Source organism: Canis aureus, chromosome 1 (genome assembly GCF_053574225.1).
Source record: "Canis aureus isolate CA01 chromosome 1, VMU_Caureus_v.1.0, whole genome shotgun sequence".
NCBI classification, from domain to species: Eukaryota; Metazoa; Chordata; class Mammalia; order Carnivora; family Canidae; genus Canis; species Canis aureus.
In genome coordinates this window covers 23,459,638-23,531,726 of record NC_135611.1, presented here as the reverse complement: position 1 = coordinate 23,531,726, position 72,089 = coordinate 23,459,638, and the positions used below count along the sequence as shown (strand labels likewise).

The window sequence follows — 72,089 nt, the reverse complement described above, 5'->3', positions numbered from 1 at the left end:
TAATTGCCCAAGCACAGCAGGAGAAGCAGCTTTAACAATTCTTTGTTTGGGATACTGACTCAAGCTGATGTGGGCTCCAACTTTCCTGACTGAACAGGGCCACTGGTTTTAATCATGAGGCAATCAGCTTTGCCTTCCCTGCCTTTAGACTAGAGAGATGCTGGGTTATGCAGATTTCAGGTGTTCTCACCAGTTCTTTGTGTCAGGTGGAGCTGACACTATGACTCAGGGTCCTATGTGGATAAGACTAGGAGAGCCCACTTCAGGCAATTCCCAAATTTTCCTAAACTGGCTTTCTGGTCAGGAGGGGTTGGGAGCTACCATCTGCAGTGGTAGTTTCTGCCTGGGCATGGCCAGATGAAGCTCCAAGGCCTGCAGAACTCCTCATTTGAGGGCCCACGTTAGGCGGACCTGAACCCCACTGAATTCTTAGGTCCGACTGTGCTATAATCTGACTCTGCAGATAAGCAAAATTGTTGGTTGGGAATACTAGGTCTCTGTAGGGAGGAATTTGGTTCCCTAAGACCCTAGTAGTGCTGGTTTTTGGAAGCCCCTTCTCCCTTTCTCTATCTCAGACTCTCAGTGGTAGAGTCCCAATAGGGAAAAACCAGAGTCAGGGATCCCATAAAGCACCCTATAATGCTGGGAGGCTGGAGGTCACCCCAGGCTGTTGGTTCCCATGGGAGGAACTATAGTCTCAAGGGAAAGCTCTTGCTATGGTGTTGCTTCAGCCTAGGGGAGAGGAAGTGCAGTCAAGATGAAGCCATTACTTTTACCCTTTAATATAGTCTATCTTGGTCTCTGTGGTACGGGAAGGTGGCTCACCCTCACTCCCAGCTCTTGGATTTTTTCAGGGACATTCTATCTATGAATAATTGTTACATGTTCTTATGGGTAGGAACAAAGTGAGGAAAGACCCATGTCACCCTCTTGGTGGTCTTATTCCTTTGGTTATTATTTTTAAATATTACATTTAGACATATTTTCCTTAAAAGTACCTGTCTTTGATATTATGCTGTAAAAGCCCAGGAAGACCATTCTATTGGGGTGCCCAAACATTGACTGAATGGCGTTACCTGTGCATGAATGTTTTAAAGCAAAAGTATTGGCTGAATGTCAGGAATTCTGTGTAGTTATAAATTATATGAGTAAGGAGCATAGTTGACCTTTAAGTTTCCTTCCAGCTGTTTGGATAATAAGTATAGTGCATAGTTACTACTCTCAAGAGACTTGCAATATACCTACTATTTGCAAAGACAAGATAGAATCTGGGATAAAAAATCTTCCATTTTTTCCCCAAATAATAACTGATAAATATGCAGGTAAAATAATCCCTAATTTGTAGAATAGGTGTGGATTTCCATGACTATATATTAAAGTTCTGTGCATGTCAGTATCTCATCAGTGACTCAATTTGGCCCAAACAGTACAAAATAAAAAGTAATACCTTTTTATACAAATTGAACAGATTTCTTATTGAGAACATATTTTGGCGGTGGTGGTGTTTGAGTTGTTATATAGCTGAATTAATAAGACAGGTATTAGAGATGTAGAGCCCTACTGGATCCATGCAAGAGGATGAATTCAAAGCACCATTAAATAAAGAGAAGAGTATTTCTCACCTGCTCTGACCATGGCAGCCCTTGAAGAAGTTGACATGGGGGTCTGGCAGGTGCTGAGCTGCTACAGTATCTCACATCAACAGCTTTCTTTATTTTCTGTGCCATCAAAGGACTCCTTGAGGGCAGGTGCTCCCATTCAAATGGGCTCCCAGAAGGTATTTTCCACTTCTAATTGCCATCCTCCCCTTTTACTCCTCATGGTTCTTGAGTTTTGGGAGAAGACTCAAAAAGTTTAAGGTTAACTAAAGATAATTTGAAGAATTGTGTAAACATTTTCTTCCAAACGATGTATTTAGGCTCTTGGAAGAGAACCATCAAAGGATGAGCTATTAAGAAGAGTATAACATTAAAATTTGATTAGTAAGATTTCTGCTTTTGTCCATCTCATGTATACTTTTTTAAATGATTTTTTTCCCTTCATCATCAAAACTTTCTTGTTTCCATTCATCTCAGTGCTTTCACCTTTGGCAACCAAGTGTAGGTTGTCTGTTGCACAGAGAAGACATGTTGGAGAAAGCAGGAGGGAAGTGAAATTGAGTCCTTTGCTGCCATTATTGTTACAAATATCTGAACTCAAAGCTTTTATAAAATTATCCTCTAACTTCTACCTTTTAACAGTGACATTGGGTGGCTAATTTTATGCACCAGTTTCAAAATCCTGGAGGAAACATTCTGAAATATCTAACATTTTCTTCAAAATATACCTTGACTTCCATTCTACGTGCATTTTTGAAATGTAGGCATGTACAAATTTGCATAATCCCTCCTGCCTTTTTCCTCTTCCATTTTCATTGCCTTTTCACTGAGCCTAGCATCCCTCTGTCTGGACTCTTTTTATCTTCTTGAGAAATTAAACATACTGTGTTCTGTTGTGTTGAGAGGTATAATTCCCCACTGGGGAAGGAACCTAAAGATGTAACTGCCCTGCAAACACCCTATAAGTCCATCTTATCTTCTAGAGGTAGCTGATGCCACCATTTCTGCACAAAGTAGATCAGGTTGGCTATTGACTGGCTTTTTCTGTTACTGGCTTAGATTTTAGCTTTCTAAGGTATGTGTTTTAACTATATATTTTTCACTATAGTTCAGCAGTTTTTTATGAGGAAGAAAAATGATATATGTGGGTTTAAACAGTTTCCTTCTCACAGAAGTTCTCTGGATTCCTTTTTAACCACAGTGATAAATGGGTTTAACTTTAAGACAATTGTGCTTATTTCCCTATTTATTGTAGGAAATATGCTTACTTGTCATATTTGTGTTATAGGAAATCAAATTTGAGTTTACATTAAACTTGTAATATTTAATCAAGTGATAGTAACTTCCCTTCCTCTTAACTCAAACAAACATAAAAACATATTTTTTTTTGAACCAAGGAAATAGCACCTTTTTTCTCCTTTCTTCAAGTATAGTGAGTTACTCTAACTGTTGATTTTAACAGTAAAACTTTAAAACACTATGAAGAATGTTGGCTTTCACCTCAATGGAGGAATTTACAATGATGTAATGTAAATTACAATTTACAAAAATTATACAATGATTTTTAAACTAAATTCCATGGGATCCCTGGATGGCGCAGCGGTTTGGCGCCTGCCTTTGGCCCAGGGCGCGATCCTGGAGACCCGGGATCGAATCCCACATCGGGCTCCCGGTGCATGGAGCCTGCTTTTCCCTCTGCCTGTGTCTCTGCCTCTCTCTCTCTCTGTGACTATCATAAATAAATAAATAAATACCTTAAAAAAATTTAAACTAAATTCCAATACTAATTGATTACATTTTGCACTTCTTTGGAAGATGAAAAGGGAAAGGAATATCTGATGTTTGTCCTTGTACATTTGCATTCTGATTAAAAAAATTAAAAAAAATCAAGAATAAAATATAATTGGGAATAAATGGGATAACCCAAAAAGTAACAATAGTGGCTTTTCATTTATCTGTAATATCCCTGGAACCAAGATTGAGTATACATTCATTGTGTTTCTTTTTTTGAGAAATAATTGATATAAATCACTGTATAGGCTTAAGGAGTGTGGCATAAGGTTTGATTTACATATACTGTGAAATGATTGCCAGAAATAGGTTCAACTGACATCTATCTTCTTTTATAGATACAATAAAAAAAGGCATAGAAAGAAAAGCATTTTCTCTTTTTGATGGGAATTCTTTTTTTTTAAAGATTTTATTATTTATTTATTTATTTATTATTTATTTATCTATTTATTTATTTGAGAGAGAGAATGAGAGCACAAGCAAAAGAGGGGCAGAGAGAGGGAGAAAGCAGACTCTGCACTGAGCTGGGAGTCCAATGCGGGGCTGGATCCAGGACCCAGGATCATGACCTGAGCCAAAGGCAGTTGCTTAACCGTGTGAGCCACCCAGGCTCTCTATCATGATGGGAATTCTTAAGATTTACTCTTTTAATAATTTTCCTATATATCATATAGTAGTGTTAGCAATAGTCATCATGTTATATATTCTATCCCTAGTACTTATTTACCTTGTAAGTTTGCACCTTTCAACTGTCTTCCTCCAATACCCCTCCTCCAACCCTCTATCTCTGGTAATCACAGATCTGATCTCTTTTTCTATAGGTTTGGATTTTTGGGAGGATTTACATGAAAACGAGACCATACAGTATATGTCTTTCTCTGTCTGACTTATTTCATGTCCATCAGGATCCATCCATATTGTTGCAAGTTGTAGAAGTTCCTCATTTTTGTGGCTGAATAACATTCCATTATTATTACATATACATATATATTATTACACACATACATATCACAATATTATTTACATACATACATACCACATTAGTATTACATACATGCCTACATACCACAGTAACATACGCATGTTACTATATACACATACATACAAACCACAACTTCTTTATTCGCTCATCCATCAATGAACACTTTGCTTACTTCTATGTCTCAGCTACTGTGTAAATAATGCTGCTGTGTACATGGGGGGGCAGGCATCTTTTAAATTTAGCGTTTTTGTCTCCTTTGGGTATATTCCTGGAAGTGGAATTGTAGGATCATGTGGTAGTTCCATTCTTAATTTTATGGGAGATCTCCAGACTGTTTTCCATAATGTCTGTATTAATTTACAATCCCACTAACAGTGTATAAGGGTTCTCTTTTTCCAAATCCATGCCAGAATTTGTTATTTCTTGTCTTTTTTATGATGACCATTCTAATAGGTGTGAAGTGACGTCTCATTGTGTGTGTGTGTATGTGTGTTTTAAGATTTATTTATTTATTCATGACAGACACAGACTGAGAGAGAGAGGCAGAGACACAGGCAGAGGGAGAAGCAGGCTCCTTGCGGGGAGCCTGATGCGGGACTCGACCCCAAATCCTGGGATCACAACCTGAGCAGAAGGCAGGTGCCCAACCGCTAAGCTACCCAGGCATCCCATCTCATTGTGGTTTTGATTTGCATTTCTCAAATGATGAACTATGTCCAGAATTTTTTAATGTACCTGTCTGCCTTTTATATATGTTCTTTGGAGAAATGTCTATTTGGGTCCATTTTTTGAATTGTGAGTTTTTTGGAGTTTTTTTGTTTTTGCTACTGAGTTGTGCTAGTTCTTTATATAGTTTGGATATTATTAACCTCTTATCAGACATATGATTTGCAGATTTATTTTCCCATTCCATATATTATCTTTTCACCTCATTGATGGTTTGCTATGCAGAAACTTTTTAGTTTGATGTAGTCCTATTTCTTTTTGATTTTGTTGCTTGCACTTTAGGTGTCATATCAAAAAAAAAATTACTAAGACTCATGTCAAAAAGCTTTTATCTTTTTTTTTTAAAGATTTTATTTATTTATTCATGAGACACACAGAGAGACAGAGAGGCAGAGACACAGGCAGAGGGAGAAACAGGCTCCATGCAGGGATCCTGATGTGGGACTTGATCCCGGGTCTCCAGGATCAGACCCTGGGCTGAAGACGGTGCTAAACTGCTGAGCCACCGGGGCTGCCCTCAAAAAACTTTACTCCTGTGTTTTCATCTAGGAGTTTCACAGTTGCAAGTCTTATCTTTAAGTCTTTAATTCATTTCAACTTGATTTTTATGACTGATGTAAGAAGTGAGCCAGTTTCATTCTTTTACATGTAAATATCCAATTTTCCCAGCACCATTTATTGAAGAGACCATCTTTTCTTTATTGAATATTCTTAACTTCTTGTCAAATATTAGTTGACGATATCTGTTTAAGTTTATTTCCGGGCTCCTGATTCTGTTCTCTTGGTCTATTTGTTTTTATGCCAGCACCATACTCTTTTGATTACGGTAGCCTTATAGTCTAACTTGAAATCAGGAACTGTGATACTTTCTGCTTTGTTCTTCTTTTTCACATCACTTTGGCTATTTGGGATCTTTTGTAGTTTCATAAGAATTTTAGGATTGTTTTTTCTACTTCTGTAAAAAGTTACATTGAAATTTTGTTAAAGATTGCATTGAATCTATAAATGGCTGTTGGTATTACTGACATTTTAACAGTATCAGTTCTTCCAATACATGAACATAAAATACCTTTCCATTTATTGTGTTGTCTTTGGTTTCTTTGATCAGTGTCTTATAGTTTTCAGAGTAGAGATCTTCATTTCCTTGGTTAAATTTATTCCTAAGTATTTTATTGTTTTTGGATGCTATTGTATTTTTTGTCTCTGTTTCCATGGTTTCACTGAATATGTTTAGATGTATACAAGCTATAGTTTTAAATTATCTCCTTTATATTCTAAATCCCTCAAAGATGGGGATATTATCTTTTGTGTTTTTTTTTTTAAATATTTTTTTTAAATTTATGATAGTCACACAGAGAGAGAGAGAGAGAGAGAGAGAGAGAGAGAGAAGCAGAGACATAGGCAGAGGGAGAAGCAGGCTCCATGCACCGGGAGCCCGACGTGGGACTCGATCCCGGGTCTCCAGGATCACGCCGCAGGCCAAAGGCAGGCACCAAACCGCTGCGCCACCCAGGGATCCCTATCTTTTGTGTTTTTAAACCACATTCTATGCCCGTCTTAGCACAATGTTAAGAGTGGTATCAATTTCTGTACATTTAATAAAATTATGGCTAAATTTGTATTACTTGGATCTACATAGAGGCTGGTTAAATATTTAATTATCCAAGAAGATGAACCACAATGAAGATAAATAGATAAAAATCAATAAAACAATTTTTCTTATGCTAATTCTTTTTTAAAAAAATAGTTGACATGCAATGTTACTTTAGGTTCATGTAGGTGTACAATTTAGTGATTTGATGAGTTTATAGATTTTATTCACTACAAGTATATCTACCATCTATCCCATTACAGCACTATTATAATATTGTTGACTGTATTCCTTATGCTGTGCCTTATATTCCCATGACTTACTCATTCCATAACTAGAAGCCTGTATCTCTCTCCCCCTTTTAGTCATTTTCTCCAGCCCCCTACCTTCCTCCCCTCTGGCAACCATCAGTTTTTTTACTTGGTATTCATAGGTCTGACTATGCTTTTTGTTTTACTCATTTTTTGTTTTTAGATCAAAACTTATGAGTGGAATCATAAGGTATTTGTCTTTCTCAGTCTGAATTACTTCACTTAGCATAATACCCTGCAGGCCCATCCATGTTGTCTCAAATGGCATGGTCTCAGTCTTTTTTATGGGTGCATGATACTCCTGTGTGTGTGTGTATGTGTGCATGTGCGCATGTGCACACACATCACATTTTCCTTATTCACTTATGTATTGGTAGACACTTAGGTTGCGATGTTTACTTTAAAAAACAAAACTACCTACTTCATTTGGTTTCCTAGATGTTTGTTCATGGCCCAACAATCTCCTTCCTTTCTCTAAGGGATTTATTCTGAAGATGAAGGCCGTACAGTCCCACATTTGAAATAAAGTTATTATTTTGCTCTTGGGCTCTACTTAAACAAGAAATTATTTTTGAAAGATTACCTTAAAGTAAATTATGTTTATTTGCTGAGCTCTTATTATTTACAAGTTATCGTGGTAGGTGCTTGCAGAATACAAAAATAAGATATAGTCTTATTCATTAAAGATTAGAATTTATTTATTTATTTTAAAATTATTTATTTATTCATGAGAGACACAAACTGAAAGAGAGAAGGAGGGATACAGACAGAGGGAGAAGCAGGCTCCTCGCAGGGAGCCCAATGTGGGACTTGATCCTGCATCCTGGGATCACGAACAGAGCTGAAGGCAGGTGCCCAACCGCTGAGCCGTCCAGGCATCCCAAGGATTAGAATTTAACTAGGAAACAAAATAGTCACAAATAAAGATTTAACTAATAATTCAAGCGCCAAATGAGGATACTATGTGAATTCAGGTAAAAATATCATCGATGATAAGGGTACTAATAAAGTTAGTAAACATTTATATAGCATATATTATGTTCAGGGAACTACTCTGAATACTTTACATATGTTAACTCACTTTAATTTTCACAGTAAACCCTTATTGTAGGTACCTATTATGTCCCTTCAAAAGAGTGATAGATGCACAGATAGGTTAAGTAACTGCATGAGATCACATAACTGGCAGCAAAACCTAGAACAGAACTCAGATCAGTAATAGTGTAAATATCATGGAGGGCCAGTAATAGGAGTTGGACACAGAAGATGTTAATCACCAGGAAGGTAATTAGGAAGCTCCAGTTCATGTAAATCAAAGTTTGAAAGTAGAATATGCAAAACTAATTCAGTCTTTAAGGATGTGAGATATTATCTAAGTATAAAATAAACCTGTAATTTATTTTTTATGGAGACATTTTTTGAGAATGAAAGGGATTGCTAACAGTATATGATGTATGGTCAACAGGCGCAAACCGAGACCCATGGTCATCCTACTATTTCCCTTGCTCATTCAGAACAAGGACTCCCATGTCCCTAAATTGTTTCTGGCTATGGTGATTGTGTGGTCCGCATTGCCAAGCCCATAGCAAGTTGTGCAAAATGTAGAAGAGAAAAAAAAAAAAGCTTTAGCTCCACTCTCAGAGTTTGGTTCAATGTCTGCATTTCAGTGCAATTATCTTTGATGGTATGAACTCCTAGACTTTGCCTTCTTAGAGCTATTTTTCTTCTTTCACTGTTTTTGCATTAATGAACTTTATGGACACAAACTCTGACCTGCTTGAACTTATGCAATCCACTTGATCATTTGGGGTATGTCAACAGCGGCAGAATCTGACCTACTCACTGTTTGACTTATGGAACTTGTCAGACTCTTCCTGCAGAGCCAAAATTATGTCGTTTGTGTAGTTCTAGCTACTCTTAGCTAGATCTGGCCCTTTACCACCTATCAAAATGATGACTTTTAAATATAGTGTAGTTATGGGACTGAAGTTGGAATGGATCCTACATGAACTAAAGACATTTTTCTGTAGATGGGGAATAGGGGTTGGAGAGTCAGTTATTAATGGATTTGGGGCAGAAAAAATGACAAGATGAAAGTAAAATAGATCTGCTGGGATATGTAGGATAGATCACAATGGGAAACTGAGGATAGCAAATCAGTCAGGTGGACATATAATTGTCCATAAGTAAAGTAAAAGATGTCCTATGGTGGCAGCAGTGTGAATCCAAGTAAAACAGGTTGAAGAAATATTACAAAAGGAGAATTTTCAGAACACAGTGACTTTTCCAAACCTGGAGTGTGGCATAGAGTTCTTTGGGGTCAGTGAATCAGTGAATATTCTTGCTGATTTATTTTGTGTTAAATGGGTAAGGGAGAAAGTGTTAGTGTTTCTTCTTTGTTTTCCCAAAGAATACAAGAATGCATCCTGTTAGAACATATCTTTTTTTTTTTTTTTAATTTCTGTCAACTGCATTTCCCTTAGCATCATCTGCTTCAGAACCAATGGGACATTTAGCTTTTTATCTTCAAGATGAAGCTTATTGGCTGGAATTGGCTGGCACAGGAAAATGCTCCAAGTGGTTGCTTTATCAGGTTAGCTAAGAGGGCACTGTGTTTCCATAAATTTCCTTCTCTGTATGGTTCCAGGGAATGGGAGCAAGTTACATGATATTTGGAAGGTAGATGTGAAGCAGCAGCCATTTTTAATACTCCAAAGGTCAGTGCATGAACTGTGACAACTCATACGTGATATTGCTGATCTATTAGTTCACCTTATTAGCATCAGGCAGCACAGTATATACTTAAAGAAGCAAGGCTTTGACTAAGAATATGGCATGGAATAACAAGTGAAAGTAAGGAATATAATGGGGTTACTTGGTTGCTTGTAAGTGCGGTAGAGAATTTAGGGAAAGAAGATTATGAGCTTAGGGCTTTAGATTCTCAGCTCAAAGTCTGGGAAGAAACCAGGAAGCTTCAAGTCTGCCTTGAAGGAAACCCTTTTCTCCTATAGCCTCATGGCTGAGATTTCTGAATATTAAATCCAAAGTTTACACTTGGCACATGGTTAAATTGCCAAAGTCACAAAGTCTGTTATGTTAATGTTAAGACATTCATTTGGAAGTAGTGGTATCCTGAAAACTGGGTTCATATTTGCAGATTCCATTGAATCTGAGGATGTTGGACCTTTGAATTTTCCTTTCTTTGTGTGTGTGTCTTTACTATTTGAAGTGATTCTGTTTTCTATTCCTTTCTGAGGAGGATAGTATCCCTTGCCTGAAGAAAGTGAAACGGACCCCATTTACCTTCCAGAGGACTGTTGTTCTTTCTCAGATCCAATACATAAATGTTCCATTGCTTCTACATCTATAGAATGACAAAATTTTGCCAATTTATACTGACAGTAACGTGGGGAAAATATAGGAATATATTCTAAGTGTGGTAAGGAGAGTGGAAGGAATAAAACGTTGGGCTTGTATGTATCTGTTGATATGGCTTACTAAACAGTAATTCTGGATTCAGTAAGCACCTTAAATAACTGGTAGTCTCTCTAAAAGTCTGCTTGATTGTTTGAAATTTGTACCCCCAAACTCTCCCATGAACTTGAAATGCCAAACTAAAAACTAGTGAAGTAGAAATGCCAGAACTTCCTTGGCATATTGTAGAGGAAGAGATCTCAAGGCTTAGTGAGCCCTCTATGCTAGAATACATTTCTCAAATAAACTCTGTTGATCTGTCCCCTAACTGTTCCCCAAGAGGGTCCAGAAGACAATTTCTTCACCATCAGTGTGGTAAAACATTTGTGAGGAGAATATCTTTTTAAGAGTTTTTTTTAATAGCTGTTCTCTGAATTCCTGCCAGTAATTAGAATGAACTTGGAAGAGGAGCTTGAACCCAAAGTGAGAATACAGCTGGTTGACACCTTGATTCCAGTCTAAGCAGAGAAGCCAACCACCTTGTGTCAGACTTCTTGCCTATGGAACATGAGCTAATAAATAGGTGTTGTCTTAAGCTAATAATTTTGTGATAATTTGTTATACAGCAATAGAACATTAATATAGGTAGCAAAGGCCAAGCAGAGGCCATTAAAATTCCCTTTTTCTACCAAAATAGCTTGATAATACCACCACCCACCACATTTTGAAAGGAATTGCAGAATTGTTGTCACTATAAAGGACTTGAAATATGTAGGAATGGGGATTCCCAACACATTTCCATTCAATTAACCTTTTTGGCCTATGAAGAAAACAGACAGATCTTGAAAAATGCCAGTAGATGATCATGCATTTAATTGGATGATAACTCCCATTGCACCTGTTGGTCCAGATGTGGTTTCATTGTTATGGCAAATTGGCATGTCACCGGGTATGCAGTTATTTATCCGGCAAATGATTTTTTCCTCTGTACCTATTAGCAAAGACCACCAGAAGTAATTTTCTTTCATCTGGAGGGTTTAGCATTATATACCTTTATTGTTTTAACTCAGGGCTATATCCACTCTCCAACCCAATGTTGGATCTAATCGACGAGACCTGTCTTCACCTCTCCAGTTCATGGGATAGCACACTCTTCCCTTACATTGATTACATCATGATAAGTAGATCTGATGAGCAGGAAGTAACACAATCTTTAGTTACTTGATTTAGACACTTGATAGAAGATAAATTTCTTCCAAATTCATTATTACCTAATATTCATTTCCCATTGCTGTTACAACAAATTACCACAAACCTAGGGGGCTAAAAACAAAGCAAACTTATTGTCCTACTGTTTTATAAGTCAGAAGTCCTCTAATCAAGATCTTGGTAGGACTGTGTTTCTTTTTGAAGACTCCAGGGCAGAATTTGTTTCTTTGCCTTTTCTGCCTTCAAAAGATTGCCTATCTTTATTGCCTTGTGGTCCTTTCCTGCATCCCCAGAGCTCATAGCATAGCATCCTTTAAGCTCTCTGCCTTTCTCTCTCTCTCTGACCTTTGCTTCCTTTATCACATCATCTCTCTGATTTGAACCTTCTAGTTCCCTCTTATAAGAACACTTGTGATTATATTGAGCACACCTGGATAATACAGTGTAATCTTCCTATCGTCAGTTAATCACATTTGCAAAGTCCTTCTGGACATATAAAACATGCACAGATTTGGGGAAATTAGGATGTAGACATCTTTGGCAGGACATTATTTTGTCTACCATATATCTCAATGAAATTTTTCAGGGTCCTTTGATGTGAGGCAGTCAAGATAATCTTTTCAAAGTGAAGGGAAAGTTGTTGCATCTGGCTCTTCCTACTACTAAGAACTAACCATAGTAATTGCAATTTGTATTTTGGAGGGAACATGTGCTTCGTTTGGACATGTTACAAACATTTACTGAGTAATCTGAAAAACCACGAGTTTTAAATTGGGTTGGGACAAGGAAGAGGAAGCTTTAAAATAGGTCCAGTGGGCAATGTAAGCTGCTCTGCCTCCTGGGCTATATGACCCAGGGGATATATTAGTCCTTGAAGTATCAGACAGGAATGCCTTTGAAAGGCTCTTGTAAGCAAATCACGTTGCATGCCCTCAGGAATTTGGAACATCATTATGTTAATCTCTGAAGATAATGATTATCATTTTGAGAAACTGCTTCGGGCCTCAGGAGAGACTGAATACTTGGCCTCAGACTACCTAATTTCTATGAGACCTAAAATGCCCATTATTAGGTATGTACTGTCTATAATGCTATGCATTAATCTGAGTATACACAGCAGCACTTTATCATAAAATGGAAGAGATATCTACAATATAGGGTGTAGGCAGATCCTGAAGGCACAGGTATACACTCCTGAGTCTAATGGCCCAAATGTCCATGTATCATACTTATGCTATATTTCCTCTTTCCTCTCAACATGTACTTGTGGTCTTAAGAGATTTTCCCTGTGGAAAAAAGACAGTGGTGAAACAAAATTCATTCAGTGAGCATAACTTCAAGTGATATACTTGGCTTTTGGCCGAGAGGACACATGGCAAGAGGTATGGATCTCTACTGATTTGTTTTCAAGTACCGAATGGTTTGGCCTGATGGTCGAAAGTTTAGAAGAAAAATTGGATATTGATGACAAAGAAGTATGGATAAAAATTTGTATTGACACACTTTTGCAGATTAGCAGGATTTGTGAGATACTTGTGTCATGTAAATGCCCGTGAAAGAGTAACTTCACTGAGGAGGTTATTTATAATTGAGTGGGGAAGATAATGTATCCGATGGAATTAGTCTCTCTCCCTAGACCCCTCTGAGCTTACCTAATGGATTCATGAACAAAATGACCAGGCTGGAAGGAATGAAGATTATGCCTGAACTCAGCAACATGGACTTTCGTTCACCTGAGTTGATCTGGCTGCTGCCTTTGCTGAGTGCTCAACCTGCCAACGGCCGACATTTGTACCAAGTCCATGATAAAATCCTGTTTTCTCATGTCATCTGACAAAAGTCAATGAGAGATTACTACAACCCAATGTGGATAAGACTGTTAATGGCTCAAACCATTCTGGATTGAAGGTATAAATCATCCTAGCAAGCAAGGAACTACAGGTGACTGAAGTTGTTGCTGAGGGAATATGGAAGGAGTCGTGGAAGAAGGTGATTCTAAAAAAACATATTTAACCATGTGGCAAATTATGGAAATAACTGTGATTATTATGAGTATATCTATCTTGTTTTGATATGAATATACTTTCTATATTAACCAACTCAATTCTTTTTTTCTTCCCTTCTCCCATTTTTTTTTTTTTTTACCATCTAACATAATATATGTTAATAGTATTTAATTTTATGTTAAAGGTAAGTAAGGGGATATGTCATAGCCAGAAGAAGAATGAACATTCTCAAAGATGAATAAACAGCCTTGTATCCTCTTTGGGGGCAAGAATTAACATGTCTTCAATTTTATGAGGGACAGTTTCAAAAAGTTAGGTAAGGCTGGTCTTTCTATTTTGTTTATTTGGAAATTTTAAGTATGATTAAAAGAGGACTATGTGGATGCCAGGGTAATAAGGATGAATTCTACTGGCTTTGTACTTACTCTTTCAAATTAGTTAGGCTGAAATTACCTTTTCCACAAATCCATTCCCTGTGCACTATGTGATTAAGGTTGGTCACAGGAGAAATTTGTTCAATATTTTGAAAATAGAAATAAAGCAGCAACCATTTTTTGTGCTTTGGAGATTATTGTAAGACACTAGGAACTATGGAGGCTCACATATTTTGTTGCTGATCTGCTGGCTGACCTTTTTAGTGTAGTGTTATCACTAAGGCCTGCAACTTGTCTAGTTCCTGGCATATATCCTTTCTAACCTCCCAGTATCCTGGCTCAGATTTGTGTGCGGATACATAGTGAAGGGCATCAAGCTCTCTTGAAGATCATACATATTACCAAGTAGGAGGCTATGAAATTTGGATGCATATTCTAGTTGGTCCTTATGGGATCCAGTTTGTTCTTATGAGTTCTAGTTTATGCTTGTTTTTCCCTGTTTCTTTCCTGACTACTGAGCTGGTTCAGTAGTTCAACCAAAACTAGTCTCAGAGATGACAGCCTTGTACAGAAGTCCCCAACAGCTCCTATATTAGCATAAAATAGAATTTTTCTAAGTCCCTTATTCTATATCAGAGTTTCTACTTCTCCGATCAAACTCTCTCTGCTACATGCTATAATATTTGTTACAATGAATTAGTAAAATATGACTGAACTTTCAGCTTTAAAGATAACACCTGTTTTAATTATAGTCAAGAAATAAGAACATAGAGAATGTGCTGGAGGAAGTGAATAAAGTTGACACTCAGGAACACTGGTTACCCAGGGGGAGAGGTCAAATAGTACATAGATGTGTACATGGAATGGAGATTTAAGAATGTTTGAGTTATTGAGGGCTAGTTTCAGGTCTGCATAAGGAATATCTCATTCCACGTTGGGTCATAAGGACTCTGGAACCAATATGAAGAGAATACCACTCGCCAGATATGGGGTAACTCAAGAAATAAGTGACAATAACCTCAAATGATGAAAACATTTTAAGCATTTTTAAATCCACAAATAATAAAAAAAGATCACTATTGGACGATGCTTGGAAATTAACTCATTACTTTGAAACCTGGTAAATTAAAAAAAAAGAAATAAAACATGTAATACTGGTTTTGTAAACTGTACCAGTGGGTAACTAATTAATAGAATAGAAGAATACTTTTTATGACAGTTTTTCAGCTAATAAACAAAGTAGAAATGATAGATTTAAAGCATTACCATTTTGTAGCCCCTAATGAATTACTAGAGGTAGGCATTCTTCACTAACAGCAGCTGACATTACAAAAGGATGCTTTCTAATGCAATGCACACCACAATCTATGAACGTTCTAGCTAAAGGTAATTCATATCAATCAATTATTCCAACTATCAATTTATAGTAAATAATAAGTTTATTTAAAAAGAATAAAATATTTTAATAAAATTTATAAAAACATAAAAATAAAAAAATAAAAACATATTGAAATCATAAAATATAAAAATTATAGTTAATTTATAAAAACTAAATAATAAAAAATAGAGAAACATGTAAAGGTGTATAGAGGAATGAACTCAGTAAAACTAAAAGTCTGAGAAACTGTAGATAGAACAAATGAACCGGTTTCTTCAACAAAGGGACAGAGCTGGAGAGGAAACCTATAGACTAAAAGAGGCCATGTAAACTTCGTGAAATCATTGACTTGTAAACTTACCATAAATGCATACTATGGTTTGTCTATTTTTTTTTTATGGTTTGTCTATTATACTTCTATTAAGTTGGTTTAAAATACAAAAAGAAATTTAAAAATTAATCAGTGACTAGATCTTATTTGGATCTTGATTCCATTAAACATTAACCAATAATGGATATTTAACACACAATTAGAAATTTTAACATTTACAAGGTGTTTCATGACATTAAATTTTTTAAAATTTTATTCTGCATTACATCGATATTGTGGTCATCTGGTTTTAATGCTGAACATGCTTTGTCTCATGCCTGCTTGCTTTGGATGCTATGTGTTGGGCTTTAACAAGATGTCACTTTATTTGTATAACAGCTACTTGCTTTAAATTAGTAGATTCTGGATATCTAAAATAAAAGTATTGTATATAAAAAGAAAAGAAAACCATTGTTTTCAGATATATACTGAAAAATGAAATGCAATAAAAAGTTTGACTTCTAAAATTTAAAATGACACTGTGTCTTTTGCAATTCCAGAATATCAGTGGAGAGTGGATGCAAAATGGTATTGATCTTTAAGAGATTTTGGTAGGAAGGTTCCTTTTGGGGGCTAAAAGAAAGACTTCACAGGGCTCCTCAGATTTAGCCTACAGTTTCACTTTGATGCCAGTAGGTGCAATGCCATTCTTGCCGTGCTGGCTCAATTTTGTGTCCAGTAACCATGGCCTCAGATACTATTCCCACTTGTTGCTGGAAAGATCCACTGTTAGTTCAGAAAAGTATTTTAAAAATAATAGACACATATCACTCCAAATAGAGACAAAGATCAAATACACAGAGAAGATAAACTTATTCAAAGTTACCGTACTCTTCTCTGAAGCATTTTCCTAATTTGGGTAATTGCTAGGCTATTCAGAGTCACTTAAATGGCATGATTTTTTTTTTTAATTATCTTAAATAGAACGCACATATTGTTAAGCGACATTTATTTCCTAGAATCTTGAAAAAATATTTTAATGTACTTAGTCGATGCATGATTGGAAGTGCGTAACTGTGACTGAATTTATATCAAAGAAGTAGGTAATTTTATGATCATTAATAATGGTTGTAGCTATGCAGGCCAAGACAATGATATGGGTAATTGAATCTCATGCTTCAGAGGACAAAGTGATTGCCATGACGAAGTTAGGGAAAAATGTCTTGCCTCATGTAGAGCATTATGCATTTGAATACTTAGGTAGATGGAGACGAAGTAAGATCCCCTTTTCCGGAGGCATGATGGATTTTATGCAGAAGAATACTCATTGGATAAAACAGCGACATTGGTTCTGCATTAAAATGAATCATAATTTCTTTTCAACTTACATGTTATATGGGACTGTGGGTATGATCCTGATTATGGCAGTGCCAGCTCCTGTCTGGCACATTGAGCAAGCAAAGAAAACAGTCTTGAGAAACATGGAAGGAAGGAAGGAAGAAGCAGAGGGGATGACAGGAGTTCATTTATGAAGTTCCAGAACCAAAGACATCTGAGAAACAGACTCTGAGCCAAAAAGTGCTGGCACTGCTGAATAGAAGCAAGAGCAAGACCAGCTGGTCATTCGACAAAGGACCACTAGTAAGTGAAAATTCAGTGGTTTTTTTGTTTTGTTTTTGTTTATTTCTTTGTTTTTGACCAGTGGCGATTCCTGTAGGAATTGTTCTGTAGAACAACATCTTGCCTCGGATTCCTCGCAGAGAAGATGACAGGAATGCATGCACCACCCAAGCAGCTTTTCACTAGAAAATATGGCCATCCTTCTCAGCTCAGTAGACAAAATGTTTGCATACATTTTGTTCACTCAACAAATACTTTGGAGCATGCCCTGTGCCTATATGATCCAGGAGAGGAAAATATGTAAGGATCACTCTCAGCTTCCCTCTATACCTTGATTCATTTCTTTTTACAAGGGAGTGAGTAGACCTTTAGTGGTAAGCCAACTTTGGCTACAAACACAAAGCCATATTGTTCAACCATCTTTATCAATCTTGATTATTGATGAAAATTATATTTTGCTCTTTACCTGCATATCTCCTGTTTCTTGTTACTTCATTGATTCTAAATGTGGAAGAGGGGGAGGGAAATGACTCAGGAAATTCCCAATACTGAGGACTGGAGAAAATAAAAATAGTAGCATCCATTCCCATCACTGTGCACCTCACAGCTTAGTTTTCTAGATCACTTTTTTATTCCATAGTCCGGGTACTACCTTCTCATGAAGTATTTCCTGGATCTCATCCCTCACCAGGCTTGGCTTAGGGGTTAAAACTTAGATTGATTTAAAAGGCGAATTGGATCTGAGATTCTCTTTGTTTCTGGTCCTTTTCTTTACTGCAGCACTAAATACATTATATTAAAACCGACTGTTTGGTTTTCCTATTTATCACCACTGCTAGGTAGTTGTCTCTGACCCAAAGGGACAAGTTTCCATATTTGTATTCTCAGCTTCTAATACACCATTGTGGTACTTGGCCTTCAGAAATAATTTTCTGAGTTGAAATCAGTTGCCCTCTGGGACTTGCCTAAAGTCTTAGTGCCTCTTATATTTGACACAATATATAGATTTCATATGCCTGATATTCCATGCAGTTTACCGAGAAGGGCTGGTAAATATGCTGGTGTCCTTACCATAGTAGAGAATTACAGGGATTTCTCTTGTCTTTATCTTGCTTAGAAGAGAAAGTTGAAGTGCACTTTATGGCCCAGACATCTCTGTGAGAATCATAAGCTATTCTTTTTAACCAGAAAGTGACCTTGGCTGTTAGAGCTAATCATTGGCCCATTGGGGTTCTAGCTATAGCTCTGCTATTGGTCTTGGCCCCCTATGCTTACCTCTTAGTCAAAGCACCAACTTATCACAATATCTTCTTAACTGTATGTCCTGTCCTTGCTTTTTTTCTCCAAGTAGAGTATGATAAGAGGAATTCTGGATTAGAAGAGGCATGCCGAACTGAGGGATATTGGTTAAATTATTTAATTCTTGAGGATTTGATTCTTCTTTTTTTTATAATTATTTAAGTATTCATTTTTAATTTTTTTTTAAAGATTTTTATCCATTTATGATAGAGAGAGGCAAAGACACAGGCAGAGGGAGAAGCAGGCTCCATGCTGGGAGCCCGATGTGGGACTCGATCCCGGGACTCCAGGATCGCGCCCTGGGCCAAAGGCAGGTGCCAAACTGCTGAGCCACCCAGGGATCCTGGATTTGATTCTTCTTGACAGAAATAGGATGAACTCTGTGTTCTTCATCTCTGAAATGGAATTGAAACTTGAGATTGCTTATGATTCCTGTAAGATTTTGAAAAAAGAGTGAATTTCTAGGATGCCTTTGTAAATTTATTCAGTTCACATGTTTTCCTTCTCTAAGGTCCTAAAGCAGTTAATATTCTGTACCACACGGTTCCTCAGTTGATTATATATTGTCTGGTAGTGTTCACTAATTGTTTCTTATATAAAAATCTTGTTTCGGTAAATAGATTGTATACTCCTTGGGTTTAGGAAACATGTCTTCTGCTTCCTCGTATTCCCTACCCACATTGGCTCTTTCCAAATCTTTCTCTCTTTGCAACCAGGTAACTCCCTGGTCTCTGTTCTCAATCCTTTAGTTCTAACATGAAATGTTTTCAGCTCTTCAAGCTAGTAGCATTTTCATAGTACAGTAGGACATTTGGCTCTCATCTTAATCATGGGAATGAAATATTACAATTATCCGCATTTTTGTAAATGAGAAAGCTGAGTCTCAGAGTTGAGATTGTTTTTTTCCCATTGTCTCATTACTCTGTTAAGTAGTGAGACTGGAAGTGGAACTAGATTTTTTTTCCCCTAAAAATTGTTTTTTTACCATTTATCTTGCATTATGGAAAAAATTTTAAAAAGACAAAAAAGAAAAAGATATAGGGCATCAAGGAATTTTCACTATTAGTTGTGACTAAGTGGAAGAAGTACTGTAAAATACTTGCAGACGAGGGTTTTTTGTTGAAATGAAAGAATGTGAAATGAATATACGAAGCACGTAAGAGTATGTAGCGAAGTTAAGACAGCCTTCCTACCTTTGAGGTGACATCCGTGGAAAGGACGGTTGCATTTCAATCTGTAATCAGTGCAGATGGGAATGTGCTTTTCCCCTATCTCGTGACATCAACCATCAGGAACACAATGAGAAAAAAAAAAAAAAAAAAAAAAAGGAACACAATGAGCACCACAGAAGTAGCAAAAGGGTTTCTGAAAGACAAGAATAACATAAAAATTCAGACCCTTAAGATCATATACATTTTTATAAAGTGTTTTCAAAGTCCTCAGAGCCTACCTGCTTGCATGTAGCTTTACTAACTTTATCACAGTTTTGACTATCTGGAATTTCCCATCTCCCAGAAGAATAGAAGTAAACAAGGTGGCAAAACTGTAGGAAGCACTTGTAGAAATGGTCATGGTGGTCAATGGCAAGAATTAATTGCGTGATAGTAAAAGATAAGAGGAAAAAGCAATACGATGGGTCATTGCTCTTAGAGCCCCCAAAATCTTCTATTAGAGCTTAAGTTATTCATGCACTCATCTGTCCATCCATGAATTCACTAATTCACAAATTATTTATGTGCCAGGCACTGTTGAGTGTCTTCCACATGAAGATGGATAACATGTAGTCCTTTTATCTATTTTGCTCAGAGTCTATTTGGGGCAAGAAGTAAGTAAACCAATAATTACAATAATGTTAGGGTAAACAGTAAGAAAAAAAAAAGAATGCAAATGTATCAGGTGTCTTGGGAACACAGAGAAGAGATATCTAACCCGGCTGGTGGAGAAGAGGAAGGGAAGGAGGTAAGCAAACTGGTAAGAGAGTGTGTTGTTAGGTAAGGGAACAAATCTTGGACTCCATTAGAGCCCAGATAAAGAGGATACTCACACCAAGCCATGGTAGCAACAGCTTCTAATCAGTGTAAATAGCTAAAAAGGAACAAAAGTGGAGAGTGACATAGGAGATCCAGCTCTTCTCAGTGTGTATTTGAATAATGTTTTGTGGGATTTGTCTTTGCAGAGTCTTTCAGCCAGGAGGAAGTAACTATGTTAATAAGGCCATGTTCCTTCTTTAAGGGCTCTTTCTGAACAGAATTGGCCACCTGCATGGTCTCTAATAGCAGTTCTGCCTCCATGTCTGAAATCCTAATGGTACTGATGCCTTAAAATACTGACATCCTTTGTTCATATCATTATTATCTAGTAGGTTTAACATATTAATTTCAGAGTGGTAGTTAACAGAACTGCTAATTTGATTTATCAGAACCCTGAGGTAATGAAATGGCTCACAGGTATGCTTTGGTAGGGGTGTATATGTAAGTAGGGTCGGGAGTACTAAAGAAAAGGTAAGTGATTCTTTATCAGGGATACTACTAGTTTCTGGAGGAACTTCTGAGCAAATATAGGAACTCAAGGATGACTAGTAGGGAGTACTATGATAGAGAAGACCCAGAGAGAGAAAAAATGAAGGGTCAATATGAGCTGGGACACCACACATATATTATGTGTATGCTTCTCCTTTCCAGGCAGGAGTCCAGATTTAATTCGGTGCATAGGGACTGAGAGCACAGTCTATACCTCTCTTAGCCTTTTATCATCATCAATAGTGAAGAGGGAGCAATAGAAACTCAACTCTGCAACTCCCTGCCCCCTCCCCCACCCCCGCAACATGCATGTTATCTCTTATTAGTTATCACAAGAAACTCTAGGCCTCCTGGTCATCCCTTGTCTCCCAACTATAATTCCTATGGAGATGTGCACATGGCCTTATTCTCTGTCATTTTTCCTGTCCCCTACCCCCTCGCTGCCGCCCCAACCACATCTTAAACATTTCCCACTATGCCATTAGCAATTCACAATCAAGGGCTGGCAAAAATCCTCTATCTCTGCAGTGCCTTCTCTGAGCTTCCATTCACCTTATTCTTCTAATGAAGGGTTTCTCAGCCTCAACAGTATTGACATTTTGGGCCAGATAATTCTTTGTTCTGGGAAGCTATCCTGTGCATTGTGGGATAGGTAACTGTATGCTTGACCTTTATATGCTAGGTAAAGGTAGCCTTCTGCCCCAACTTCCAGACATTGCCAAATTGTCTCACATTGAGAACCACTAGCCAAACAAACTGGCTCACTCCAAAGACATTGCTTCTTTTGAAATACTCTCAAGGTGTGGTGTTTCCCCATACCTGCACCCTTAATCCTCCTATAACTAGGACTGAGATGAGTAAGTAACCTCTTTGCTACCCTGACATCATACCTTCCTCCTTTCGTTGTTCCCCCACCTCCTAAACATTTTAGCATGGAATATCATGTCATTAGATTATATCTCCTTCTGACCCTCCCTGTGGTTTTACCTACTGACTTTGTATCATTTTCCCTTCATTTCTGATCACCTTAGCTGCTGGATCATTGTATTTGCAATTTCAGAACAAATAAATGTGATTCTTCCAATACTCAGTTTTTCAATTTTTGGATTTTTTTTTTTTTTTTTCCAACAACGACCTTGTCATTTACCCTATTTGTCTTCTCACTCCATGGGCACATCCTAGACATTGTAATTATCAATAACTGCAACTCCTTTATGAACTCAGTTCCTTTTCTTCAGTCTCCAGCTCCTGTCTTTTCAATCCATTCATTCTAATGCCCTGAGTTACTTCTGGTTCTCAGAGAAGCATATAGCATAGCAAGTTGGGATTAAAAATACAGGAGGCTTATTGGGGGAAAATGCTAATGAAGAACAAGAGGGGAAGCTGGAGGATGTTGGCAGATCCTTCAGATTGCAACGTAGATCCCTGTGGAAGAGAGAGGGAAGGTAGGCAGAGTGGGTAGGACAAGTCTTTGAACGCAGCGCAGCTCTAAGAATATTTTGGCAGAGCCATCCGGGAGTCTTTAGGTAGTTCAGTCACCAGTCATTGGGTGGAAGTTGGTCTTGGGAAGCTTGGTTTCAGTTCATTGGGCAGTGATACTCTTTGTAATTGTAGATCTAAGAGACGCCTTCTCATTGCCACCAAAAATCCCTGTTCCAACAGTCCTCACTCTCCCCATCCCCAACCCTATCTGGAACTCACTCATCTTGATTGAAACAGCTCTGCCCTTCCCAGAAACCAGAAAAATCATCCTTTTTTCTTCCCTTTCTTTCATTCCCTGTATCCAATCTATCAGGAAATCCTGTTGACTCTATCTTCAAAACATCCACAATCTAACCACTTCCAACTACCTTCACTGCACGCAGGTTTCCATACCTCCATTTAGACCTGGATTCCTGCCAGAACATCCTTGTTCCCACACTTACTCGTAGTCTATTCTCAACATGGAAGTATTCTGTTTCTAAAACAAATTTATTTTATTTATTTTTTATTTTTTTAAAGATTTTATTTATTCATGAGAGACACAGAGAGAGAAGCAGAGACTTAGAGGGAGAAGCAGGCTCCTCGCAGAAAGCCCGATGCTGGACTCGATCCCTGAACCTGAGATCACGCCCTGAGCCAAAGGCAGATGCTCAACCGCTGAGCCAGCCAGGTGTCCCTAAAACAAATTTAAATTATATCATCCTCTGTGCAAACCATTGCAGGGACTTCTTATTTCAGTGAGAAGAAAAGCCAATGTCTTTACAGGGGCCTCTAAGCACCACATGGTCTGCCTACCTCAATTCCCAACCCTGCATTAACACCTTAACCTCTATCTCCCCATTTTTCCCGACTGCAGTGACCTTGGCCTCTTACTATTACTTGATCATGCCAAGAACACTTCAACTTTTGGCCTCTCCACTGACTTTTCCCATTGTCTGAATCTCTCATATATTCCTTTTCTGTTTTTCTTTTTTTTTTTTTTTTAAGATTATTTATTTGAGAGAGAAAACAAGTTGGAGGGAGGGGCAAAGGATGAGGGAGAGAAGCAGACTCCCTGCTGAGCATGAAGCTCTATCTCCAGACCCTGGCATCATGACTTGAGCTGAAACCAAGAGTTGGACACTCAACCAACTGAGCCACCCAGGTGTTCACCTTTCTATGCAAACTTAATTTTGCTGTTTGAGGTTCAATTTAATTGTTCAAAATACTAAATACTTTACATATAAAAATGCTCTATTTTAAAGATGCAAAAGTACTAGTGATTATATCTTTCCACTAAGATTTTGATTGAAACTGAAAAGCACACGTAAAAGGTTTTTTGTTTGTTTGTTTTTTGTTTTTGCTTTGTTTTGTTTTTTTGCCCCAAACAGAGTGGGCCACTGTACCTTGGGCAGATCTACCCACATGGGTTAACAACCCTAGCTGATCTAAGAAAAAATTCTGGCTAGCATTGGTGCCCCACCAACTGGGCATCAAGCCTGTCAAACCTGGACATTTAACTGCTGCAAAAGAGCTTCCCTGTTTCTCTGGCCAACCCACCAGGGACTGTTTTCAGTTTTCAGGTTTGAATCTCAAATTCATGTGAGAGCAAGGTAGGACCGGCCAGAGTGCATTCCTGTGTCATGACTGATGATTTTCTGTGAACTATCTCTGGGCTGAGGGCTAAAGAGAGAACCACATAAGATCTCCTGCCGGCAGAGCTCCTGTCTGAGCTCTGTCTTTCCAAAACTCTTCAAAAGGCTACACACTGGGCAAGGCAGCAACCAATGTGGTGATGTCTGTTGGATGTTGATGTTTATTCTTTGTTTGGGAAAATGCTACACATTTTTCTAAGGCTATAATCCTGAAAAAGGGTAATGTGCATGTATGTTGAGGAAAGGATGATTACATTTGCAACTATGAGTGACATTATTGGAACTCCCTTTGTGGATATGCCGTGGGAGGTCAAGGGGTAATTATTAATCTCGTCTGAAGCCACAAAGAAGTCATTTCCCGTAACTAGAGCTAGTCTACCCTTAAAGAAATAGAGAAAAGGAGAGAGGTAGCTGAAGGTTTTTTGTTTCTTTTTTTTTCCACCTCACTTATTTTATATCACAACAACCTGTTGTTGCTAATAACAGCTTGGAAGTGAAAGATTTGAACTTTGCTTTGGCATTATCATGTGATCATCACTGCAACAAAAAACATTTGGTTGCCTGAAATTTTCGTGGGTATTTAGAATTAATTTCAGTTGTCGTAGTAACAGAAATGGAATGACCTGGTGGTCAGCAAGGCCTTTGGAGTTGGATAGCCATAATGGTTCATTCCTGGTTCTGTTGCATATGGTTGTGACCGAGTTCTTTGAGTCTCAATTCCAAGCCATAATATGGGTAGTATAATATCTGTTCCATAAAATACTGGGAGAATTACCTTTTCAAAAAGCATTAAGAACATGGAGAGCAGTGATTAGCACTTAGTAAGCTTTCCATAAATGCAGTTTGTATTATGTTAAATATAGAGGCAGTGATACAAAGAATTCCAACAGTAAGTGGTGTAAAATGATTGGTACTATTTTTATTTATCTTTTAATTCTGAATTTGACTTTTTCTGGATAGTCTAATGACATTTTAGGAGTGGAGCATCTTTCCATACTTTTTCTTATGGCACCCCCAGTTGGGGTAAAACATGCTCTCTAGAAAGCAAAAACAAACAAACAAACAAAAAACAACAACAACAAAAAAAAAACCCTGATTTGTATCATTTGCTAATTTCTCTGATATAAATATTTTCACTGTGGCCAAGGTTAGGCTACCAGCATTTTAACAACCATCTCATAAAAGTTCCGAGTATTAACAATCGGCTCTTGTGAGCCTGTGGAACTCAGCAAGCTTCTGCGTTGGGAGCAACCTGAGTTCAGTCGTGTTTGTTTTCTTGCCAATGATCAAGCAATTCCTAAGACGCAGAGTTAGAGTGGGAATTCAGACCTGCCCATCTAGTGCTCTTGCTCTTATTCCATCTGCCTAAAATTGTCTGAGATCACAAAGCTGGATTGATGATAGAGAGTAAAGGACTTGCTTCCACACGGGTTAGTAGTTTTACAGAGTGTAAAAGTCCTCCTTTCCCCACGTACTTAACAGTACTTGACAACATCAGATTTAAGTTTTGTTGTTAATCTTCATGAGTAAAATTATAGCATATTGCTGCAGTTCACATACCTTTGGCAACTAATGTGAAAACAAATTAGAATAAGCCCCCTTTCTATTCAAGCATTAAGTAAGAAAAAATATGTCTCTACACAGGGAATCAGCTTTAAATCAAAGTGAACTCTGAAGTAAGTCATTTAGACCTAAAACTACTTTTTTGGTAAAGGCTCTGCGCTGTAAATTGTTTCTCTTTGTTGTTAAGAAAAGCCAAGGTTACAGAATATTTATGACTCAGAGAGCTAAACAAAGAACATACCTGATAAATAATCAGATTGAGACAAAGTAAGATGGAAAACTTGGCTCTACACAATTCCAGTTAGAAATTTTGTATGAGGATTTTTCTTTTCGACCAATGTAAAGAGGAAAAAAGATTCTCTTTTTGCTCAGTTCTTTGTATGCTGTGATTTTTTTCTGAATTATGAAGCATACTTAAAATTATAAAAAGTCATAAAGCGTAACTGGTGTCAGAAATAATCTTCCGTGAATGCAATGTGTTTATATAATTCATATACAACTAATTACAAACCTCAACTATGTTGTTTTCTAAAACTATAAAACATCAAACCACAGTGATGCTTGGATTTTGAGATAACTTCCCTTATACACTCTCTTTTACAAAAAATTTAGTTATAGAGAAGCTTTCAACAATATCAAAATTTAATATAAAACTTCCCTTAATTCTGAAACTAATAAGATTAGGAATATTTTCAAATGTTAGTGAATTTCTTTCATGTGAATCTTTCTCCACACGTTGGTCTATTCCACTAGAATTGCAGGATTTCTTTGTATATTCCAGAATTAATTTTTTGTTATGTACATTTTAAATATCTTATTCTTGCTTGTGCCTTACATTTATTTGTGTTTATCAACTTTCTTTACAAATATCCAGAAAAGTGCATTTACAGCTGATATCATACTTAATGGTAAAAGACTGAGTGCTTTCCTCTTAAGGGTGGTAGCAAGGCAAAGCCACTTGCCCTCACCACTATTATTAAGCGTCATATTTGAAATCCTAGTCAATGCAGTAAATCAAGAAAAAGAAAAAAATGCATATAGAATGAAATGAAAGAACTGAAACTGTATTTACAGATATGATTGCCTGTATAAAAAATACTATGGAATCCACAAAATACTAGGGGATAGTGATTTTAGAAATGTTTTAGGACACAAGATCAATATATAAAAAATTAACTGTATTTCTATACTTTAGTAATAAGGAACTGGAAACTGAAATTAAAACAACTGTACCATTTATAATAGCTTCAAAATGAACTGTTTAGAGATCCCTGGGTGGCGCAGCGGTTTGGCGCCTGCCTTTGGCCCAGGGCGCGATCCTGGAGACCTGGGATCGAATCCCACATCGGGCTCCCGGTGCATGGAGCCTGCTTCTCCCTCTGCCTGTGTCTCTGCCTCTCTCTCTCTCTGTGACTATCATAAATAAATAAAAATTTTAAAAAAATGAACTGTTTAGTATTAATTTGGCAAAATTTGTGTGATACTTACACACTGACAATAGCTAAATGCTGATACAAGAAACAAAGATGGCCTGAATAACATGAAAGATTTTTTTGTTTTTATGAATTTATAATCTCACTATAGTAAAGTTGTCAATGTTTCTCAACTTGACCTATAATTATAATTCAAATCAAAATCCCAGCAGAATTTTTTAATGCATGGAAAACTTATTCTAAAATTTATATGGAAAGTCGGACAAACTAGAATAGCCAAAATAATGTTTAAAACTAATAAGTTGGAAGACACACATTCCCAGATTTTAAGATTCATTGGAACCTCTCAGGGATCAAGACAGTGCAGCAGTGGTAAAAGTAATGAAACAAATCCATGGAACAGGATTGAAAATACACAGATAAACTTATGCATACATAATCAATTGATTTTAGATGAAGATACAAAATTCGATGGAGAAATGCCACCTTTCAGAAAATAGTCATGGAACTATTGGCATTGGACATCTATTTCAATAAAGTAAACATTGTTCTCACATCTTTACAAAAATTAAATTGGATCAAATACTAAAGTATAGAATTCAAATCTGTGAAACTCTAAGAAAAGTACAGAGATATTTCTGAACTTCAGCTAATCTAAGTTCTTAGAAAAATCTTTGAAAGCATAGTCCATAAAATAAAAAAAAATCATATTTGGATTTATCAAAATTTAAAAAATTTCCTCTGCCAAAGATTCTCTTAAGAGAATGAAAAGACAAACTACAGAGAGGGAGAAGTATTTTTAATCACATCTGACAAAGGATTTATATCCATAATATATAAAGAACTCTCAAAACTCAACAATAAGAAATCAGACAAGTAGGAACAACTGGGTGGCTCAGTCAGTAAAGCATCTAATTCTTGATCTCAGGATCATGAGATTGAGCTCCACATCTGGCTCCACACTGAGCCTGGAGTCGGCTAAGATTCTCTCTCTCTTCATTCTTCCTTTGCCCCTCTCCCATCCCACTTACGTGCACTCTCTCTCTAAAAAAAAAAAAAAAAAAAAAGAAAAGAAATCAGACAACTGAAAAAAAATTGTGGGCAGAATATATGAACAGATATTTCACAGAGAAGATATTCGGATGGCAAATAAGCACAAGAATCATTAGTCATCAGAGAAAGCACAGTGAAACCACAGCGCAAAAACCATAATATAAACCTTTGAGGATGGTCCAATAACAAAAGACAGTATAAGTGCTTGCAGGGATGTGGACTAACTGAAACCTTCATACATTGCTGCTTGTGGGAATGCAAAGTTGTACAGCTATTCTTGAAAATGACTTGGCAATTTCTTATAAAGCTAAACACATACCTGTGATGTTTCAACTCTACTCTTTTTTTTTTTTAAGATTTTATTTATTTATTCATGAGAGACACATAGAGAGAGAGAGAGAGAGAGAGAAGCAGGCTCCATGCAGGGAGCCCAGTGTGGGACTCGATCCCGGGTCTCCAGGATCACACCGTGGCCCAAAGGCAGCACTAAACCACTGAGCCACCCAGGGATCCCCTCAACCCTACTCTTGAGTATATACCCTATAGAAAATGAGAATCTATGTTTAAGTTCAAAAGGTTTGGGCCAGCGTTATTTATAATCATCCCAAACTGGAAATGGCCTAAATGTCCTTCAGAGAGTGAAGGGATAACAAACCGTGGCTCAGGTTTAAGATGGAATCCTTCCGTGCAATAAAAAGAAATGGACTATTGATATAACAACATGGATAATTTCTAAGGCATTATGCTAAGTGAAACAAGGTAGTCTCAAAAGATTGTATGTTATTCTATTTATATGGCATTCGTGAAAGGACAAAGTTATAGGGACAGAAAGCAGGTTAGTGGATGCCAGAGATTGGGGTGGGGAAGTGTTTGACTAAAAGAGACTAATAGCAAAAAAAAAAATAATAATGATAATAATTTAAAAAAGAGACTAACAGCACAAGGGATATTTTGGGGGTGATGGAACAGTTCTGTATCCTTACTGTAATAGTAGTTACATGAATATATCCACATGGTAACGCATAGAACTGTACATCCAAAGGAGTGAATTTTATTGTTTGAAAATTCAAAAATGTATTTTATCCAGCATTTCTACATAAGCAGGGATCAGAACAGTCCATCGTGTGGCAATAAGCTGTGTTTCTCTTGCTCTCCTAATAAGAGAATATAACACAATAAAAGTTACTGTATAAAGAAAAGGCAATTTCAATGGTAATGCTCCAAGGTAAGACGTCCTGTATGAAAATGCGTTTTTACCGAAGAATAAAATCCACTGTATTCTGGACTTCAGATAGGAACAGACTCTGCCTGTTTTGCCAACCCCACGGTGACTAGCATGGAGCCTGGTGGCTAATGAGTTATTAATAAATACTTTTACTCACATCCCTCAGTAAATGATGGTATGAACACAGACCTGCCGACAGTGGGAGAGGTGGGCCAGAGCCCGCGGAACTGGCTTAGACACTCTGTAGCTAATACAACAGGACAAAAGCCAAACACCAAATCTCCTGATTTTTATTTTTCTAGTCTGTACTTCATTCTCTTCTCTAACTCCTCTTCCTCATTGCTTAAGATTCAGATCAAATTTTGTCTCAAAGAGTTTTCCATGACCTCTCCACCTCACTTTTTAAGAAAAATTGCATTTGCCTATTGGTTCTTTCTGGGAATATAGGAATGTTGGGGTATTGGGTGATATCAGCCCAGATGCCAGATCTAAAATACCTGGGGTTTGGTTGGGTTTTGTCTTTAGTTAAGATATAACTGATCTATAACATCACATTAGTTTCAGGTATACGAAATAATGATTAAATATTTGCATATATTGTGAAATGACCACCATAGTAAGTCTAATTAGCATGCATCATGACAGATAGTTTTTTTTCTTTGTAATTAGAACTTTGAAGATCTTCAATCTTAACAACCTACAATAATTGTTCAAGACAATATTATTAACTATAATCACTATGTTTTACAACACATCCCCATGTCTTATTTATCTTATGACTGAAAGTTTGTACCTTTTGACTCCCTTTGCCCACCCCCAAACCTTGCCTGTGGCAACCACCAATCTGTTCTTTGTAAGTTTGAGTGTTTTACTTATTTTGGATTCCACATTTAATGAGATCATATAGCATTTGTCTTCCAATTTCACTTACCACAGTGCCCTCGAGGTTCATCAAATTGTGGCAAATGGCGAGGTGTCCTTTTTATGGCTGAATAATACTCCAGTGTGTGTGTGCGTACACACCTTTTATTTATCCATTCATTCACTGATGAACACGGATGCTGTTTCTCTGTCTTAGCTATTGTAAATACTGCTGCAGTGAACGTGGGGGTGTGTATGTCTTTTTGAATTGGGTGTTTTGTTTCCTACGATAGAACCCAGAAGTGAGATCGGGTTGCTCAATCAAACGAATTTTCAATTTTTTGAGGAATCTCCAGGCTGTTTTCCATAGTGTCTGTGCCGATTCACATTCCCACCAAACAGGGCACAGAGGTTCTCTTTTCCCTTCCTCTTTGCACTTCTTATATTTCTTGTCTTTTTCATCACCACCACTCTGGCAGGTGTAAGATGACATCTCATTGTGGTTTTGACTTTGCTTTTCCCTGATGATTAGTGATGTTGAGCACCCTTTTATGTACCTGTTAGCCTTCTGGATGTCTTCTTTGGAAAAATGTCTATGCAGATCTTCTGCCCAATTTTTTAATTCAGGTGTTTTATTTTCTTTTGAGTTGTATGAGTTATTTGTATATTTTGGATATTAGTCCCTTATCAGACATGATTTGTACCCATATTCTCCCATTTGGTACGTTACCTTTTCATTTTGTTCAGAAGAAACCGGAAGAGCTTTCTGGTTTCATTTCACTTTGATATTTTTTCTTATTTGGATGCTGACAACTTGCATTCTGACAGTGAAAGGAACTTTATAGACTATTGTATGATATACTCTGTCATGTAGATATAACTTATCCCTGTAGATCCATTGAACACATATGAATGATAAGGACATCATTAAACATGTTGTCCTGTTCTTTTATTAATTCTCCTCAGCACCTACATTTTGCTTAATGCTCCTGGAGGGCAGTGTTGATGTCACATCAGAGCTGCTGTTCTGTGATGTTCCTCATGACCTCAATTCCAAGTTGGCAGGGAGCTTGGTTTTGCTAAAGCTAAGGGGTTGGGTGTATAAAAGGAAAAGTTGAGGTGGCCTCGTGTTGGCCCAGACTCTGATAGGATGCTATCAGAAACTTCCTGAGCAGCATCCAGGCCTCTGAAGTTACATCATCAACACAGCCGAGGTATCTGGCAGGAACTCGTGTGATGAAGAACAAACCCTTATTTTTCCACCCAGTCTTTGTATAAGAATCTCAGTCCATCCATAGACAAACTCATTATTACTCCAAGTCTAAAAAAAAAAAAAAAAAGTTTTAGTCTTAAAGATAAAAAGGTTAGATTGTAGTAGAACCCTTGCAAAGAAACATCATTAATGGAATTAAAATTATTATTTTTTAAAGATTTTATTTATTTATTCATGAGAGACACTGAGAGAGAGAGAGGCAGAGACACAGGCAGAGGGAGAAGCAGGCTCCATGCAGGGAGCCTGACGTGGGACTCGATCCCAATATTCCAGGATCACACCCTGGGCCAAAGACAGGTGCTAAACCGCTGAGCCACCCAGGGATCCCCAGAATTAAAATTATTAATAGATTTCATTTCTTGTGAGGAAAGAGTGAAAGTATAGTTTTCCTCTAAATCTTGCTTTTACCTTCAGACAATTTCTAATAAAAAAAAAGGCTTATCATCAAATTGATTTAATCACTGGATTTAAATTGTGCTTGACATTGAACTTAGTGATTATGACTTTGCTGTATTTATGTATTTAGCACATTTGCACGTGGCATTCTTATTAAGCACAACAAATACTTTGCAACAAAGCCTTCTGAGTCTTCGCAAGCTGAAAGAGGTCTAGAGCGGTGTGTTCCTTCTGCCCTCTTAAAACCTCTGAAATACAGGTTTACACATGTGTATGAGCTGGAGTTGCCATTTACTTGAAGCAACATTTCCTGACCCCTTCCCTCATCAAAAGAGGAGTTTGGGGAATTTTAAAGGATTCTGACTGTAAGAGAATAAAAACAAATTTGTGTCCTGTTTCAGAAGTAGCATAGCTCTGAGTCTGCTAAGGTTCCCACTAGGTAAGGAGAAAGAAGAGTGGTGACGAGAAGTGTCGGGAGCACAGAGCGCTTCTAGCCATGGTCTCTCACCAGCCTTTTCCGGTGACACTGGCTTATAATGGAATTACATAGTAGTAATAATGATCAGTACTCTGATTTAGCACTGACTCCCATTGCTTTATTATTTATTTATTTATTTATTTATTTATTTAGATTTTTTAAAATTTAAATGCAATTTGCCACCATACAGTATAACACCCAGTGCTCATCCCATCAAGTGACTTCCCTCGTTTTAAAGTGGCCCTTTTAAAATTGTTCTTTTTTTGCCTCTTTTGCTGAATTTATTAATTTTTTTAATAATAAATTTATTTTTTATTAGTGTTCAATTTGCCAACATACAGAATAACACCCAGTGCTCATCCCGTCAAGTGCCCCCCTCAGTGCCTGTCCTTAAAATTGTTTTTAATGACTTGTCTCTCTTGGGGATGGAGGCATGCTACTCACTTTTTGGTGTGTCTCTATAGCCCATGCTATCGTGTAAGCCCTCAGTGGGTGCCCGGTTTTCAAGTGCATTGCTTGCTCTCTGAAGAAAAAAGATCATTGCCCAACGTTGGCATATGTACAGATAGTACTAAATCCTCAACATGTTAATTTCCTGCCATTCAGAAAAGAAATATACTTTCTCTAGCTTGACCGAGGCTCTGTCCTTTTGACCTACAGCATTTTCACAGTTCCTTTAAATAGAGCGTAACTGTCACTTTTGACTCCATGAAATATTGTACTTCCACTGACCTTATTGGGTCTGCCTGGTTTTAATGGGAATATAAGCAACTGTGAAAGAGCCAGTCATTCCAGCTCTTCCACAGAATCAATATATCCAACAGCTGCTTTCCTCAGCTGACCAGCATTCACTCCCCCCAGCAGGATGAGGAGAGGGAAGGTGAGTCTGAGAGCATCGTTAATGAGTGACCACTGCATTGGGCCTTTAACGGACCTCTGACAAGCCCAGCACTTCCTGTACAGCCTACCTCTTCTCTCGCGCTACCTCCTTGCCCAGGAGCCATGCAGTTGAGGCTTCTGCAAGTCCATTCTAATCATCAGCCCATTTATGGCACTGTTTTCTCACCATCCTTCCTGGTGGCGGTCTCCTGAGGTTAGACAGCCCTGTAAGCAGCTTGCTTTCCCTCCTACACCCAAGGGGGTTCTCATTCTTTCCTAATAAGGTGCTACTTTTGAGTTCCCTGAAGTCTTATGTTATCAACATAGAAGGTAACAGACAGATTTAGTTTTATTTGGGAATTCTAACAATGTCTAGTGTCCTGCTTTGGGCACTGTTATGGATTGAATGTTTGCATCCTGTCCAAATTCATATGTTGAAGCCCTTGTCCCCATTGCGATGGTGTTTGGAAGTGGGGCCTTTGGGAGATAATTGAGTTTGGATAAGGTCATGGATTTGGAGTCCCCCTCCATGGTCCATGGGGGCATTGGTGCCCTTTAAGAGAGGATGTGACCAGAGCTCTTTCTCTCAGCCATACACTAACAGGACATCTCTCTCCAAATCAATCAGAGAGCCCTTACCTTGCAAACCAAGAAGTCAGTCTAGGAACTGAATGGACCATTGCCTTATGGTGGACTCTCCAGCCTCCATGACTGTAGGAAATAAATTTCTATTAAGTCTGTGATGTTTTTGTTATAGCAGCCTGAACTTAAGAAGCTGCCTTCCTTTCTGGGACACTGTGAGGCAGAGCTGAATAATTTAAGATATGGCTATCAGTGATTTCCTACGTACTGATAAAGAAGCCTCTGATACTTTCTGCTCATCTTTGCCCTTCTATCTGGATAATTGTCTCCTAAACTGAATTGTCTAGATCTGATACCTGAAACTGGGGCAGCCATTGTGTGACCTTGATTGGAGTCAGCCCAGTGGCAAAGCTGACTTACAGAGCATGACCACGTGAGTGATGTTCCAAAGAAAGAGTCCTTGATGACATCCTTGTTCTGTAGAGTCCATCAACCCTTAAGCTTAATGTTCCTTTGAATTGCTTCATATTTGGGAAAAAGTAGTTTTTGTATTATTGACTGTTTCAAATTGAGATTTTCTATGACTTGAAGCTGAAATTATCACTGATGCAGTTGGTTAAGTGAAGATTGGTTATTAGAGCTTCTACTTTACCTACATCAAAGGGTTCTTTGGTAACATATTCTTCAAATAATTATCGACTGGGCACTCAATATCTAAGGAACAGTATTAGGCAGTGGTGATATGATGGCATATAAGAAATTTCCCTGCCCTCATAAAGCTTATCTTAGGAAAGAGACAATATTAAAAAAATAGGCACATAATTATTTCTTTTCAATAATAAGTGCTGTGAAGGGAGAGTGGAAGGGGAAATCAAGGGTATAAGTAGTAAAACAAATTTGATTTATTTTATTTGTCTGGGAAGAATTCCCTGAAGATGTGATCTTGAAATCTAAGTTCGAAGAAGAGGAAAATGTGGACTCCAGAAGTCTTAGTGTGTTCTGGGTAGAGACAATGTGGATGCATAGAGTCCCCAAAGACTGAAGGAGGAGGAGAGTCAGCTTTAGTGGAATAAAGTGAGTGGGGAGGAGTGTGAATCATAGATGTATGCAAAGTATCTATTAAGTAATTGGCACTTGGTGTCAGCTCAATAATAGTAACTCATACTGTTAATACAATATTATAGGAATTGGGGGTTTTGCTTCACTAAGAATTACAGCATAAAAGTAAAAATCATTTCCAAGATGTTTGGGTGATTAATGAATGTAACACTTATTGTTGATTAAGAAAGAGGAGACTGTCTGGGTGGAGCATTGCTACTCATTGAAACACAGGTCATCTGAAACCAGACGGTTTTAGGGCCAGTGCTGCAGCGTAGTCCTGTGCTAAATGGACAATGGGTTACACAGACTTATGGACCCACTGCCACCTCCTTGTCCTGTTTTTCCAGCCTTGTTCTGTAGCATCGGCTCCAACTGCACATCCCAGGTCTATGGAAGGATGTGATTGCACATCAGGACAGAGAGATCTCATTGTTTTGTAAACTTACAATATAGACTATTTGTGATGTTGACATCAATACTTTCCTGTCTCAAAAATACATCCTGCTTTCTCAAAGTTTGTGAGTCCCAGATGTGATATAAAAAAAAAAATGTTCTGGTGATAAGCAGAGAGCAGTAGGAAACCCAGAAGGAGGGAAAAAGGAGATTTAACAGTGGGAGAGAGGGAGGGTCATGTTTATCTTGGACATCTTTACATATTCAGAGCATTTAAAAAAATTTTTTGTGTGTGCCAGTATCTATCATGGTATGTTTTTAGGTGCTGGCAGATACCAAAATTGTAAAGTGATGGAGTGTTAATTTTTAATAAATCCTCAGGAATAAATGTAATAGCTCATCCATGAAGGATGACTGTTTTTTTTCACTTATGAAGAGACCTTGATAATATATTAATGAGCAGCATAATGCTTACCCTTCAAGGGTGACATGCTCCATATATATGCAAAAGCCACATCACCCACACTGAACTTTGGATAGTGTCCAAATGTCCTCCCTCTATCCTGGTTGTGTGCCTCTCATATCTGTTTGCTAGGTGCTTACTCTGGCACAGCATAGGCATAAATAATAGTGTCTGGAGGTTAAAGAATCTACCCATGTTCTGCTGATTGATCAATTAGTCAATTTCCATTGATTACCATAATGTTCTATTAATTTCATTATGATGTCTAAAGGGTAATCCGTAGCAATTAAACAAAAAGACACTTGATAGTTTTTTGTGGTAATTGAATTTGTAAATTTATTAGCTTTCAGTTGTTTACTTTTAATATAAGTAATTAATATTTCATGTTACTCTTTTAAATGGGAAAATGCTTATGAGATCTTTTTAATTAAGGAGCAGATATTGATTTGAAATGAAATCCCTAAAAGCCCTGAGTTTGTAATTGGATAATACCTCTGTTATCAAAGAGGATGCATTCTTATTATATTTGTATTTCTCAGAAATCTTATTCCCTGGCACAGAAGGCATATGGATCTGTGCTTAGATGTCATCCAAGGAATAAAGCTCTATGGTGTGAAGAGATCATTAAGTACCAGCTGAAATAATGCCAACTGTAGCAGGAAACATCGAATAAAGGTGGTCTCGGGACAGAATGGGATTTATAAGATAAAAGCAGAGAAGATAAGAGAAGTGCTGGTCCTCAGGTTGAAGATGGAGGAAAGCGATGTTGAGGAGGCCTTAGGGAAGGTACAGTGGGAGCCCTGTGCTGGAAAGCTTAGTTCATAACAGTGGGCAGAGGCTTTTCTGACCCAATGGAAGGAGGGGGGTTGGGCCTAGATTTTAGAAATCTTCTAATGTGGAACATGGAAGAAGTCTCTTATTTTGCTATAATTCATGAGTACCAAGGACCCTTAAGAGGTCACAGGCTGGTGATGGTCCTATGGCCCAGGCTGCCTAGAATCTCTTCATTTGGGAGGAATAAATGCAAGACAGAGAGAGTTGGATCAATCAGTTGAGGAATGATCATCATATGTATGAAGCCAAAAAAAAGGAAAGAAAGAAGCTTAGAGGACTGTTGTTTCAGAAAGTAAGGAAGTCAGGTGCAGCCATAGAAGGTTAGTTCCCAGGGAGACAGACTGTTTCTGACGCATTTGGCTTAGTATTCCCATGCCTACAACAGTGCTCAGCTTGCTGCAAGTCCTCAGAAATACATATTAATGCAGAATGAATGTGGGCCTGTTGAAGAAATAGGGCAGGGCTAGTTGTTCGGGAGAAGGTCTGGCTTAGTACATTTGGGCTGATGTTTTAAATACAACAGACTGGATTGGGGTGGGGTGGGGTGGGGTGGGAGCTTATAAACAACATGAGCTTATTTTTCACAGTTCTGGAGGCTAGAAGTCCAACATCAGGATGATAGCCAGACTAGTTGGGTTCTGGTGACGGCCCTCTTTCCAGTTGCAGATGGGTGCCTTTTTACCGTACCCTCACATGGTGCAAGGGGGCGAGGGAGCTCTCTCAGGCCTCATCTGTAAGGCACTAATCCAGACCCCTCATGACAAATCACTTCCCAAAGACTCCACCTCCTAACACCTTCACCTTGGGGGTTAGGCTTCAACATACGAGTTATGAAGGAACACATTCAGACTGTAGGTCCAAGGGAGCACATAGACAGTAAGTAACGTAACGTGGCTTGCATTTCTTTGACTTCTGCAGTTGTCTTCAGCTTTTCCACTACTCAGTGTCCGCCTTAAGGGCAAGATTGCTTGATTTCTATCTACCTGGATCATTCCATGAAATTCTACAACTAAAAAACATTTCAGGGCATGTGTGCTGCTATTCATATTATATGAATGAGCTTTAACCAACCAGCCAGTAAGTGTGAGGGACTAATGGTAGATAATTTTTGTTGTTGTTGTTTTTGTAGTCATTAAGGATGTGGGAGAGGTATAGAGAGAGTAAGAGAGCTTTGCAGTTTGAAGTGGTCATTATTACCAGGGGGGAGCATAGTTAAGACATAACTATGTAACTATAACTATTATAACTATATAATAGTTAAAGACAAATGCTCTTAGACTTTACCAGATTTTGTATGTCTTTGTGTGGGATCAGCACTCTTTACCTTTACTATGAGGCCACATATATAAAAGTGATTCTAGCACATAGTTCAAGTGCTGCCTGTGACATTTTTATAATTTGCTATAAAACAGTTTTATTCACAGTAAAATGATAACTATTATATGTGCATTTAAAAAATTGTCTATCACTGATATTTCTTCCATTTTGTCAGGACAAAGTGGAATTCTTATCAGACAATGACATGGGACAATTGCCTCCATCTTTAGAGATCCTTCCAAGGTATAGATTTTATTTTTTTTGGAATTTTATTATAACATTAATAATTTGAGATACTAAGTGCTAGAGAAATAGTGTGTAAATTGGAACATGCTAGGCTGTCATGACTTGAGTTCTAGTCCTGTTTCATTAAATATCTGGGTGACCATAGGCAGGCACTTCAAACCCCAGGCTTCACTTTTCTCACCAGCTAAATAATAGAACTAAACTGGATCATCATTTAGGTCACTTCCAGCTCTGATACCTGAGGGTAGAGTCTATGACAACACTGTCTAATAGGAATGAGCCACAGATATAATTTTAAATTTTTAGTAGCCATGCAAAAAAAATAAGAGACAGGTGACATTAATTTTAATATATATTAACATCAGTATACCACAATGTTATCCTTTCAACAATCTAAAGTTATTAAGGTTATTTCATATTCTTTTTATCACACTAAGTCTTAGAAACCCAATGTATATTTTACACTTCCAGTGTTTCTCAGTAGCCATTATATTAGATAACACAAGTCTGTTATTCAGCTTGACAAAAAGGAAGAGAAGATATTCCTAACAACATGTGCAATAGATAGAGGGTTTTTTTTCTTTTCATGGAGTGATTAGGGAAGAAGCTAAACTACTCAAACACAAGTCTGGCTGAGTTGTCCACATGCTAGCGGGAGCTAGAATTTACTCTCTTTTGATGCTCTCTTTTACTTAGCTGATGTCACTTGATCTTCAGTTGTGACTTGAGCTCTGCCTTAGAGTTCTCATTGCCTTTCCGTCTGTCTCTTCCTTTGGCACAGTCACTACTAGCTTCAAAGAGTCTTGGCTTCAACAGAGGTGGGTGAATCAGGCTCTGTCCTTCTTTCTCTGTCTCATCCCAAGGGTCTTCCTTGCCCTCCTTTAATCCTTAATGTGTCCTCAGTAACAGCAACAAACAACTGTTGTGTGTATTACACACCACCAGTACCGTGGGCACATCTTGAGGAAGTTAAACATGGTGGTAGGAGATTGAAGATGGGTGATATGTAATACTGTTTTCAAAATCAAAGAGGAAAAGAAAAATAAGAGTTTCTTGGGGGCCCTGGGTGGCTCCGAGGTTGAGCGTCTGCCTTTGGCTCAGGGCATGATCCCGGGATCCAGGATCGAGTCACACGTCGGGCTCCCTACCTGCAGCCTGCCTCTCCCTCTGCCTGTGTCTCTGCTTCTCTCTCTGTGTCTCTCATGAATAAATAAATAAAATCTTTTTAAAAAATAAGTTTCTTCATGTTAAGATTGACTGATAAAACACAGAAACTCAATTTGAATTTCAGATAAATGACAATTTTTAGTATAATTATATCCCAAATATTACATGGGATATACTTATACTAAAATAAATCATTATTGATCTGAAATTTAATTCTGATGAGGCATCTTGTATTTTTTTTTTCTAAATCTTGCAATCCTTCATGGAAACCTTCAATGTCTGGTGTCATTTCTACTAAAAATGTGAGCTCCTTCTTCAGTCTTTCCAGTGTTAATCTCATACATTTCTAGAGAATTCTTTTTTTTTTTTTTCTCTGTATTTGGTCCTCTGTGCAACCATTTCTTACACTAGTCTATGAATATAGCAATCTACATCAGATGATTTTCTAAAGTCTAATATAATCACACAGTTGGGAGACCCACAGTGATACTTTTAGTGGGCTTTTTTTTAAGATTTTATTTATTTATTTATTTATGAGAGACAGAGAGAGAGAGAGAGAGAAACAGAGAGAGGCAGAGACACAAGCAGAGGGAGAGCAGGCTCCATGCCAGGAGCCTCATGTGGGACTCGATCCTGGGACTCCAGGATCATGCCCTAGGCCGTAGGTAGATGCTCAACCACTGAGCTACCCAGGGATCCCCTTTTAGTGGTCTTTTTGAGTTTGCAGTCCAGTTTCCTTGGGTAAATTTTTCTCTTAGTGTGAGTTCAGCATATGGCTTCTTTTTTCTGCCATCCCCCAGCCTCAAGTCCTAGTCCTCTGAGAGAAGTCTTTGAAATACACACAGAAACACACACACACGCAGACCAAGAACCTCTCCGAAACAGTAATTCTGGAGGAGTATGTAGTCTATATCTGTAATAAGGAAGGGGCAAATGACTTCCTAAACTCAACACATTCTTAAAAAAATCTCACTTTTGAAAAGAAGAGAGAGAACTTTCCTATTATTTTGTGGAATGGTTTAGATTTTACTTTCTGGGTCTCTAGCTCTCATTTGCTCAGCAGTCAACCTGAAGCTGAAAACAAAGTTTGCCTAGTGGTCTCCCTGGACCAGGCTCATAATGGTGTCTTCTCTCTGAAAATAGTAGTTGTCCCTCACAGCCATAGCTCCGTCTCCCCACTTATCTCACATACACACACAAATATGGAGTAAATGGAAACAGCTATTATTTTAAAGGAGCACCTTTTTCTTCCTTTTTGTCATGGTACACAAGGAATTGTTAGTAATTTTATTCTCAAGTAGAAGGCCAAAGTCAGGTTAGATTGCCTCTGTATAGGACCTGGGACTAATTCCAGGCGAAGTTGAGGAACAAAGCAGGCACTTTTATCATCTCCCTTAAGCTCTTTTCATTCTTCTGTGTGGTTTCTACGACCTGCTGTTATGATCTCAGCCTCCAAACACCCTCCTCTGTCCCCTTATGATTAATCCCTGACATATTACTTGCATATAGTCAGTTAGTGGATCAAGGTTTGTGATGGTTTGCAAAGTTTTATATCATGGTTATATCCCTCTGTTAGTGCTTCTGATCATCGTGATTGGAAAACCTCCTTGCAACCAGTTAAACCTCCTGAAAGCCTAAGTTGTGAGCGAGCGAGAGCTGTAACTCCTGAAACCCCAATGATGGCCGCCTTCCCACCATGCGGTGGCTGCTTCTATCTCTAGATGATACTATTTGGCTTTCCTGTGCCTTTATCCAAATGCTTGATAGTATGATTCTGACCCAGCTTCCTGGGCTTCTATTTAGGTATAGATATTCTTGAAATGCAGAGCTGCCCCTTCCCCCTCTAAGTATTTTTTTTTTTCCTTCAACTGGGATATGTTCACCTTCAACATCATTTGCCAATAATTCTCCCAAGTTGCAATGACATTCATGAACTTGTAAGAATTCCTTTGGGTTAAATGTCTCAAGTGGATCTTGTTTATTACCCATACATCTTTCTTTGCTATAGACACTTAGAAGTTGCTAGATTTACCTTTTGATTCTCTCCCCTGTTATTTCCTTTTATGAGTTACTTGGCATCTCTTCCATTGCTTCTTGCTTTTTCTTTCTTTTTTCCTACTTCATACCTAATAACCTCCAGGGCAGCACTTTATGGTATAAGCTGGGCATTTCCCCATTTTTCCCTCAGGTCTCAGCTGAAATCTTTCTCTATCATGTTAGCACTTCTCGAAAACATATTCTTCTCAGGCCCCGTGAGATGAACTCTGTTCCTTGCCAGGAGCTTTTCATTTTGGTGTCATGAGTCATGATTTTAAGAAATACACAAAAATATCCTTTTCTTTGACACCCTCTCTATAGCCAACTGTTCACATCTCACAACTTCCAGTTGAATCTTAAGTCATGACTTTTAACTGGAAAAAGAGATGGAAAACTCAGCTCTAGCCTCAAGCCCTTTTCTAGCCTAATAATTTGTTGAAATGACAGACACTCTTCCCATTTTTAATAGGATAATTTTATTTCATATCATTCATGTATGGTATAAATCTGTTATAATAATTCAGAGAAATTATAACATGAATATATTAAATGCACTGTACATAACAAAGTGGTTATGGGGTGTAGGTTCTAGATGCGCAGGACCTGAAAGTAGGGTATGCTGATATGTAGAATAATTCAAATCCAGTCTCTGGTCAAATTTGGTCTGGTTCACTTATTTATAAAGTTATAGAAGAGTCCTTGAACAATAACTTAGACTTATTGATAATTGAGCTTAAACATTAACAAAAAAAACATGCAATGGGTATGAGGGGTAGTGGGCATGAGAGCTGGATTACAGGTGGTGGGATGGTCAGATGAATCTCCATGGAGGAAAATGCAGTTGAATGAAGAAAGTCTTTGGGCTTTGTTGGGTCAGTATAAGCAACTAGGCTTGAATGTGGGACAGGAACAGGGGGTTGTCATAAAGCATTAGGCAGAACAGAAAGTATTAGCTCATCTCTCTTGGAGGCAGCTATGTACCCAGAGAAGATGGGGACTCTATAATAATACTAAAATAACCCTGCCATCAGGGGAGACAGGAATTCTGTGGGAGTTTAGGATGGGATACTTTTTACCTCTTGGAGGAATGTGTCAGCACCTGAAATCCAGGGTTAGCAGTAATGGAGAACAGAAAAAAGTCTATGTTAATGACTTCATGAGAACAAATAGTTTCACATTAAAAGCTGTAGGCAAAACAGTGATGGACAGTTGATGATGGATGAAAGGGGACCTCCCAGAGCACAAGGAAAGCAGAGATTATAATGTCTTAAAATGTACTTGAGGTTTGTTTCAGTCAGATAAGTCAGATAAGATGATGGAAACAAAGACAACTGGCTTTGAAAGAAAAGTTCATTACTCATTTCCCAAGAGGAGCAGCATACCACACCACAGAGAATCACACAGGGAAGCACCATGGTTGGTTAGGAGATAAAAGTAGCAAGCGGAAAGCATGGGCACAACCTTTATTACCATGATGGTGGGAAGTTGTTAGTTATGGACATCCCCTCTTGAAAAGCAAGTGAAGCACAGATGTTGGAGTTTGTGTTGGGAGGGTTTGTAGTAAGATTTTTATACATCTGTAAAAACCCAGGGGACAATGACAGGGAGATATCTTGTTCTGTTAACAAGACTCTAGGACACTGGATGCCAAATCATAGATCACTGAGTCTCAATAATGACTGTTAACATGCAACAATGGTGCAAATTAAGGGTCTGGCAAATCCTACTTCGGTGTCTTTGGAGAGAAACCAAGAAAGGAAGGGGCTGGAAGGATATTGGTAAAGTGACCTTCAGGAAAACCTCCCACTGTTGAGAGAGAACATTTTGGTCACACTTGCAAACGTGTGACTTAATAGAGCCTTGTTGAGGTCGGTCTTCAATTTGATAAAGACATTTTACCAATCTGGAATTCCTGATGGATCAGTATCTACATTTCAAAATTAGGAGCGTCCTGACACTAACTCAGTAACATGAAAATGAAAGCATTTCTCCCTTGAAGTCAAAGACAGAGAATGAAAGAAAAATGACTTGTCTTTAACTTGGTGAGCCTTCCAGAATATGTCAAAGGAGAAAGATAAATGTTTTTCTTCATTACAGGGCTAAGTATTCTTTGTAGGTAGTAGTATTATCTAAATATTCATAAACATTTGAATCAGTATGAATTGGTATACAGTGAGGAACAAAATGTGAATAAAAATGTTCTCAGGGTAGAAGAATAAACATCATAGTAATGTTGATTATCTGTAAGGTAATGGAAAATGTTAATACCATCCTATTAAAAATGTCATCAATTTTTATGGCTATAAATAAGTTAATTATAAAATTAGAGTAGCAAACAGCCAAGAATAGCTGGTAAGGAAAACCAATATGTTGGAATCCTAACTCCCAATGTGATGGTCTTCAGACGTGGGGCCTTCAGAGGTGATTAGGTCATGGGGGTGGAGCACTTGTGAGTGCAATTAGTGCCCTTATAACAAGAGACCTGGGAGTAGTCCCTCACCCCTTCTGCCTTGTGAGGACAGTGAGAAGACAGCCATCTATGAATAAGGAAGTGAGTTCACCCTAGTCACCGAATTAGGACCTTGATTTCAGACTATCCAGCCTCGAGAACTGTGGTAAATGAATTGCTGCTTCTTGTTAGCCACCCAATCTATGGTAATTTGGTATAGCAGCCTGAACAGATTAATAGAGTGCTAGCTATATCAAATATTAAAACATTATAAAACCTGTATAATTAAAATGTGTGGTTTTGGTTCATGGGCAGATAAAAAGTGTATAGAATAAAAAATTCTAGAATGAGAAAAATGCATTTGAAATTTTTATGTATAATAATGTAGCATTGGAAATCAATTGAGAAAAGGTAGACATTTTAATACAAGGTGTTGGGACAATTAGGTAGCCATTTGAAAGAGATAAATCTGTTTCTCACATTATACATTAAGTTTCGAGTGATACCACTATATACATGTAAAAACAACAAAAAACCCATGTTATCAAAAGAAAACATAAGAAGTTGCCTTTAAAATTTGGGAGTGGGGAGATTTGGAAAAGCCTTTCTCCATATGATGAGTAGAGTTGCGTTCTTTCCAGAGGATCTAGTGGGGATTCTGTTCCTTGTACTATTGTCTAGCTTTTAGAAGGTAGCCATATTCCTTGGCTCATTGCTCTCTCCTTTGACTTCCACTTCCAAGTTCACATCTTTTCCTCTGACTTGACTTTCCTTTTTCTCTTATAAAGACTCTTGTGATTAAATTGGATTATCTTCCCATCCCAAGATCGTTAGCTTAATCATACCTGCAAGGTCTTTTTGCCACGCAAAGTAGCATATTCATAGGTTCTGAGAATTAGGACATGGACATCTTTGGAAGGCTGTTTTTCTGCTTAACAACAATATTCCCTCTGGTCCCCAAAGATTCACATCTATCGCATGTGCCAAATACATTCATCTCTTTCCAAGGTCACAGAAAGTCTCAATTCATTGTAGTGTCAGCTCAAAGTCCTCACTTCCTTCTAAACCTTATATCAAAGTCCTGAATCTCATCACCTAAATCCTCTAAATCAGGAAATGATGAGACTCTGAGTATATTCCATACTGGGGAAAAATTCGTCTCTGTGTATTGAAAAACTAGAAAACAGGTGATTTGCTTCCAAATTATGATGATGCTGCAGGCATAGTATAGCCGTTTTAGACTTTATCTATAAAAAGGTAGAAATGAAAGGCAAAAGGGAGCCATCAGTCCCAAGCAATTTTGAAATCCAACTGGGCAAAAACCCCATTAGGTTAGAAGGTCTAGGAATAATACTCTGTGTCTTATGGTTCTGGTCTCTAGGCACAAAGTCCCACTCTTAGAATCATCTTCCTCTCATATGAAGGGTAGAACATATCTGCAGCTGAGTGGTTTTATCCACCTGTTTCCTGCATTTAGGAATTCCAACAATAACAGCTTCATTTTGTTCTTTCTTCCTTTTGATTCAAGACGGTAGTAGTGTTTCTCTTGGTTTAAAATTCTCCAGAACCTCAGAGGCCTCCTGTGTATGTCATATTCAGTCCTTAATATGAGAGGCTCCTTCTATAGTATGTTCTGGACAATCTTACCTATTTCTTGACTTCTGCTGAGCTGACTAAGGGGATCTGTGGGTGACAGACTTAGCTCTACACATGCACCTAATAACATGGATGGATCTCAAATGCATTATGGTAAGCGAAAGAAGCCAGATTCATTCGTATAACATTTTGAAAAAGGCACAGCATTTTGGGCGAAGAACAGAGCAGTGGTTGCCCAAGACTGTTGGACAGGAGAAGGTTTGATTTCAAAAGGTAGCACAAGGGAATTTGGGGGAGGTGTTGATGAATGTTTCTGTATCTGATTGTTTTGGTATTTGAACAACTCTTTGAATTTGTCAAACTCATAGAATTAAATATCAGAGTGAAATTTGCTGTACATAAGTGAAAAATAAGTAAAAATAAAACAGAAGGAGGAGAATTCATATTAGATGACTCCACTCTCTTGTGAAAGTTCTAGAAAGAGAGGAGAGTGACTGTAAGAGGAAAATAAGCTTTTTGTCCCAGGAGAACATAATTTGTAATAATCTCTACTCTCTCTGCCTTGTTTATGCTTTCCAAGGTAGGCCGATCCTGCAGAGAGCATTCGGCGCTCCTGTTTGAAGTTTCCTGCAATGAGCTCAGCAACAAAGCCCAACCTTCATCTCTGTTCAGCTTTAAGATAGAATGCATTTTTTCACTGCTATTGAAATCTCAACGTGTTGGTGTCTTTTGTTTGTTTATTTCAGATTTCTATTTAAATTCCAGTTAATAGTGTAGTATTACTTTCAGGAGTAGAACTTAGAGAGTCATCATTTACGTATAACACTTAGTGCTTATCACAACAAGTGCCCTTAATACCCATCGCCCATTTATAAAAAAAATAATAAAGTAGGATTCAAAAATTCTTAGGATTAAACTCTCCATCTGAAGTGTGTAGAGCATTTGTTGACCTTTAATTCATTAATAATAGAATAATTTGGATATGATACTCTTAGGTTACTTGAGAATAAGATCTGGTTCTACCTTATTTTGATTTTTTTCAAAATTCTCATCGTAATCCCCTGCTAATACTGCAGACCTTCAATATATCTGCCCTGACTGAATATATCTGTCAACAAAAATTCTCTCTCAGAAATGCAAATATCCTGCAGGCTTTGAGAATTTTTGTTTTTTTTTTTCTTCATCCTGTTTTATATTTTGTATGTTTTTCACAATAAGCATGAATTACTTTTATAATTAGAAAAAAGCAATAAAGGTTCTTTTGCAAATGCAAAACTCTGGGAGGGTTTGTTTCAACCTTATTGCCTTTCTTGAAACAATTGAGTTCCTTTGCACAGAAAAGGGAGTTTTGATTTGGGGAGAGTTCAATAAGTCATGTAAGAACAAGGATTACTTTTGAGGCGGGGCTTATGGCAGTTGGAGAACACCAGAGGTTTGATGAGAGTTAGAAAAGAGATGCAGAAAGGGTGGGGAAGGAAGTGCTCTAAAATATACTTTGATATGTTCAAATCATTTTTTTCTGGCACCACTACATTATTAATAATAGGAGGAAGTAATTCTGCTTTTTTCTTGTCCCTCCAGACTGACTTGATACTGTACATTGGAAGTAGGGATTCAAGAAACCTTACATTTCTTAGAACAGTGTTCCCCAAGTCCAGTCCAGTCCCCAAGTCCAAAATTATTGAGGTTAGCACGAAAATGAGACAATAAGAACACTGTAGATATTTTTTTTTATAGACCTGCTTACTCATTTAAAAAAAATGGTAATACCTTTTCTTGAATTCTGATGTGAACGTGTTCTATAGAATAGAATGATATTGATAGATCTCAGTTAATCTTTAAAGATTTTTTCTAGAGCAGCGCGAGTGGCTAAAAGGTTTAGCGCTGCCTTCAGCCCAGGGTGTGATCCTGGAGACCCGGGATCGAGTCCCACGTTGGGCTCCCTGCATGGAGCCTGCTTCTCCCTCTGCCTGGTCTCTGCCTCTCTCTCTTTGTGTCTCTCATGAATAAATAAATAGTCCTTGAAATGTGAAATCTGGCTTTGCTGCATTAGACTATAAGCTCCGTGACGGTAGGGGCTAAGTCTATCTTCATCTCCCTCCAGCCCTGCAACCCTGTACCTAGCACTGTGTCCAGGGCCTACCAGGTCCCACATAGAGATCTCTTGACCTTCTGTGGCAATCCAACTATGGTATGGGTTTGCATCTGTGAACTAGATTAGGATCCAGTTCCTTTGAATAACTCTTCAGGTAGTGCACACCAGCTTGACAGAAATGTCCTTAACAATGTTCACATGTTGCAGATAAAAATATAAATTTCATATCCATTTGGTATGATTCTGACACTGTGTTTTTCAAATATGTATTTCTTAGTTTGTTAACTTATGTATAGTCTGACATTTTCCAACAAGATGTAAGTTTCCTTGTGTCTAGTACAGCACCTGGCAAGTGTCTGAACTTTTTTTTTTTTTTGAATAAATGAATGTTCCACTTCTGTGCCATCTGCCCAGTGGCAATGTCTTGGTTATATTACATCCTGTGGTGGCAGACATATCTGGCATTCAGTAATCACATTTCTAGCTTTCTTGGTGACCACTGCACCCAACCCTATACCATCTGCTGCGATGCAAAACTCTCAGGGATGATGTCTGGGCTGGGTGTGAAAAGAGAAGTCAAAATTTTCCAGGTGTTAAGTATTGACGGGTTGGAAGATAGAGGAAAGGGAAGATTCCAAACAGGGGGAACAGTGTATCAAATGGAATGACAAATAGTTTCAGGTTCTCTTTGTCGAATTGTTCTTTCCGTCTGGAAATATTTTCACTTTTCTAGGAGTGGGACACCTCTAGGCAAAATAATAATAATAATAATAATAATAATAATAATAATAATAATAAATAATAATGTTTTTGCCTTCTTTTGGTCTCATCTGCCGACTAAACCCTTTCGAAGGCTAAGACCACCACTCATTTAGTTTTGGCTTTGTAGGATTTTGCTCAAGAAGCATTAAATGTGGGATGCCGGGTGGCTCAGTTGGTTAATTCTTGGTTTCAGCTTGGGTCATGATTTCATGGGTCATAAGATAGAGCCCTGCCTCAGGCTCACAGCTCTGTGAGCGTCTGCTTGAAGACTCTCTCCCTCCCCACCCCTGGTATTTGTGCACGCACCCAAGCTTTCTGTCTCTACCCCCTCTCTCTCTCTCTCAAAACTTAAAAAGCACTAGTATTAATTGAATGAAAGGTCATATGCAAGTTTCTCTAATAATAAAAAAAATACTTCAGTTGTACTTTATAGTTTTAAAAACCTGTTGTCAGATTCATATTAAGTATGAGAGAAGTAGAGGAGGGATTTACCTTCATTTTATCAGTAAAAGAAAAACATCTGAGTATTATGGACTGAATATTTGTGTCTCCTCAAAATTTGTATTTTGAAACCCTAAGCTTCAGTGAGATGGTATTAGGGGGTGGGATCTTTGGGAGGTAGTTAGGTTTAGATGAGGGCAGAAGGGTACAGCGAACAGAAGGGAATTGGGTCCCTTAGAAGAAGAAGTGCCAGAGTTTCCTTTTTTCCCATGTTTGGACACAGTGAAAAGGCAGCCATCTGCAAACCAGGAACAGAATCTGTCAGGGCTTTGATCTAGGACATCTCAGCCTCCGGAACTGTGGGGAATAAGTGTTTGTTATTTTAAACACCTGGTCAATGGTATTTTGATACGGTAGCCTGGATGGACGAACACTGAGGATTAATTAAGTGTAGTTCAAGATGATATATCCAGAGTGTAGTCAAGCCAGGGCTTGAACCAGGCCTCCTAATCTCAACCCAGTGCTCTTGGTATTCATTCATTCATTCATTCATTCATTCATTCATTCACTCTTTTGTTCATTCCTTCAACAACTATCATATCCCTCTGTCTTATTAAATTTGCCAATAGGGTGCCTCTGGAAAGATTAAGGAATGTGGTTCTCAGAAGGACCCATGAGGAGGAGAGCAACAATGTGGTTTGGGGAGATCTGGAACTGGATATGGGGAAGAACATTCTAGAAATAGAACATTAATTAATAGCATAATGAAAGTTCATGGGTAGGGATAGTTTAGTTCCAGGGAAGGAATGAGATAAAAACAGATGAATCAAGTGTAGAGTCTGGGTACAATTTCCAAGGTGACTGCTGAGTTAGAGGCTAGGCTCCACATGAGGAAGAGAAGTGATCCCGAGCTATGAAAGTGAGCACAAATACTTTCTCAGAAGAGATCTTTCAGATATCGTTGCAGATGGAGTTCTGATAAAGCTTTCCCATGGACATATTTAGATGTGCCATTGATCTGGGATACCTCTCTTTATTCTTACCCTAAGGCTGAGAGATAAATCAGTTTAGTTTTGAAGTCTCTTATGGCCCAGCTTTCCCAGAATCAAATACCAACAGTGACTGACGCAAGATTTAGATTCAGTGAGTCAGACCAGTGGATCTAAATGCAGATGACTTGACAGCTTTTCCATGTTGGAAATTCAACATGGATTCAGTGTACCCCACCCTGATGATCTGGAGCTAAAACAATTATTGCCTTTTAGGACAATTATTCTCATTTATAACATATTCTACTTTAGAACCTGGCTGTGAAATTTGCTTTTTAGAACATATTAAGTAAAAACTCTACTCTTGTTTTTGCTTGAGTTTGAAGGAAGAAACTAATGACAATGAGATAAATGCCAACATTGTGAAACCAAATTAAGTTATATCACCAAAGAGAAATCTCTTTTCTCTCTTTTCCTTTTTTTCTTATAGGTAAAATCTTTGCAAATTTGATTTTGTAGCTTCTGTTATATTTGGTGTCTGTTATTCTGCTATAAACCATTCATCTGTTCCCAAACCCTACAATCCATTTTTCTTTACTTGGGAGTGGGGGCTCTCTCTCAATCTCTCTCTCTCTCTGTCTCTCTCTCTAACTTTTTTTTAAAGATTTATTTGTTTATTCATGAGAGACACACAGAGAGAGGCAGAGACACAAGCAGAGGGAGAAGCAGGCTCCATGCAGGGAACCCGATGCGGGACTTGACCCTGGGACTCCAGGATTATGCCGTGGGCCTAAGGCAGATGCCCAACCATTGAGCCACCCAGCTGCCCCAGAGAGTGGGATCCTCTAATGGTAGAATGGCTAACTGGGAGCTCCAGACAATGTGTAATCACATGCATGCTTGGACTTACACAATTTTTAATGCTCTGTAAAGTCAATGCCATGATTCACTAATTGAAGCACAAGGGCAGGATGTAATCAATGTACACCAGACCACTGTGTCAAGCGTGGATAGAAAACATTGTTTCATGCTCTAAAAACCCCACAACACATCAGAGTGATGAGAAAGGACCAATTACCATTAAAAACTCTTATCTCCTCAGAACTACTCAAACTGCTATGATTAGAGATGCTTTCCTTGCAAAGACTCTATGATGGAAAATGAACATTTTTTAGAAGTACCTCACCTTCTGGGTAGACAGAGTTTGCCAAGTTTCTCTATAATAGGTTTGCCATTTCCAGCCTCTTCCTATTCCTCTTCAAATGTGTTTCCTTACTGGTAGAAAATCTTCTACCCTTGCCTCTTAGTATTTGGTTCATGTGGGATTGAGGTTTCCAGGATAGTTATCTGATCCTAGAGAGATCCTTCAGCGTAGTATAGGAGAAGCTTTTAAAGCAGCAACTGTTCGGGTTTAGACTTTTACTAACCCTGAGAATCCATCCTAGTGAATATTAGCACTGAGAATATGTCATAATTTTTAGTTTTGTTGAGGTGGGAAGAAGCAGTGAGAACTACACTTCTTCATATATAAAATAGGAAGCGCAGTTGTGACGGGAAAATTCAGAGAATGGCTTGGTATCATGGAAAAAGGAAAGTGAGAAAAATGAATGGAAGTGTTTCAGTCTTTCTGAAAGCCTGTTGAAAGGCACTTTGAAGGCACTGTAAATCACCAGTTCTCAAGGAGTTGAGCAGACTGCTGGAGAATGACTCTAGATCCAGATCTAGGTCTTTTTGTCTTTTTTAGTAATCATGCAGCTGTTGGAATGATGAGAGTAGAGAAGGATCTCAGGTCATAACTAGCTATGTGGCTTGGCCATGTAGCCTCACTCCTATACTTCTTAGTTTCTTCCTCTGCAGAGTACAGTAGATGATATCTAAGGAAACTTCCCTGTGGCATTTATTATCTATTGTTCTGTGAGCCTGCTGACTCTTCATTATATGCAATTTTCTTTTTTTTCCTGCTCCATTTGCTAAGGAAAATGGAAGTTAACCTCCAGGGAAAACTGAAATGACGGTCTAATCCTACAGAACCATATGTTCAACTTGATTCAAAGGAATAAGCATTTATTGAGTGTCTAGCATGCATTTAGCTAGTAATATATCAAAGACTCCAATAGGATTTAGTAGAAAAATAAGGCCCAATCTTTTTATATCTTCATATATATATATATATATATATATAAAGATTGGGCCTTTATATATATATATATATATATATATATATATATATATATATATATATAGAACCAACAATCTAATTGTGGTAAAACAAAATATCAAAAAGGAGTGAGAGGCTCTAGTAAGATTCTGAACTAAATATAATCAAGCTATAAATTACATCATCTAATAGAATATTTTTTTAAAGAATTACTGGGCATTGCTTAGGTTTGTAGTAAAGGTGTTTCTGGGCCCTATTTACTCGTGTGTGCCAGAGTGTAGGTCAAAAATGGCAGAGATTCTGGGGAGGATAAGAATGGATTTGCCATTTTGCCTTGGGATGCTTGTGAGTATGGCAACTGAGCTTGTGTTATTGGTAAAATCTACTTTAACTTTCATTTGATTCATTCTCAACTCTGTATCTGCCTCCCCCACATCAGCTCCCAGTGAGGATATCTGTTGGAAATTTTGCACTGAAGACATACAGTAGCAACTTGATAACATAAATTCCATCACTGGGCCTCAAATGTATATATACAATTACAGATTCAAAAAGCTCATACTATTGCTTACATGCTATTTATAGGATTGACATTCTTTGCAATATGCAGAGAAGAATGATGAGGTTGAATATTCAGAGGTTGACTATTTTTCTTAGAATCATTATTAGGCTTTTAAGAAATTTCAGATATGCCCGTGCATTTCCATGTAGAAAAAAAGATAAGTGGGAGTCTCTTTCCAAATGTAGTTAAGGAAATCCTCATGTTGGATGCTTAGATTAGAGCCAGGTTCTTCAAAAATGTACCAAGAGAGGGGCTCCTGGGTGGCTCAGTTGGTTAAACACCTGACTCTTGGTTTTTGACTCAGGTCATCATATTAGGGTTGTGGGATGGAAACCAAGTTGGGCTCCCTCTCAGCTTGAGATTCTTACCCATTCTGTCCCTCTCTGCTCCTCCCCCTTGCTCGTGTTCTCTCTCTCTAACAAATAAATAAATCTTTAAAAAATAAAAAGAAAATGAACCAAGAGAATGTAAAATTACAAAGAAGGTATCGGATTATGTTGGTAGTGTATTTGTTGGAGGTATGAAGTGGGTGCTAGTGCACATGATCACCTACTTCTGGCAATATCCCGTAAAATAAGATTGTCTATGTCATGCACTAAAATACCAGTGGGTGCAGAAAACCCAAGAATTGGAAAAGGATTTGGGTCCTAGCTATTCATGCATCCATTGAAAAGTAGACTATTCTTTGTTGAACTAGAAGGAGCCATAGAGATTTTATCGATGAGTATTGTAGATAAGAAAGGCAATGACATAATAAAGAGCAAGTATAACAGACACTGAGACTTACAATAAGCACAAGGCTTAAAAATCCCCCAAGCAGACAACACCATGTAAGTTGTAAAAGCAAAAGTAAATCTAACTTAATTCATGAACATAAGTGAAACTTAACATGGATTTTTCTCATAAACGCTACTGATAATCATAAAAGAAACTTACGTCATCTTACTAAAATGGTAAAGATAATTACTTTTAACTAATTCCACCATCTGGAACTCCTTTTGTAATAATAAGTCATGGTAAAGGTTAAACAACCTCATTTTCACTTTATAAGCTATCCTGTAATGTTATGCCTCTGAGCTTCATATCAGTTTTTTTTAAGATTCAAATATAATAGATATATTCTATTTTTGGTGTATATCATATTATTTGACATTTTTGTACATTAGAAAAGGATCCCTATGACAAAACTAGTTACCATCTGACACCGTACAAAGTTATTGCAATATTACTGACCATAGTCTTCATACCGTACATTATATCCTCATGATTTATTTATTTTATTTATTTATTTATGATAGTCACAGAGAGAGAGAGAGAGAGAGAGGCAGAGACACAGGCAGAGGGAGAAGCAGGCTCCATGCACTGGGAGCCCGACGTGGGGATTCGATCCCGGGTCTCCAGGATCGCGCCCTGGGCCAAAGGCAGACGCCAAACCACTGCGCCACCCAGGGATCCCTGATTTATTTATTTTATAACTGGAAGTTTATACTTCTTAATCCCCTTTACCTATTTTTGCTTATACTTCAAGACCTCCTCCCTCTGATAACCAACTATTCTTTTCCTGTATCTGTAAGTCTGTTCTGTTTTGTTTTGTTTCATTTTTTAATTTCACACAAGTGAAATCATATGGTAGTACTTGTCTTTCCGTGTCAGACTTTTCACTTTCAAAATACCCTGTAGGTCCATACATACTATTGCAAATGGCAAGATTTCATTCTTTTTTTTTATGGCTGAGTAATATTCACGTGTGCGTACACACATCTTTTTATCCATCTATCAATGGGTAGATCACTTCCATATTTTAGTTGGTGTCAATAATGCTGCAGTGAACATAGGGGAGCATATATCTCTTTGAACTGGTGTTTTTCACTTTCTTTAGATAAATATCCAGAAGTGGAATTGCTGCCTCAAAAATAGTTTTAATATTTTTATGACCTGCATACTGTTTACCACAGTGACTGCAGCAGTTATTCCCATTAATAGTGTACAAATGTTCTCTTTTCTCCATTTCATTAACACTGTTATTATTTATCTTTTTGATAATAGCTAATCTGATTAACATGATGTTATACTTCACTGTGGTTTTGATTTACACTGTGGTTTAATTCTTTTGAGTGTAACTGCTTAGTTTTCCCAGAGCCATTTATCAAAGAGACTGTCTTTCCTGCATTGTACATTATCCCCTTGTCACAGACTAATTGACCATAGATGAGTGGGTTTATTTCTGAGCTCTCTGTTCTAGTCCATTGATCTGTGTGTCTTATTTTCTGTTCATATCATACTTTTTTGATTATTACAGCTTAGTGATATAGTTTGAAATCAGGGAGCATGATATATCTATGGTGTCATTTGAAACTTTTTTGTTTCTAATTTTATTTATTTGGGTCCTCCCCCTATTTTTCTTGATGATTCTGACCAAAGGTTTGTTAATTTCATCTTTAATGAACCAGCTTCCCAGTTTCTTTCATCTTTTTTTCTCCTATTTATTTCCATACTGATCTTTATTATTTCCTTCTAACTTGGACTCTGTCCTTCTTCTAATTCCTTTGGATGTAATATTAGATGGTTTGGGATTTTTCTTGCATTTTGAGCTAGGCCTCTATCACAATGAACTTCCCTCTTCAAACTGGTTTTTCCACATAGATTTTGTAAAGTTGTGTGTCCATTCCCATTTGCTTCCTCTTTTATTTCTATTTGACCTATTAGTGGTCCTGTAGCAGGTGTTTTATTCTCAACATATTTATGTGTTTTCTTATTGTAATTGATTTCTAGTTTAAAACTTTTATGGTTGGAAAAGATGCATGATACTATTTCCTTGCTCTTGAATTTACTGAGAGTTGTTTTGTGGCCTAACATGTGATCTGTTTTTCAGAATATTCATGTATGTACACTTGAAGAGAATATGGATTCTGCAGTTTTTGGATGGAATGTCCTATATCTGATCTAATGCATCATTTAAAGGCAGTGTTTTCTTACTGATTTTTTTTTGTCTGGGTGATCTGTTCATTGATGTCAGTGGGGTATGAAAGTACTCTACTATTATTGCATTGTTGCCAGTTTCTCCCATTATGTGCCCTAAGATATGTTTATATATATATAAATATATATATTGGTGCTTCTCTGTTGAGTGTATAAATATTTATGAATGTTATGTCCTCTTCTTGGATTGATCCTTTTATCATTATGTAATTCCCTTCTTTGCTTTTGTTGAAGTTATGGTTTTAAAAAAATTTCTTATATGAGTATCACTACCTCAACTTTCTTTTCATTTTTATATGCATGGGATATCTTTTTTCCTTCCTTCACATTCAATCTGTGTCTTTAGATCTGAAGTGAATGCCTATAGGCATCACATGGATGGGTCTGGTTTGTTTTTAATCTATTCAGCCACCTTATACCTTTTGATTGCAGCACTTAGTTCATTTTCATTAAAGTAGTTATTGATAGGTATGTACCTATTGCCATTTCAATTGTTTTCTGATTGCTTTTGTAGTTTTTCTGTTCCTTCTTCTCTTGGTCTCTTCCCTTGTGGTTTGATGGCTTTCTGTAGTGTTTTTTTTTTTTTTATTTATGATAGGCACACAGTGAGAGAGAGAGAGGCAGAGACACAGGCAGAGGGGGAAGCAGGCTCCATGCACCGGGAGCCCGACGTGGGATTCGATCCCGGGTCTCCAGGATCACGCCCTGGGCCAAAGGCAGGCGCCAAACCGCTGCGCCACCCAGGGATCCCGCTTTCTGTAGTGTTATGTTTGGGTTCATTTCTCATGGTTTATGTATCTATTGGTTTTTGATTTGTGATTACTATGAGGCTTATATACATTTACATATATATGTGTGTATTGATAAGTAGACACATATGTATATATTAATCTATTTAAATTTCTGAACAAATTTCAAAAACATTACAATTTTACTCCCCCTTACACATTTTATGTTTCTGATATCATATTTGACGTCTTTTTATCTTGTGTATTCCTTAAATACTTTTGTAGTTATAGTGGATTTTTCTATTTCTGTCTTTTAAGTTTCATACTAGCATTTTTAAGGGGCTGATCCATTGCTTTTCTTGTATATATTTGCCTTAACTGTAAGATATTTTCCTTTCATGTATTTTCTTACTTCTAGTTATAATTTTTTCATTTAAAGAAGACCTTTAGCACTTTTTTGTAAGGCTGGCTTAGAGGTGATGAACTCATTTAGTGTTTGCTTGTCTGGGAAAATCTTTATCTCTTGAATTTTTTGAATGATAATCTTACTGCGTAAGTATTCTTGGTTGTAAGTTTTTCTCTTTCAGCACTTTACATATTATCTTACCACTATTTTCTGGCCTGTAAAGTTTCTGCTGAAAAATCAGCTTATAGTCTAATGGGATAGATAAATGGAAATGGGATTTCCATTTATGTGACTTTTTTTCTTGCTGGCTTTGTGATTCTTTCTCTGTCTTTAACTTTAGCCTTTTTAATTATTATTATGTCTTGATGTAGATCTCATTGTGTTCATTTTGTTTGAGACATTGTGTTTCCTAGACCTGGATGTCTGCTCCCTATCCCAGGTTAGGGAATTTTTCAGCCATTATTTCTTTAATATCTTTCTGCCCTTTCTCTCTTCTTCTTCTTCTGGGACCCTAGAATGTGAATGCTAGTAACTTCATTTTGTTGTAGAGGTCCCTTATATTATCCTTCTTTTCAAATATTTTTTTTCTCTTTGCTCTTCTTGAGTGATTTCTCTCTTCTGTCTTCCAGGTTGCTGGTCCATTTATTTCTATATCATCAAATCTGCTATTGATTCTCTCTGGTGTATTTTTTATTTCAGTTATTGCATTCCTCCACAGTGGTTGGTACTTTGGTACTTTTGAATTCTTTATCAGGTAAATTACTTATCTGCTTTTAATAAGACTTTTATCTGGGGTTTTATCTTATTCTTTCATTTAGAACATAATCCTCTATCTTCTCATTTTGTTTGACTTTCTTTGTTTGTTTTTATAAATTAGGCAGAACAACTACCTCTCCTAGTCTCGAAGGTGTGGTTTTGTGTAGGACTGTTTCCTGTATAGACCACATGTGCCTGGTTATTGGCAGGCTGACTGGAGAGGGTACAGACTGGGATGGCAGGGTCCTGGGTATGCTATGTTGGGGCTGCCACGACAAAGCAACTGGAGCTGGAGTAGGCATGAGCCAGAAGTATGCCATGGGTGCACCATGCTGGGACCTCCCAGGCAGGTTCCTGGAGAGGATGCAGGCTGAGAATGTCCTGGGATGCACCGTGCTGGGACTTCTATAGCAGATGGCTGGACCTGGAATGGGCACAGGCCCAGCTTGTCAGGAGAGCTGGATCTGGAGTAGGCATGGGACAGTGGAGTGCCTGGGCATGCCACACTGAGGCTGCCCCTTGGAGGGAAGGCTGGAACTGGAACAAGTGTTGGGCAAGGGGTCTGGGTGTACCTCACTGGGGCTTTCTTTGTGGGGAAGCTGGATGGAGTATGGCTAGGGAAATGCCAGGATGCATTGCACTAGGGCTCTCTTGGGATGGCTTGATTTGGTTGCATGTAGGCTGGGCATATCAGTTTTGGATTTGAAGACTTCCAGTTTATTATCTGTTCTTTTGTGTATAATAAACTCTTACTTAATATTATTTCACTATTGCGGCTTTAATTTATACTATTTCTGAATCTTTGACAACACACACCTGTATCCTCTTCAGATTTAGCTGCCTATACTTGCTACTTCTGGCAGGACTGTCTTAGATTAATTTCTTTTTTACAGGTGATGACTCCAACTTATAGATATTTAGAGGAGTAAGTCTATAAGTTAGACTAAGCCATTGCAATTTTTTCTCTAAAATTTTAACTAGAGGGAAAAGAAAAGGTGATCAATAAATTTCTTGAAAAAAAAAATTTCTTGAGTTGAAAGAACAATTACGGTCAAGACAATTCCGTGTGAGATATCTGCAATCTTAAACTATGAGAGAGCAGGAAACATGGAAATTGATTACTTCTGAGTGCATAGAGGGAGCCTAGCAAATCCTGAGGTGGGGCAAGAGCTGGTCAGTAACAAAGAGTAAGAGTTGAAAGATAATACCCATGATTCGGTCCCTAACTTTCTGATTCCCAACTTCAGGTTCCACGAAGCCTCACTATGCTTACCTTCAGGATAATACTGTCAATCTTTCTGGCAACCACATCCCATGACTTTGCTTTTGAGAGTTTGTGTGTTCCTAAGACTCCAATCACATGCCTAGAAAAGGGCACAGCAAGTTAGGGGAACAGACTTAGAACCTAAAACCATTTACCAAAGGCATGCTACCTTCCAGGTCAGTGTTTTACCCCCTGACCCTCATTACCAGCTGCTCAACCACACTGCCTATAGGCTAATTTCCTTCTATCTAAGATTTTTTGGTGGTTTAATAACACAGTGAGTTCATTTTTTCAACGAGAATTAAAAATCTTAAAAAAGCATCAACAGAAAAGTCTCATAAGGGGAATGAATTATTTATAAAGATTTAGAGTTCAGGCATCTATTTTCCCAAACAATAAGCTCATTTTTAGTATCTTCAGGTTGGTTGATTGTTTGCATTTTTGTTTTTGTTTTTTCGTATCGCTACATTCCCTTACTCTATGGACTGCTTAGTGCATTATCCACAAGTAATTTATTTAAACCTTTTATATTATCATCTTCTTAAAGTTTGTAAACCCACACTACTAAGTGAACAAAGCAAGTTATAAACCAGTATATATTGTATGTTCCTGAATGTCTTTATAATTTCATAAATTGCCTCTACTGGTGCTCTTTTTTTGTGTGTGTATGCTCAAATTACTACAGGCACCTCCTTTGAGCCTGGAAAACTTCCTTCAGTATTTCTTATAATGCAGATCTGCTAGCAAAATCTCTCAGGTCTTGTATATCTGTGTGTCTTTATTTCATACTTCTTTTTGGAAATAGTTTTGCTGGATGTGAGATTTTTGGAGGAGAGCTTTTGTTTTGTTTTGTGTTTGTTTTTTGTTTTGTTTTTCCATTGAGCACTTAAATTCTCATCCCCCTATCTCTGGCCTGCCTTGTTGCCAGTGAGAATTCAGTTCCTAATCTTACTGCGGATCCTTTATGTATGATGAATTTTCTTTTCTCTTGCTACTTTCACAGTATTTTCTTTGCCTTCAGCATTTTAACTATGATTTGTACTATGGATCATTTTACATTTTATGTAAATTTACTTAGAATTTGTTGAACTTTTGGGTATGTAGGTGAATGTTTTTCATATGAGAAGTTTTTAGCCATTATTTCTTTGAGTATTATTTTCTGATCTTTTCTATCCTTTTTGGAACTCCCTGTACTTGTATGTTGGTGCACAGAATGTTATCTCACATTTCTCTAGGGCTCTATTTCTTCATTTTTCTTCTTTTTTTCCTCTGTATTTTTCTGGTGGTGTAACTCTATCAATCTGTATTCAAGTTTTGTGATTCTTATAGTTCAGATCTACTATTTTCCCCTTTGGTAACTGTTTTCTTTTCTTTTTTTTTTTTTTTTGGTAACTGTTTTCATTCTGTTATTGTACTTTCCAACTGCAGAATTCCCACTTAGTTGTTTTTGTTGTTGTTGTTGTTCTTCTTCTTCTTCTTCTTTTTCTTCTTCTTCTTCTTCTTCTTCTTCTTCTTCTTCTTCTTCTTCTTCTTCTTCTCCTTCTCCTTCTCCTTCTCCTTCTCCTTCTCCTTCTCCTTCTCCTTCTCCTTCTCCTTCTCCTTCTTCTTCTTCTTCTTCTTCTTCTTCTTTTGTAATTTTTATCTCTGGTGATTTTTCCTAATCAGTGAGAAATTGTCATCGTACCTCCCTTTTTAAAAAACATGTTTTCTTAAACATACTGTAACTGCTTTTAAATCTTGGTCTGCTAAATATACCATCTGGATGGACCCTCTTAAAGTCTGTTTCTATTGCCTGGTTTTTGTTTGTAGGCAACAGTTTCCTATTTTTCTTCATGCCTTGTAGTTTTTGTTGAAAATTGGACATTTACGGTAATATGTTGCAGCATTTTTAAATATTGAGGCCCCTCCCACCCTCCCTTGCTTACGTATTTGTTTAGTGAGTTGACTAGACTATTTTAGTGAAATTTGTTTCTTCCACACACAGTGTGGAACCTCTCATATTGTTCTTCTGAGGGTTCAGCCTTGGCATTCACGGTCATTCTGGGACAGTGGTTTTAGCAAGCCTCTCCTTGACTCTTTCCCTGAAAGCTCTCCTATTCTATCTTTGTTATGACACCCAGCTGTTAGTTTCCACTAATTTCTGACTTATTGCTGTATTGTTTATATGACAATGTTCTGGGGCATAAATTGCTCTATAGTCATAATTCAGACACATTTTCAGAAATAGTTTTTGAGACTAGTTCTTGAGATATATTTGGAACTCACAACGTTTCTTATTTTTCATTCTAGCCATTCTGACAAGTGCCAAGTGATATCTCATTGTGGTTTTTATTTGCATATCCCTGATAATTAGTGATGGTTGAGCATCTTGTCATGTATCTGTCAGTCATCTGTATGTCTTCTTTGGGACAATACCTACTCAGGTCTTCTGCCCATATTTTAATGGGATTTTTGAGGGTGTTGACTTATATAAGATCTTTATATGTTTTGGATATTAACCCCTTATTGGTTGTATGATTTTCAAACATGGTCTCCCATTCAGTAGGTTGCCTTTTTGTTTTGTTGATCTTCTTTTGTGCAGTACAAAACTGTTTATTTTAGTATAATCCCAATAGTTTAGTTTTGCATTTCATTTCCCTTTTCTGAAGTCATATATCTAGAAAAATCTTTCTAGAGCTAATGTCAAGGAAACAACTGTGCATGTCTCTTCTAGGAGCTTTATGGTTTCAGATATCACATTTAGATCTTTTTTATTCAACTTTGAGTTTATTTTTTGATATAGTGTAAGAAGGTGGTCCAATTTCATTCTTTTGCATGTAGCTATGTAGTTTTCCCAGTACCATTGGTTGAAGAGACTGTCTTTTCCGCATTGTATATTTTTGCCACTTTCATCATAGGTTAATTGGCCACATAAGCATAGGTTTGTTTCTAGGTTCTCTGTTTCATTGATCAATATGTCTGTTTTTGTGCCAATACTATACTATTTTGAATACTACAACTTTGGTGTAAATCTTGAAATCTGGGATTATAATACTTCCAGCTTTGTTCTTCTTTCTCAAAATTGCTTTCACTATTAGGGGTGTTTTTTGGTTCCATAGAAGTTTTAAGATTATTTGCTCTAGTTCTGTGAAAAAATGTTGGTATTTTGATAAGGATTGAATTAAATCTGTAGACTACTTTGGGTAGTTATAGACATTTTAACAATATTTGTTCTTCTAATCCATGAGCATGAAATATCTTTCCATTTGTGTCATCTTCAATTTCTTTCATCATTATAGTTTTCAGAGTGTAGGTATTTCATTTCCTTGGCTAAGCATATTCCTAGGTATTTTATTATTGGTGAATTTCAAAAGACTTTAAATAGTTGCTTTTTAAAATTATTTTCATCGGTTATGATTGTTTTACCAGAGAGTGGGGCCACAAAATTCCTCTTTCTGCCATTCTGGAAGTGGAACTCTAAAGAATATATTTGTAATATTTCATAAATTCCCATGTTTTTCTATAATTTCTATCATGAATATTACTTCCATTATCAGATACAATTCAAAAAGTCAAATATTTAAAGAAAATCCTTAGTGTTTTAAAAATGGGGGATAGGGGATCCCTGGGTGGCTCAGCAGTTTGGCACCTTCCTTCAGTCCAGGCCCTGATCCTGGAGACCTGGGATTGGGTCCCGCATCGGGCTCCCTGCATAGAGCCTGCTTCTCTCTCTCTGCCTGTGTCTCTGCCTCTATCTCTCTCTTTGAGTCTCTCATGAATGGATAAATAAAAGCATTTGAATTTTTTAAATAAAAATAAATAAATAAAAATGGGGATAATATTGTAGTATATTTTCAGAGGATCTTTTTAATTACTAAAAATGAATCATTTGTATTTGGAATTTCAATTACTTTCATATAAACAGATGCTTCCAATCAGCTTGAGGGCACTTGAAAATAGTTGATTTTCTTAAATATTCTGACTCTCCTTTTGCAATCAATTCTTACACCAAGATTGTGTAGCTTTCAGTCATGCCCCAGTCTAAAGTATAATAATAATTTTTTCCCTTCTTTCTCAGCTGAGAATTCTTGAGGTCTCTGTAGTATTCCTGTTCACTTTTGGTCTCCATGGTATTCATCATGTTTGTTTACTTGAAATGAAAATTATTCAGAATTGATGTGTGTCAAACTGTGAGCAATCTGAGATTTTACCCTGTTTACAAGCTAAGAAGTCAGCATACCACACTTTTCATGGATGCTGGCAGAAGACAAAAGATTCTTAGGTGAAAAATAAAGGACAATTTATTAGTTACAGCAACAGCCATAGCTACATTATCATCATTTTGTTTTGGCTCCCTAAGCTCCAGTTCCCACATGGCAACACCATGAGGTTGGATAACTTTTACATAGATTGTAGATTGCATTATGCAACAAGAATCCTCGGTTTAGGAAACCCAAATCTTGTATAATGGATAATAGTTCTGTCTGAACTTTGCACTAGAGGTAGGGTGGGGAGTAAATAAATATATATGGGGGGGTGAGTAAATAAATCTGCCTTTTGCTCGAGAAGGAGAAAGTATTTTTATCATCCAAGATCATTTGCTATACAAATATCCTTGAAAAGATAGTCTAGAGCATAGCTAGTCAGTAGTGCTTGTGCATTCAACATGTACATAAATGTGACTCATGGAAAAGCGTCTTCCAACAGTGTGAATCATTTAGTTTCAACATTTTTGCACTGACAACCTAATCAAAAGCAATACCTGAAAATGGGAACTTCATTGGAAATAGTGTTTTAGGTGACATTTTCATATAACTGAAGTTTATACTTGCAGGTACCAAAATTTCAAAGGATGAGTACTTGTGATGGAAACATTCCAAATTATTATGTCATCTTAAACAGATGGTAGAAACATACTGACATTTATTAGTATGGAGACACAAAATAATAATTAAAACCTATTCTCTAATATCACTGTGCTTTGGGGACATCTGATTGGTATTTACATAAAAGGCTCCCCCAAAGCAAGTATGACAACACTGTAGAGTAGGAATTGGCTATTTAGTCCAACTCAGTTGATTAAGTCATCAGAACCAGTAGTTATTTAGGAATTAAACCTAAGGCACTACTTCTAAGCACGGAAGGAAGAATTCTAGGATCTTATACCTTGCCCTGGAATGGTGAATAATGCATTTACAATATATTAGTCAATTAACATATTAAATATCACTAACTTTAATTAATGAAAATCCGTTGCTAATACCCATTAAATTAAATTTAAGAGTAAAACTCACTAATGTCATCAATGAAAGCTTTTTGTTAACATTTGATATGCTAAATAACAAAACATCCATTGTGGATCAGAATAGTTTAAAATGCTTATAGTGGCTGAGTATTTTCATACTAAATGCTGGAATGTGTATTCTTGTTCAGGGTGAAATACTGCCCTTAAAGTGTAGAGTAAACTCAACTAAACATGCATATGTACTCTCCATGCTGGCATATAGTGTAAGTTATAGACCTGGTGATAAGGAGTTACTGTTAATTCCACTTACAACTAAGGAAACAGAGGCACACACTGGTTGTGGAACTTACTTAGGGTCACAAAGTAGAACATGACAAGCTTAGTTCAGAGTCACCACCTACTTCTGTTGAATGCTATAATTACTGCTACATCTTTAATTTTTTCCCCATATGCTGTCTCTACCAAGTAGTCGATTTCCATTATTTATCTCTTTTGTGGGTCTCTTTTTCCTGCTTCTACTAGTTAGCAAATTAAAATTCTCTGGGAGCTGAAAATCCAGATATATGGGTTCTTTGAGCTTTTTTTGCTTTAAATAGCAGTCAGTAGGACTGAATGAAAGAGTAGGGCCTGGGTTTGGTACTGGGACATTGTGAAACCTGCTTCCAGGATTCCTAAAGGCTGTGGAAATCTGTCCTCTCCATAAGTGCTTTGTGACTGTGTTTAATTTTAAGGTTAACAAAGAGGGGAATGGGAGCAGGTGATGGCTGGGTTGTACTTGATGACTCCCACTCCATTTGGGAGCACGTTTCTGTGGTGACCGTCTGGTATTGTGTAAGGATGATTATTAATTCCAGCTATCAGCAGGGCCTGAGCCAGATTAATCTCCATATGGCAGAGAGACACAAGAGATCTGAGTGTAACCATCGATACACACAGGTCTCAACCTTATCTGCATGCTGGCATGGAGTGTGTCAGTTTCTAATTCTTCTTTGGGAATATATCATTTGATTCATGTGTGAAAGATCAGTGAGGGAGGAGTATAAATCCCACTTTTGTTCAGCCTCCTGGGCAGTTTGAGCCTGCTAATTTCCGCAATATGCATGCTGTATAGCAGAACAGCAACCTTTCAGATTTACAGTCTCTCCTTTGAGTCAAAATTAAGCAGGCAACCATTTATTAACATTTCAAAAACAAAGATCCATGTTCTGGTTAGCACTACAAGTTTAGGGAATTTTGATAAATGAAAAGCCCTTCTAAATACCTTCACCCAAGGTGTTCATTTGTGAGCATGTGGAAGCATATGTGAGTGTTGGGCAGTGTCTGTTTAATCTGTTACCCCTCACATCCACAGGGCTTACTCTCTCACTTCAGTTAGGTCCCTGGTCAACTGTCCCTTTATCTTCCCTGAGCACACTGTATGGGACAAGACTCCTCCTCATTCTATGCCACTGTCCCTTCTCCTATATCTTCTCTATTTACCTTTATAGAATCTACTGCCACTCAGTACATATAACCTGGCTGTCAGAATCGCTCCTTAGAATAAGTCCAGGACAGCAAGGACTTTGCCTCACTCATGATCACATCTTTAGAGTCTAGAGTGCCTGGCACACAGTAGGGATTTGATGATTATTTGATAAAGGAAAATGAAACATTTACAAAGTTTCTTCTCTGCTTTCCTTTGGCAGTGGGGAAAAGGCAATTAATGTCCTTCAACATTCAAAGTAAAGAACTTTAATTTGTCTAGTGCTGTTGGCAAAAAATATTTCATTTAACTGCCATTAGTCCTTGTTCTAGAATGACTCCATGCTGTTGAATTTTTCTGCTTTCACTTGGAAGAAGCAGTGAAATTGTGTGATAGCAACTAAATTTTTCCTTTTCTTTTAGCATGCAATTTGCTGTCCATAGAATAACTAGATTATCCTTAATGGTCAAACACAAATAATAAGCATTTTGATCTAGATGAGTTGGAGAAAGGCCAAAAACTCTTAAAAGTAAGGGGAAATAATAACATGGCCTCCTCAGATTCAGTAAATTGACTATATAATGAGAAAAAAAAAGTTTAGTTTACCAGTGGCCCCGAAACGAAGCATTAGTAATGTTTATTACTAGAAATCTGAAGAACCTAAAATTATTCTATTATTTTTTTAAAACTTAATTTAACCAATAGTCATAATGATACAGAAAACCTTTCAGAGAAGAAGGTCATTATAAAAAAGACAGGTGGAATTTGCTTAATAATTATTAGATTCTACTAATGTTACCAAATACTCATATATTATAACATGCTGTTATCCAGAACCACCACGCTTTATGAAACAATTCCTTTTAAGTTACCAGTAGAAAAGGCAAAATTTCCTTTTTTGCCAAAATTTGTGGCTGAATTCTAAAATTCAGTAAAGATAAGGGCTCCCAGCATGCTCCACATTTCTTCATATTCTGCATCCATAATGTGGTGGAGTCCAAGATGAGGTAAATATATAGATTGTCCCCCAGCCACAAGAAAACATCTACAGCTTGGGCCACACACACACTTCAAGAGGCCATTGTGAAAGGCTGTTTCTACATAGGATTCTTGGTTGGTCATCTCAACCCAAATTCATTGTTTTGCCTCTGACTTATAAAGGTCTGCTCTCATCCCTTGCTTCCTCTCAATCTTCAACCCACTGATAATTCTTGACCCAATTCAGTTCTTCCTTTTCTTGGGAAGCCCTGCCTGGCTACTCCTGCTTATGGGTCTGAATGCTCGCTGGCATATGAAACTACAATGAGGATGATGGTGATAAATATTTCTTGAGGTCTTACAATGTGCCAGAACTATAGTTTCTCATTATTATCTCAATCCTCCCATTAGGAAGATACTACCATTAGCCACATCTTTGCAAGGTCATTTAAGGCAAGAGACTAACATCTATATTTCTCTTTCTTTTCTTTCTTTCTTTCTCTCTTTCTTTTCTTCTTCTTCTTCTTCTTCTTCTTCTTCTTCTTCTTCTTCTTCTAGATTTATCCATTTGTTTTAGAAGAAGAAAGAGAGCACAGCAGGGAAGGAGCATCAAGAGAGGGAGAGAGAAACCTAAACAGACTGCAGTTAGCACAGCCCCACACAGGGCTCAGTCTCACAATTCTGAAATCACAACCTGAGCTGAAACCAAGAATTGTATGCTTAACTGGGTCACCCAGGCGCCCCATCCTATATTTCTTTAGTACACTGCTTGAAGGTTTTCGTAATCGCCAGTGGACTTAACTAAATAGTTGCTGATTGTTTGATACATTGGTCTAAGACATATTCCTCTTTCACACTCCTAGAGAGATGACTATCATGTCTTGTTTATTGTTTCCCTTGTATTCTTGACAATCTCTTGAGGCAGTTTTTCCACTAACAGCGATGAGTTGTTTCGTTCACCCAAATCCAACATAAGGCAGAACTTTTTTTCGGTGACTTAAAGGCTAGGCTAGATAATGCTTGTTCCTTTATCCATTTCTCATGGAAGATACTTAAGATAGCTTCAGTCTGCCGTGAGATGGATCATTGCTAGCTCATTCATTGCTCTGCAGTCAATTGTGGAATATTTAAGCCCACTCAAAACAGTAGAGAGGGAAATACAATTAACTCTCCCCTTTTTACAGATAAGGGAACTGAGATTAGTTGGCCATTGCAGGTACCATACTTCCCAAAGATTGGCCCTTGGCTCCTTCTCCTGCACCATTACTGAGCCACTGCAAAAGCCATGATGGATACTGTGTCAGAGTTTATCCCCTGACTCTCCTGGATACTGTGTCAGAGTTTATCCCCTGACTCTCCTGGATCTAGAGTCCTGTGCAAATATCAACAAAGCAAGGTATTATTAGGTAACAATCTTTAAAAGTTCAGAGAAGGTAGAGGACACTCAGTGTCAATTTATGATACTCAGTGATAGCTTCTCAGAGGAAGGTATAACTGAGTTGGGAATTAAGGGTTGTGCAAGATTTTGATAAGATGAAATGATAGAAATATTCTGTGGACTATAACAGTAAAGAAGTGGTAACACCAAAGCCATACGTGGAAGCTGAGAATATTTGGCTGTAGGAAGGACCTCTTGAAACAGTGAGAAGAGAATTACCTCTGCCACAGATCCACGCATCCGAGAAAAAGCCTATGAAATTTTGCAGATGAAAATTATGAAAGCTTTTGAGCATGAAGGTGATGTGATAGAGGTATTTCATGAAAATTTATCTAATTGTGGCTTTCAAATTCAAACTGAGTGGTAAGAAACTGGAAGCAGGCCAGCCAACTTAGAGGCAACTTAGATGCTTTAGGGCCTGATTACCTCAGAGCTCCCACACATTATAAGGAAACCAGTTAGGATGTTATGACTCAGAGAAATTAGATTTAATTTTTGATCCAAATATTTCCCTAGTAAATGGAAAGAGGATTTTTTTTTCTTTTTTTTTTGTGTGTGTGGTGGAAGTTTGTTAAACATGGAGATCCTCCACCCAGATTCCTCTTCAGGAAGAGGTTGATGGTTAACTGTGGGGAGTAAGGTCATCAGATAATATGCTGCTCTCAGCATGGTCAGGATGTGTCTCAATGGCCGAGAGCTACTCAGGGCATGCTTTCTGGTGGCTAAAATAGGCAGGGTACAAAGTATGGTCATTTCTGCACAATGATAGACATCCTGATGAACAATATTTGCAACTGCTCCCAGATGAATGAGTTGCAGCTTTGTGGGACCTGCATTGAAGTTCAGTTTTTCCCTTTCTTCAAATCTGCTTCCAAATCTCAGTGACAAAAAACAATGGATATTTAGTTTCTCACATAACACATGTTCATAGTAGCTGTTCTGGAGGCTTTGCTCTTACTTTGCTTATGTTCTGGGACCCAGGATCTTGTTGGAAAAACTTACAGTACCATATATCTCTTCACTCAATTACTCATCATGCTGATGGCCATGGCAGAGGGAAAAAGAATTCTGGAAGATCTCACTTTTAGATACTTTAGCCTGGAAATGATACATGTGACTTCACACTTACCAGCTACAAGTAGTCATGTAGACTCACCCAACTGCCTGGAAGTGTAGGAAGTGCAATCTTACCATGAGCCAAGAGAAGGAGGACCTAGAAATATTTGGTCAAGTCCACAAATAATAAAATTTTTTTCATTTCTCTATTCTTCTTGCTAATGTTTACTTTTATTATTTTCCACTTGGCTACCTGAACTTAAAACCTGCCAGCATACCCATAGACACAACTGAGGGTTTTTAAGAATCTCCATGGATTGAGAGTCATTGAGAGACTTCTCCCCTTTGCCTAAAATAGGGTTTTGTTTGTATGTGTGTGTGTGTGTGGTATTATTTACAATACAAAGTGACTATTTCCTTATAGAATTAAATTAGGCATTTGCTTAGCAACACAAAATAGGGGAAGGGAAAGAGTTGGGCAGGGTGGAAAAGATGTAATAGAAAACCCATTTTGTGTTCATTATAATATCACTCCTATGGCAAAATTACCTGTATCCCTGACAAAGATGAAAGGTTTTACTCCTGATTATCAACAACAACTCCTCTCATTAACCATTCAGCTCACCACTTAGCTATTTATCCAAATGTACACATAAAATTAAAAACAAATAAAATAATCCATAAAGGCATACTAGCATAGGCAGGTAAGGGGATGGGATGGGAGAAATGCTAGGAAAAAAGATTGAAAAATTATATTAAAGCCATATTTCACAAGGAACAGAAAAGAGATTTCTCATTAGCTCATCCATCTCATTATCTTCCCAGAAGATCTCTCAATAGTCGCTTCCACAAAGACAGTTTTTAAAGGCCCAGTTTTGTCTTGCTTAAATATAGGTTAAGCTATCTGAAGAAAAATGCAACATTTTCTAGAAATATGTTCACCTTTACCTGTAATGTTGACTCATGCTGGGGATTAGGAAAGTTTATTCTTCAAGAACCTGTGATCTAAACTCCATAGACATCACGGAGGGTAGGACAATAGAAAAATCTTTCTGAATTGCAATTAGAATGATCTAGGTTAGAGAAATGAAAACAATTCTCAACTGAAAGTATCATTGCATACTGGAGTAGTTTATGGTCAGTAACAACTACCATGTATGGTGAGCCTCTGCTTACTATATTCCTAATGCTGGGGTAAGTATGTAGGTTCATTATTTCTAACCTTCACAGTGACCCCATGATGTGGACATGTATTAATATCCCGATGTCCAATAAAAAAGACTCAGAAACACTGAAAAATTTGCCCAAGTCTACATAGGGGAGAAAATAGCAGAACCAAGATGCAAACCCAGGTGTAAGAGAGTATCAACTATTTGTTGAAGTAGGTAGAACTCATTCTTTTTAATGGTGATGATGGTAGGCACCTGGGTGGCCCAGTGATTGGATGTCTGGCTCAGGTCGTGATCCCCGGGTCCTGGGATCGAGTCCCGCATGGGCTCCCTGCAGGGACCCTGCCTCTCCCTCTGCCTATGTCACTGCCTCTGTGTGCCTCTCATGGATAAATGATTAAAATCTTAAAAAAAAAATAGTGATGATTGTGATGATAAGAACATAATAATAGTTGAGCACTTAACTATATGCAAGCCCCTCCCATAGGCACTATTGATGTATTAACTCGTTTGGTCCTCAAAAACATCTAATGAAGTGAGTGCTAATCCAACATTTCATAGATGAAAATATTGACATGAAACTAAGAGAAGTTAAAGTAGTAGTAATAGTAGTTGTTCAAAAAATAACTTGCACCAACTTTGATTGATCTTAACTACTTATGGAGGACATAGCATGAAGCAGACTTTAGAGGACTGTGGTTCCCAATACCCATCTGTCCCCTGCCATCCAGTGCTGATACCATGTGAAGAGTGGAGATGAAGCATGGGAACTCTGGAGTCAGATTGACTGAGTGCTAATCAAAGCTGAATAGGCTTGGGGGAAAGTCCCTATATTGGTTTTCTCGACTGCTGTAACAAATTACCACAAACTGAGTGGCTTAAAACAATAGAAATTTAAGTAAATTTAAATAAATAAAAGAAAGAATCTGTAAGGGCTCACTAGCATAGGCAGGTAAGGGATGGGATAAGAGAAATGCTCGGAAAAAACTGAAAAATAATCTTTTTTGTGTTTATGTATAATTCAGGAAGCCAGAATCAAGGGACTGTGGCTGTCTCTGATGGTGTCAGGGTAGCATCTGTTATAGACCTCCCTTCTGTGTTCTGGTGCTTACCAATAATCCTTGGTGTTCCTTGGTATTCCTTGGCTTATAGATACATCACTCCAATCTCTATCTTCACTTGGCATTCTCTACAGGCATCTCTGATTCCATATTTTCTCTTCAAATGAGAACAACAGCCATATTGGGTTGAAGGCCCACTGCAATCAGGTGTGACCTCATCTTAACTCTATGACATCTATAAAGACCCTATTACCAAATAGGTGATGTTCACAGGTTTGAGGTGACATAAATTTTAAGGGGTATACTATTCAACCCTGGACTATCTTTAAAAATTCCCTATGTTTTATGGATAAAATGGGAATAAAAGTGACACCTGTGTCATAGAGCTGTCCTGAAACTTAATATGCGTAAAGAAAATTAAGAATGAGCTCAGTATAGAGTGTTATTTAAGAGTTCACTATTTTAATTATATGACCAAGTTCTACTTGAAACTTGATAGAATCAAGAGTTACATTAAGCCCAGTCCTGTTAAAAATAGGTGTGTGCATTGTAACCAATTCTTATATTTTTCTGTAAATTAATAGAGCTGATGGAAAAAACTGGTGCTTACAGCACTTGGTTTCATTGCAACAGGGCAGGCTTTCATCCAAATCAATGCAACAACAGAGTAAGGTCAATATACAAGTCATTCTTTATATAATGACATAAAAAATACTAGATTTCATTCTCTACCTTTTTGGAGGGAGAGTGTGCCCCTTTCCTTTTCTTTAGTTTATTATCATTCCTATTTTCTGTGTCCATATTCTGCATCCAATGAGAATATCAAAGAGAATTTTCACTGTGGCCTGAGCCTAAGAAATTATGAGATTCACACAGCAAACAAATAAATTCAGACAACAGGGGCTCCTGGGTGGTTCAGTGGTTGAGCATCTGCCTTTGGCTCAGGTCATGATCCTGAAGTTATGGGATCA

The 72,089-nt window shown here is 37.6% G+C and overlaps 1 long non-coding RNA gene across 1 annotated transcript; it reads right to left on the bottom strand.

The window, feature by feature from the left end:
• Window positions 1–30,463: 30,463 nt before the first annotated feature.
• Window positions 30,464–71,290, bottom strand: LOC144281394 (uncharacterized). Its single transcript, XR_013349967.1, has 3 exons — window positions 71,170–71,290; window positions 58,740–58,830; window positions 30,464–31,700 (listed from the first exon to the last, which is right to left on the bottom strand). It is a non-coding gene; the product is annotated as an uncharacterized LOC144281394 (long non-coding RNA).
• Window positions 71,291–72,089: the final 799 nt, after the last annotated feature.